The sequence below is a fragment of the Lampris incognitus genome, unplaced genomic scaffold (assembly GCF_029633865.1).
Source record: "Lampris incognitus isolate fLamInc1 unplaced genomic scaffold, fLamInc1.hap2 scaffold_195, whole genome shotgun sequence".
Classification (NCBI taxonomy): Eukaryota; Metazoa; Chordata; class Actinopteri; order Lampriformes; family Lampridae; genus Lampris; species Lampris incognitus.
The window spans coordinates 1-60,972 of NW_026611154.1; the positions used below are offsets into that span (position 1 = coordinate 1).

The 60,972-nt window shown below is 46.4% G+C and overlaps 2 protein-coding genes across 2 annotated transcripts in view; both read right to left on the minus strand.

Annotated features, from left to right (window-relative positions):
* Positions 1–8,602: 8,602 nt before the first annotated feature.
* Positions 8,603–34,549, minus strand: LOC130132858 (immunoglobulin lambda-1 light chain-like). The gene is made up of 5 exons (XM_056301878.1): positions 34,465–34,549; positions 34,060–34,389; positions 21,904–21,960; positions 9,636–9,920; positions 8,603–9,333 (listed from the first exon to the last, which is right to left on the minus strand). Exons 1-5 carry the CDS (start codon positions 34,505–34,507, stop codon positions 9,206–9,208), a joined length of 843 nt encoding a protein of 280 aa, XP_056157853.1. The 5' UTR covers positions 34,508–34,549; the 3' UTR covers positions 8,603–9,205.
* A 26,212-nt stretch (positions 34,550–60,761) lies between these two features.
* LOC130132860 (uncharacterized) overlaps positions 60,762–60,972 on the minus strand; it is a 21,771-nt gene continuing 21,560 nt past the window's right edge. The window contains exon 7 of the mRNA XM_056301880.1: positions 60,762–60,972. This exon is cut by the window's right edge and continues 1,522 nt beyond it. The gene's annotated coding sequence lies outside the window, so the exon portion shown is untranslated.

Sequence of the window (60,972 nt, forward strand, 5' to 3'; positions counted from 1 at the left end):
GGATTCTCTGAATCTTGTGATGATATTATGGACTGGAGATGATGAAATCCCTAAATTCCTTGCAGTTGTACATTGAGAAACGTTGTTCTTAAACTGTCGGACTATTTGCTCACACAGTTGTTCACAAAGTGGTGAACCTCGCCCCATCCTTGCTTGTGAACGACTGAGCCTTTCAGGGATGCTCCTTTTATACCAATCATGACCCTCCCCTGTTTCCAGTTAACCTGTTCACCTGTGGAATGTTCCAGACAGGTGGTTTCTGAGCATTCCTCAACTTTCCCAGTCTGTTGTTGCCCCTGTCCCAGCTTCTTTGGAGCGTGTTGCAGGCATCACATTCAACATGAGGGAATATTTGCAAAAAACAATAAAGTTTATCAGTTTGAACATTAAATATCTTGTCTTTGTAGTGTATTCACTTGAATATAGGTGGAAAAGGAGTTGTAAATCATTGTATTCAGTTTTTATTCATGTTTTACACAACGTCCCAACTTCACTGGAGTTGGGGTTTGTAGTTTGCATTGTGCATGTTATCATTTCTTTTGTAATATGCTACTGTATGACTCCATCACTTTACAGACCCTCCACAGTTGGTAAACAGTGACCACGTGATTTAGTATGCGCGCATTTTGGCAGCAAAAATGGATTTTATTATTTGCGACCATACAGCTGTATGCTGTGACCTCTTATTTATGGTACAATATAACTTCTATTTGTTATGATTGCCACTTATGTATTTATCTGGACTCGTTTTATTGCTGGTAGCCACAATCATTGAGCGGTCTTTTCCCCGATGGACTGCGGTAGAAATGAACACCTTTAGTTTTGCTAGACCTGTTCTGGCAACCCTCAACACAACAAGATGACATTTTAAAAATGTAAATGTCAATCGATCAAAAATCCACTTGCACTCTGCATTGATTGGCGATGGGGAAGTTGTCTCATTTGCTGCTAAAATGCGCGCGCATACTATGCGTGACGTAGGCCATAAAAGGGTCTACTGCCAGTTCGTAACCCTCAAGTACAATATCCAAAGGAGTTGAATCAAGTGCAACTGGACTTGGTATATATCCGTGAAGACGTTTCGCCTCTCATCCAAGAGGCTTCCTCAGTTCGTGCCTTTCTGACCAGATGTCAATATTGTGTTCCGTTTGTTGATTGATTATATTATATTATATTATATTATATTATAACCCAGCCACTGAGGATGCATAAGCCAGTGCATCCTTAGTGCCGGTCCCAAGCCCGGACAAATGGGGAGGGTTGCGTCAGGAAGGGCATCCGGCGTAAAATCTTTGCCAAATCAAATATGCGGATCATAAATAAGATTTCCATACCGGATCGGTCGAGGCCCGGGTTACCAACGACCGCCACCGGTACTGTTAACCAGCAGGGTGTCGGTGGAAACTATGCTACTGTTGGGCGAAGGAGAAGGAGAGGGGGAAAGCATGTCCAGAGGCAGCTAGAGAGGAGGAAGGGTAGGCATGTGGAGGTGAGAGTTGGAACTTTGAATGTTGGCACTATGACTGGTAAAGGGAGAGAGCTGGCTGATATGATGGAAAGAAGAAAGGTAGGCATACTGTGTGTGCAAGAGACCAGGTGGAAGGGGAGTAAGGCCAGGAGTATCGGAGGTGGGTTCAAACTCTTCTACCATGGTGTGAATGGGAGGAGAAATGGGGTAGGGGTAATTCTGAAGGAAGAGTATGTCAAGAGTGTGCTGGAGGTGAAGAGAGTGTCAGACAGAGTGATGAGTATGAAGCTGGAAATTGAAGGTTTATTGCTGAATGTTATCAGAGCATATGCCCCGCAAGTTGGGTGTGAGATGGATGAAAAAGAAGAATTCTGGATTGAGTTGGACGACATGGTGGAGAGGGTACCCAAGGAGGAGAGAGTGGTGATTGGAGCCGACTTCAATGGACATGTTGGTGAAGGGAACAGAGGTGATGAGGAGGTGATGGGAAGGTATGGAGTCAAGAAGAGAAATGTGGAAGGACAGATGCTGGTGGATTTTGTGAAAAGGATGGAAATGGCTGTAGTGAATACATATTTCAAGAAGAGGGAGGAACACAGGGTGACGTACAAGAGTGGAGGAAAGTGCACACAGGTGGACTATATCTTATGTAGAAGGCGCCATCTAAAAGGGATTGGAGACTGCAAGGTGGTGACAGGGGAGAATGTAGCTAGGCAGCATCGGATGGTGGTCTGTAGGATGACTTTGGAGACCAAGAGGAGGAAGCGAGTGAAGACACAGCCGAAGATCAAATGGTGGAAGTTGAAGAAGGAAGACTGTTGTCTGGAGTTCAGGCAGGAGTTAAGACAGGCACTGGGTGGTAGTGAAGAGTTGCCAGATGGCTGGGCAACCACTGCAGAAATAGTGAGGGAGACAGCTAGGAAGGTACTTGGTGTGTCATCAGGACAGAGGAAGGAAGACAAGGAGACTTGGTGGTGGAATGAGGAAGTACAGCAAATTATACAGAGGAAAAGGTTGGCAAAGAAGAAGTGGGATAGTCAGAGAGATGAAGAAAGTAGACAGGAGTACAAGGAGATGCAGCGTAAAGCAAAGAGAGAGGTGGCAAAGGCAAAGGAAAAGGCGTATGGTGAGTTGTATGACAGATTAGACACTAAGGAAGGAGAAAAGGACTTGTACCGATTGGCTAGACAGAGGGACCAAGCTGCAAAGGATGTGCAGGAAGTTAGGGTGATGAAGGATAAAGATGGAAACGTGCTGACAAGCGAGGAGAGTGTGCTGAGAAGGTGGAAGGAATACTTTGAGGGGCTGATGAATGAAGAAAATGAGAGAGAGAGAAGGTTGGATGATGTAGGGATAGTGAATCAGGAAGTTCAGTGGATTAGCAAGGAGGAAGTGAGGACAGCTATGAAGAGGATGAAGAGTGGAAAGGCAGTTGGTCCTGATGACATACCTGTGGAGGCATGGAGATGTTTAGGAGAGATGGCAGTGGAGTTTTTAACTAGATTGTTTAACACAATCCTGGAAAGTGAGAGGATGCCTGAGGAGTGGAGAAGAAGCATACTGGTACCGATTTTCAAGAACAAGGGTGATGTGCAGAACTGTAGCAACTACAGAGGTATAAAGTTGATCAGCCACAGCATGAAGATATGGGAAAGAGTAATAGAAGCTAGGTTAAGAGGAGAGGAGATGATCAGCAGCAGCAGTATGGTTTCATGCCACGAAAGAGCACCACAGATGCGATGTTTGCTTTGAGAATGTTGATTGAGAAGTATAGAGAAGGCCAGAAAGAGTTGCATTGTGTCTTTGTAGATTTAGAGAAAGCTTATGACGGGGTGCCGAGAGAGGAGATGTGGTGTTGTATGAGGAAGTCAGGAGTTGCAGAGAAGTATGTAGGAGTGGTGCAGGATACGTATGAGGGAAGTGTGACAGTGGTGAGGTGTGTGGTTGGAATGACAGATGGGTTCAAGGTGGAGGTGGGACTACATCAAGGATCCGCTCTGAGCCCTTTCTTGTTTGCAATGGTGATGGACAGGTTGATGGATGAGATCAGGCAGGTGTCTCCATGGACGATGATGTTCGCGGATGACATTGTGATCTGTAGCGAGAGTAGGGTGCAGGTTGAGGAGAGCCTGGAGAGGTGGAGGTATGCACTGGAGAGAAGAGGAATGAAAGTCAGTAGGAGCAAGACGCAATACTTATGCGTGAATGAGAGAGAGGACAGTGGAATGGTCAGGATGCAAGGAGTGGAGGTGACAAAGGCATTTGAGTTTAAATACTTGGGGTCAACTGTCCAAAGTAACGGGGAGTGCAGTAGAGAGGTGAAGAATAGAGTGCAGGCAGGTTGGAGTGGGTGGAGAAGAGTGTCAGGAGTGATTTGCGACAGAAGGGTATCAGCAAGAGTTAAAGGGAAAGTTTACAAGATGGTTGTGAGACCAGCTATGTTATATGGTTTGGAGACAGTGGCACTGACGAAAAGACAGGAGGTGGAGCTGGAGGTGGCAGAGATGAAGATGCTAAGATTTTCATTGGGAGTAACGAAGAAGGACAGGATTAGGAACGATTATATTAGAGGGACCGCTCAGGTTGGACGGTTTGGAGACAAAGCAAGAGAGGCAAGATTGAGATGGCTTGGACATGTGTGGAGGAGAGATGCTGAGTATATTGGGAGAAGGATGCTGAATATGGAGCTGCCAGGGAAGAGGAGAAGAGGAAGGCCAAAGAGGAGGTTTATGGATGTGGTGAGGGAAGACATGCAGGTGGCTGGTGTGACAGAGGAAGATGCAGAGGACAGGAAGAAATGGAAACGGATGATCCGCTGTGGCGCCCCCTAACGGGAGCAGCCGAAAGTAGTAGTAGTAGTATATTATATTATATTATATTATATTATATCATATTATATTATATTATATTATATCATATTATATTATATTATATCATATCATATCATATTATATTATATTATATTATATTATATCATATTATATTATATTATATTATATTACATTATATTATATCATATTATATTATATCATATCATATCATATCATATTATATTACATTACATTATATTATATCATATCATATTACATTACATTATATTATATCATATTATATTATATTATATCATATCATATTATATTATATCATATCATATCATATTATATCATATCATATCATATCATATCATATCATATCATATCATATTAGGGACGATGTCCTCCGTTGAAGCATAATTTTACGTGTTGTGGCCAATAACAGATGACCAAAACAAGTTTCTTGCGCGATATCATTGATAAGCCCCTCCCTAAAACTCTGATTGGGTAGTCACCAGCCCAGTCAGCTCCACTGATTGGTTCAGTGATGTTCGGAGGCTCGGCCTAGCCCCGCCCAAAGGGAGGTTTGTCCTCCTTTTCTACCGCTCACTCACCCCCATGTTGACAGCCAGGACTCAGAGCAGCTGGGGTAACAGCCGTTTATAATGGACATCAGCGGGAGGCTTGGGGAGGTCGGACCTCTGTACAGTCATGTTCAGTTGCAGTAGCGGGCGCTGTCGGTATTTTAACAAGGGGCGACGAGTTTTGTGACTTCAAAGGGGGAATGGCAATACCAGTATTTTAACAGATTAGTATGTTAAATTTACGTGCATTTATTTTCCTCAAGTTTATTTTTCGCTAAACATTTCGGGAGGATGGTCCTCTCCTCAATGGAAAAGCCTCTTCTCTATCTATCTATCTATCTATCTATCTATCTATCTATCTATCTATCTATCTATCTATCTATCTATCTATCTATCTATCTATCTATCTATCTATCTATCTATCTATCTATCTATCTATCTATCTATCTATCTATCTATCTATCTATCTATCTATCTATCTGTCTATCTGTCTGTCTGTCTGTCTGTCTGTCTGTCTGTCTGCCTGCCTATCTATCTATCTATCTATCTATCTATCTATCTATCTATCTATCTATCTATCTATCTATCTATCTATCTATCTATCTATCTATCTGTCTATCTGTCTATCTGTCTATCTGTCTATCTATCTATCTATCTATCTATCTATCTATCTGTCTATCTGTCTATCTGTCTATCTGTCTATCTGTCTATCTATCTATCTATCTATCTATCTATCTATCTATCTATCTATCTATCTATCTATCTATCTATCTATCTGTCTATCTGTCTATCTGTCTATCTGTCTATCTGTCTATCTATCTATCTATCTATCTATCTATCTATCTATCTATCTATCTATCTATCTGTCTATCTATCTATCTGTCTATCTGTCTATCTGTCTATCTATCTATCTATCTGTCTGTCTGTCTGTCTGTCTGTCTGTCTGTCTGTCTGTCTGTCTACTCTCTCTCGGAGGACGGAAGAGTGGAGGTGGAGTTACATTATCAGTCAGTGCAGCAGGAAGTGGTGCACAGAGACAGGAAACGTGTCTCCACACTGTCCTGGTGTGACCTCGGGGCACTGAGAGGGTTAATCTGACACACAAAACAGTCAGAAGTAATGAGTCAAACTTTATTCATAGAGTATTTCATACAACGAACTCTACACGAAGCAAAAGAATATGATGCATCCAAACACACTTGTTAACGATGATGAAGCCCTCTAATGTGAAAACTTAATATGCAAATGAAGCAAATGACTCCAAATGGAAAAGAGTCAAAATGATATCTAAAATGTAAGAAAGGAAGTCTGGCAACTCATTCAAGGATTTCTGATTATGTTTTTGTTGCGTTCATTTGTTTTGTCAGAAGAACCAACACGTCGCTAAACTACAAAAAATACAAACAACCTCAATCCAGCAGATTCCAGTCTGATCAGGTTCATGTCAGTCTTCAACAAAATAATCTTCTCAGAACGAAGCAACTACACCTGCCAACAGCAAGCTACTTCCATGTCCAAAACTGTGCGTCAGGGGTTATTTATACCTGCTTTTGGACAACACCCGATTCTTTTTATGGAGGGACACATTTACTAAATCCAGTCTGTAAGGTGAGATTTTAAAAAGACGACAGTCCAAGAAACATTACATCAAAATCAAAATCAAATTGGTCATTCTCTATAATAAACAGTGATCAATGCATCGCAGCACACTTGTTAACATTAGCAGACGGCTTAGAAATATTGATAACTATCTTGCAATCTTTGAATAATTATTGATAATAGCATTACAAGAAACACAAGACAAATTCAGAACAGTTTAGGACAGGACAGGTGCTGATGTGCTCAGTGTCCACAGGAACGGTGTCCACAGGAACAGTGTTCAAAGGAACAGTGTTCAGAGGAACAGTGTTCAGAGGAACAGTGTCCAGAGGAAGTGTTCAGAGGGACAGTATTCATGTTCGGACGACCAGTGTTTAGAGGAACAGTGTTCACGTTCAGAGGAACAGTGTTCAGGGACAATGTTCAGAGAAACAATGCCAAGAGGAACAGTGTCTAGAGGAAGAGTATTCATATTCAGAGGAACAGTGTTCAGAGGAACAGTATCCAGAGGAAGTGTTCAGAGGGACAATGTCCACAGGAACAGTGTCTAGAGGAAGAGTATTCATATTCAGAGGAACAGTGTTCAGCAGAACAGTATTCGTTTTCGGAGGACCAGTGTTTAGAGGAACAGTGTTCATGTTCAGAGGAACAGTGTTCAGAGGAACAGTGTCCAGAGGAAGTGTTCAGAGGGACAGTGTTCATGTTCGGACGACCAGTGTTTAGAGGAACAGTGTTCACGTTCAGAGGAACAATGTTCAGGGACAATGTTCAGAGAAACAATGCCAAGAGGAACAGTGTCTAGAGGAAGAGTATTCATATTCAGAGGAACAGTGTTCAGAGGAACAGTATCCAGAGGAAGTGTTCAGAGGGACAATGTCCACAGGAACAGTGTCTAGAGGAAGAGTATTCATATTCAGAGGAACAGTGTTCAGCAGAACAGTATTCGTTTTCGGAGGACCAGTGTTTAGAGGAACAGTGTTCATGTTCAGAGGAACAGTGTCCAGAGGAAGTGTCCAGAGGAACAGTGTTGAGGGGAACAGTGTTCATGTTCAGAGGAACAGTGTTCAGAGGAACAGTGCTCACGTTCAGAGGAACAGTGTTCAGAGGGACAATGTTCAGAGGAACAATGCCAAGAGGAACAGTGTCTAGAGGAAGAGTATTCATATTCAGAGGAACAGTGTTCAGAGGAACAGTGTTCACGTTCAGAGGAACAGTGCTCAGAGGAACAGGTGACATTCAGAGGAACAGTTCAGAGGAACAGTGTTCACGTTCAGCGGAACAGTGTTCAGCGGAACAGTGCTCAGAGGAACAGGTGACATTCAGAGGAACAGTTCAGAAGAACAGTGTTCACGTTGAGAGGAACAGTGTTCAGAGGAACAGTGTTCAGGGGAACAGTGCTCAGAGGAACAGGTAACATTCAGAGGAACAGTTCAGAGGAACAGTGTTCACGTTGAGAGGAACAGTGTTCACGTTCAGAGGAACAGTGTTCACGTTCAGAGGAACAGGTGACATTCAGAGGAACAGTTCAGAGGAACAGTGTTCACGTTGAGAGGAACAGTGTTCAGAGGAACAGTGCTCAGAGGAACAGGTGACCTTCAGAGGAACAGTTCAGAGGAACAGTGTTCACGTTGAGAGGAACAGTGTTCAGAAGAACAGTGTTCAGAGGAACAGTGCTCAGAAGAACAGGTGACATTCAGAGGAACAGTTCAGAGGAACAGTGTTCACGTTGAGAGGAACAGTGTTCAGAGGAACAGGTGACATTCAGAGGAACAGTTCAGAGGAACAGTGTTCACGTTGAGAGGAACAGTGTTCAGAGGAACAGGTGACATTCAGAGGAACAGTGCTCAGAGGAACAGGTGACATTCAGAGGAACAGTTCAGAGGAACAGTGTTCACGTTGAGAGGAACAGTGTTCAGAGGAACAGGTGACATTCAGAGGAACAGTTCAGAGGAACAGTGTTCACGTTGAGAGGAACAGTGTTCAGAGGAACAGTGTTCAGAGGAACAGTGCTCAGAGGAACAGGTGACATTCAGAGGAACAGTTCAGAGGAACAGTGCAGGAGACACCAGATACAGCGTTACAAGACGTGTTAATGAGACGGTTTTTGATATTTCCAACCTGTCTGCTAGTGTTACCAAGTGTGTTGTAAGAGCTTATAAGTGTCTTATTACTCATTTATTAATCACTGTTTACGGCTACTCGTTATAAAGCATTACATTCAACTCATCAAAACCTCACAACAGCTCATTTAGAAATGTACTAAATGTTATATACATTCCAGAATATTTACACAGGTTTTGTAATTAACGGATGGATTTTGTCCAACTTTGTCCTTTACACTTGTGTCAAAACCATTCCACTTTTTATCACAGTCAAAATATAAATTAAATGTGTTTACTTTGAGAACTATTTTGAATTGATAATTCAACCGAAAGAGAAATCATATCTGATCGTTGCTGTATTTAGATGTAGCTCGGTTCAAATTAGTGAGCAGGTTAACTTATTAATTTTACATGTTAATCTTTTTATTAGAATTAAAACAACTAAATAATAAACAGTGGAAAATTCTGAAGAAAGCAAATCCAGCCCTGTCGTCTGACAGATGATAATAACTCACCAGATAGATGGACTAACATCCCCCCGTCTGTTTAATGACAGAAAGCTAACAGCAGAAAACTTCATCTGACCCACAACCTGTTTGAAGTCACGGCTGCTCCAAACAACAGCCAGTCAACAGCCAGTCAACAGCCCCTCTTGTTGGTGTGGATGAGCAGGAGAGAGAGTCCACAGCAGTACACTATGCTCTTCACTATCATCAGGCTGTAAACCACAGAGGCCAGCTTGACTCTGCACACAGACTGGAAGGAGACTGGAACAGAGAAGACACTCTATGTGAATCCTACACACACACTAGATGACATTCACACCGTTTCAACCAAACAATCTGACCGGTCAAAGCCACAATCCAGTCGGAATTCCCATAATGCCCGGCTGACCTGGATTCACGGTTTGCAGAGCAATCGCTTGTGTTTTCTCCTGTTTTTCTTTGCATGGAGTATCTCCAATACTTTGGAGAAGACTCCATTCAGACATCAGTAATACGTCATATGATACCCATAATTCTCTATCTGAATTCCTTTCACCCCAGAAGAACAATGGCTTGTTTTCTACCTCTTGATTTGATGACCACAGTCTTGATACCAGTTTGGTGCTGAACAGAACAGGTGTAGTCCATCTGTGATAGCTCTTCCTCATTAATCTGGATCATACTGGTGGTACTTTTGTGGTCTCTCTGTTCCACTGTGTTTGATTGGCCTCTCTCTCTCTCAGCCTTCCAAGAGATCCTGACCAGGTCTGGATGCATGTCTGTGACCAGACACACCAGCGTGGACTTCCCTTTCCCATCAGCTGTGGATGCCTGGTAGACACCCACACGGGGCGTCCTGGGTTCCTCCTCTGGTCATAGGAGAGGAATGCAAGAGAAGAACTGAAGAACTTGATCAAATGATTCATGAATAGTTATTGTTCCACTACCTTACTGCCTCCCAGGAAACAGTACAATCAGTAAAGTTCTCTTTCCCAACATCCAATCAGAGGAAACCTTTGGTCCCTTTAGAGGAATTTATTGGATTTGTTGTTCAAAGAAACTTCACATCAAACCATTTTTTTTTTATGAGACAAACATTATCTGGAGGTATGAAGTGTGACGGCTCATTTTTTTCAGCCAGAGCTCAGTAATGTGGCCGCCTGTGTCCAGACTCGTTTCCCTTTTCCTCAGAGAACATTCGGACAGAAACTCCACTGACTCTACCTCATTTCATCGTCCAACACAGTCAGCCCCGAGCTTCGTTATTCACGACTAAGAGACTTGAAGGTTGGATTTGTCAGTAAACATAATTGTCCATCCATCATCCTCCAAGCCGCTTATCCTGCTCTCAGGGATGCTGGAGCCTATCCCAGCAGTCATTGGGCGGCAGGCGGGGAGACACCCTGGACAGACCGCCAGTCCATCACAGGGCCAACACACAGACACACACACACACACACACAGACACACACACACACACAGACACACACACACACACAACCACACCTAGGGACAACTCATTAAGGCCGATTCACCTGACCTATGTCTTTGGACTGTGGGAGGAAACCGGAGCACCCGGAGGAAGGTCCTTGACCAGGACCTGGAGGTCCTTGAGTGAAATCAAGTCACATTTTTGGATTGCCTGTTAGTCAAATAAAAACACTGATTAATTCAATATGGAGGCTATCGTTTGTTTTTGTTTTTTTTAATCAGCTTTTGACTTTGTTGTCAAGGTTTGAACCATTAGAACGTTTAACAGACCACATACAGTGGCCTCTATGGACCTACAGGAGCCCACATGTGTCATTATTAGATGGTTATTTGTACTGGTGTGCTGCTAATGTACCTGTGTGTCTGTTAATATGATGTGGCTGTTTGCTTCTTCATCAAAGATAGCGCGAGTTTAAAGGCCTTTGCACACCAGGTCCAAAGTTTCCATGTGACAGGTTTGCACGTTAAAAATGAAACACGACCTCACGTTTTGTCCATTATGCTGACCCACCAACCCATCACTCTGGGATGTTTCTGGAATGGTTTGGATTATCTACATTTTTTCCCAAGTAGCTTTAAGTGATTTTTCAGAGTTGTTGGCTCGCGATGATGGATTTGAAAGAAATGCAAACTTGGTGTGTACCGGCCTGAACTCAGTGTGCATGTTGCTCTGCTGGTCTCCAGGTATCTACAAGACTTGGTGTGTACCGGCCTGAACTCAGTGTGCATGTTGCTCTTCTGGTCTCCAGGTATCTACAAGACTTGGTGTGTACCGGCCTGAACTCAGTGTGCATGTTGCTCTCTCTGCTGGTCTCCAGGTATCTACAAGACTTGGTGAGTACTGGCCTGAACTCAGTGTGCATGTTGCGCTGCTGGTCTCCAGGTATCTACAAGACTTGGTGTGTACCGGCCTGAACTCAGTGTGCATGTTGCGCTGCTGGTCTCCAGGTATCTACAAGACTTGGTGTGTACCGGCCTGAACTCAGTGTGCATGTTGCTCTCTCTGCTGGTCTCCAGGTATCTACAAGACTTGGTGTGTACCGGCCTGAACTCAGTGGGCATGTTGCTCTGCTGGTCTCCAGGTATCTACAAGACTTGGTGTGTACCGGCCTGAACTCAGTGTGCATGTTGCTCTGCTGGTCTCCAGGTATCTACAAGACTTGGTGAGTACCGGCCTGAACTCAGTGTGCATGTTGCTCTGCTGGTCTCCAGGTATCTACAAGACTTGGTGTGTACCGGCCTGAACTCAGTGTGCATGTTGCTCTGCTGGTCTCCAGGTATCTACAAGACTTGGTGTGTACCGGCCTGAACTCAGTGTGCATGTTGCTCTGCTGGTCTCCAGGTATCTACAAGACTTGGTGAGTACCGGCCTGAACTCAGTGTGCATGTTGCTCTGCTGGTCTCCAGGTATCTACAAGACTTGGTGTGTACCGGCCTGAACTCAGTGTGCATGTTGCTCTGCTGGTCTCCAGGTATCTACAAGACTTGGTGTGTACCGGCCTGAACTCGGTGTGCATGTTGCTCTCTCTGCTGGTCTCCAGGTATCTACAAGACTTGGTGTGTACCGGCCTGAACTCAGTGTGCATGTTGCTCTACTGGTCTCCAGGTATCTACAAGACTTGGTGAGTACCGGCCTGAACTCAGTGTGCATGTTGCTCTGCTGGTCTCCAGGTATCTACAAGACTTGGTGTGTACCGGCCTGAACTCAGTGTGCATGTTGCTCTGCTGGTCTCCAGGTATCTACAAGACTTGGTGTGTACCGGCCTGAACTCAGTGGGCATGTTGCTCTGCTGGTCTCCAGGTATCTACAAGACTTGGTGTGTACCGGCCTGAACTCAGTGTGCATGTTGCTCTGCTGGTCTCCAGGTATCTACAAGACTTGGTGAGTACCGGCCTGAACTCAGTGTGCATGTTGCTCTGCTGGTCTCCAGGTATCTACAAGACTTGGTGTGTACTGGCCTGAACTCAGTGTGCATGTTGCTCTCTCTGCTGGTCTCCAGGTATCTACAAGACTTGGTGTGTACTGGCCTGAACTCAGTGTGCATGTTGCTCTCTCTGCTGGTCTCCAGGTATCTACAAGACTTGGTGTGTACCGGCCTGAACTCAGTGTGCATGTTGCTCTGCTGGTCTCCAGGTATCTACAAGACTTGGTGAGTACCGGCCTGAACTCAGTGTGCATGTTGCTCTGCTGGTCTCCAGGTATCTACAAGACTTGGTGTGTACCGGCCTGAACTCAGTGTGCATGTTGCTCTGCTGGTCTCCAGGTATCTACAAGACTTGGTGTGTACCGGCCTGAACTCAGTGTGCATGTTGCTCTGCTGGTCTCCAGGTATCTACAAGACTTGGTGTGTACCGGCCTGAACTCAGTGTGCATGTTGCTCTGCTGGTCTCCAGGTATCTACAAGACTTGGTGTGTACCGGCCTGAACTCAGTGTGCATGTTGCTCTGCTGGTCTCCAGGTATCTACAAGACTTGGTGAGTACCGGCCTGAACTCAGTGTGCATGTTGCTCTGCTGGTCTCCAGGTATCTACAAGACTTGGTGTGTACCGGCCTGAACTCGGTGTGCATGTTGCTCTCTCTGCTGGTCTCCAGGTATCTACAAGACTTGGTGTGTACCGGCCTGAACTCAGTGTGCATGTTGCTCTACTGGTCTCCAGGTATCTACAAGACTTGGTGAGTACCGGCCTGAACTCAGTGTGCATGTTGCTCTGCTGGTCTCCAGGTATCTACAAGACTTGGTGTGTACCGGCCTGAACTCAGTGTGCATGTTGCTCTGCTGGTCTCCAGGTATCTACAAGACTTGGTGTGTACCGGCCTGAACTCAGTGGGCATGTTGCTCTGCTGGTCTCCAGGTATCTACAAGACTTGGTGTGTACCGGCCTGAACTCAGTGTGCATGTTGCTCTGCTGGTCTCCAGGTATCTACAAGACTTGTTGAGTACCGGCCTGAACTCAGTGTGCATGTTGCTCTGCTGGTCTCCAGGTATCTACAAGACTTGGTGTGTACTGGCCTGAACTCAGTGTGCATGTTGCTCTCTCTGCTGGTCTCCAGGTATCTACAAGACTTGGTGTGTACCGGCCTGAACTCAGTGTGCATGTTGCTCTGCTGGTCTCCAGGTATCTACAAGACTTGGTGTGTACCGGCCTGAACTCAGTGTGCATGTTGCTCTGCTGGTCTCCAGGTATCTACAAGACTTGGTGAGTACCGGCCTGAACTCAGTGTGCATGTTGCTCTGCTGGTCTCCAGGTATCTACAAGACTTGGTGTGTACCGGCCTGAACTCAGTGTGCATGTTGCTCTGCTGGTCTCCAGGTATCTACAAGACTTGGTGTGTACCGGCCTGAACTCAGTGTGCATGTTGCTCTGCTGGTCTCCAGGTATCTACAAGACTTGGTGTGTACCGGCCTGAACTCAGTGTGCATGTTGCTCTGCTGGTCTCCAGGTATCTACAAGACTTGGTGTGTACCGGCCTGAACTCAGTGTGCATGTTGCTCTGCTGGTCTCCAGGTATCTACAAGACTTGGTGAGTACCGGCCTGAACTCAGTGTGCATGTTGCTCTGCTGGTCTCCAGGTATCTACAAGACTTGGTGAGTACCGGCCTGAACTCAGTGTGCATGTTGTTCTGCTGGTCTCCAGGTATCTACAAGACTTGGTGTGTACCGGCCTGAACTCAGTGTGCATGTTGCTCTCTCTGCTGGTCTCCAGGTATCTACAAGACTTGGTGTGTACCGGCCTGAACTCAGTGTGCATGTTGCTCTGCTGGTCTCCAGGTATCTACAAGACTTGGTGTGTACCGGCCTGAACTCAGTGTGCATGTTGCTCTCTCTGCTGGTCTCCAGGTATCTACAAGACTTGGTGAGTACTGGCCTGAACTCAGTGTGCATGTTGCTCTGCTGGTCTCCAGGTATCTACAAGACTTGGTGAGTACCGGCCTGAACTCAGTGTGCATGTTGCTCTGCTGGTCTCCAGGTATCTACAAGACTTGGTGTGTACCGGCCTGAACTCAGTGTGCATGTTGCTCTGCTGGTCTCCAGGTATCTACAAGACTTGGTGAGTACCGGCCTGAACTCAGTGTGCATGTTGCTCTGCTGGTCTCCAGGTATCTACAAGACTTGGTGTGTACCGGCCTGAACTCAGTGTGCATGTTGCTCTGCTGGTCTCCAGGTATCTACAAGACTTGGTGTGTACCGGCCTGAACTCAGTGTGCATGTTGCTCTGCTGGTCTCCAGGTATCTACAAGACTTGGTGAGTACCGGCCTGAACTCAGTGTGCATGTTGCTCTGCTGGTCTCCAGGTATCTACAAGACTTGGTGTGTACCGGCCTGAACTCAGTGTGCATGTTGCTCTGCTGGTCTCCAGGTATCTACAAGACTTGGTGTGTACCGGCCTGAACTCGGTGTGCATGTTGCTCTCTCTGCTGGTCTCCAGGTATCTACAAGACTTGGTGTGTACCGGCCTGAACTCAGTGTGCATGTTGCTCTACTGGTCTCCAGGTATCTACAAGACTTGGTGAGTACCGGCCTGAACTCAGTGTGCATGTTGCTCTGCTGGTCTCCAGGTATCTACAAGACTTGGTGTGTACCGGCCTGAACTCAGTGTGCATGTTGCTCTGCTGGTCTCCAGGTATCTACAAGACTTGGTGTGTACCGGCCTGAACTCAGTGGGCATGTTGCTCTGCTGGTCTCCAGGTATCTACAAGACTTGGTGTGTACCGGCCTGAACTCAGTGTGCATGTTGCTCTGCTGGTCTCCAGGTATCTACAAGACTTGGTGAGTACCGGCCTGAACTCAGTGTGCATGTTGCTCTGCTGGTCTCCAGGTATCTACAAGACTTGGTGTGTACTGGCCTGAACTCAGTGTGCATGTTGCTCTCTCTGCTGGTCTCCAGGTATCTACAAGACTTGGTGTGTACCGGCCTGAACTCAGTGTGCATGTTGCTCTGCTGGTCTCCAGGTATCTACAAGACTTGGTGAGTACCGGCCTGAACTCAGTGTGCATGTTGCTCTGCTGGTCTCCAGGTATCTACAAGACTTGGTGTGTACCGGCCTGAACTCAGTGTGCATGTTGCTCTGCTGGTCTCCAGGTATCTACAAGACTTGGTGTGTACCGGCCTGAACTCAGTGTGCATGTTGCTCTGCTGGTCTCCAGGTATCTACAAGACTTGGTGTGTACCGGCCTGAACTCAGTGTGCATGTTGCTCTGCTGGTCTCCAGGTATCTACAAGACTTGGTGTGTACCGGCCTGAACTCAGTGTGCATGTTGCTCTGCTGGTCTCCAGGTATCTACAAGACTTGGTGAGTACCGGCCTGAACTCAGTGTGCATGTTGCTCTGCTGGTCTCCAGGTATCTACAAGACTTGGTGTGTACCGGCCTGAACTCGGTGTGCATGTTGCTCTCTCTGCTGGTCTCCAGGTATCTACAAGACTTGGTGTGTACCGGCCTGAACTCAGTGTGCATGTTGCTCTACTGGTCTCCAGGTATCTACAAGACTTGGTGAGTACCGGCCTGAACTCAGTGTGCATGTTGCTCTGCTGGTCTCCAGGTATCTACAAGACTTGGTGTGTACCGGCCTGAACTCAGTGTGCATGTTGCTCTGCTGGTCTCCAGGTATCTACAAGACTTGGTGTGTACCGGCCTGAACTCAGTGGGCATGTTGCTCTGCTGGTCTCCAGGTATCTACAAGACTTGGTGTGTACCGGCCTGAACTCAGTGTGCATGTTGCTCTGCTGGTCTCCAGGTATCTACAAGACTTGGTGAGTACCGGCCTGAACTCAGTGTGCATGTTGCTCTGCTGGTCTCCAGGTATCTACAAGACTTGGTGTGTACTGGCCTGAACTCAGTGTGCATGTTGCTCTCTCTGCTGGTCTCCAGGTATCTACAAGACTTGGTGTGTACCGGCCTGAACTCAGTGTGCATGTTGCTCTGCTGGTCTCCAGGTATCTACAAGACTTGGTGTGTACCGGCCTGAACTCAGTGTGCATGTTGCTCTGCTGGTCTCCAGGTATCTACAAGACTTGGTGAGTACCGGCCTGAACTCAGTGTGCATGTTGCTCTGCTGGTCTCCAGGTATCTACAAGACTTGGTGTGTACCGGCCTGAACTCAGTGTGCATGTTGCTCTGCTGGTCTCCAGGTATCTACAAGACTTGGTGTGTACCGGCCTGAACTCAGTGTGCATGTTGCTCTGCTGGTCTCCAGGTATCTACAAGACTTGGTGTGTACCGGCCTGAACTCAGTGTGCATGTTGCTCTGCTGGTCTCCAGGTATCTACAAGACTTGGTGTGTACCGGCCTGAACTCAGTGTGCATGTTGCTCTGCTGGTCTCCAGGTATCTACAAGACTTGGTGAGTACCGGCCTGAACTCAGTGTGCATGTTGCTCTGCTGGTCTCCAGGTATCTACAAGACTTGGTGAGTACCGGCCTGAACTCAGTGTGCATGTTGTTCTGCTGGTCTCCAGGTATCTACAAGACTTGGTGTGTACCGGCCTGAACTCAGTGTGCATGTTGCTCTGCTGGTCTCCAGGTATCTACAAGACTTGGTGTGTACCGGCCTGAACTCAGTGTGCATGTTGCTCTGCTGGTCTCCAGGTATCTACAAGACTTGGTGAGTACCGGCCTGAACTCAGTGTGCATGTTGCTCTGCTGGTCTCCAGGTATCTACAAGACTTGGTGTGTACCGGCCTGAACTCAGTGTGCATGTTGCTCTGCTGGTCTCCAGGTATCTCCAAGACTTGGTGTGTCCCGGCCTGAACTCGGTGTGCATGTTGCTCTCTCTGCTGGTCTCCAGGTATCTACAAGTCGAGCTTCAAATCTTTATGAAAGAATCAGTGTTCAGACTGGTTCTCTAACCAATCAGAAATTTTCCTCTTTAGCCAGATCTGGATCCTGGATAGATGCTCAATGTGGCCTTCTTAACTTTGACTCAAGAACTAAGAGAATTACTAAGCCTGTACTTATTTATTGACTTATTATTATTCAAGTCCCCGCTGGTGGTTAAAGTTGTTTCTGATCATTGTAAAATCAACTCTGGAAACAGAAGATTGACTGGTAGAATATTTATTAAATGACGAACTGCATTCAGAAGAAGAATAAACTAGAAGAATTAACTTGGGCAGCATGGTGGCCCAGTGGTTAGCGCTGTTGCCTTCCAGCAAGAAGGCCCTGGGTTCGAACCCCGGGCTTCTCCACCCTTGGGGGTCATTCCAGGTCCTTTCTGTGTGGAGCTTGCATGTTCTCCCCGTGTCTGCGGTGGGTTTCCTCCGGGTGCTCCAGTTTCCCCCACCATCAAAAAGACATGCATGTTAGGATTAATACTGCTGTCTGTGCCCCTGAGCAAGGCAGTGGGAAGAAATAACTGGAGTTGGTCCCCGGGTACTGCACGGTGGCTGCCCAATGCTCCTAGCTACACAACTAGGATGGTTAAATGCAGAGCATAATTTCCCCATGGGGATTAATAAAGTATCTCAAAATAAAAAAAGTGATTTGTAATCTGAATAAACTGTATTTCTCCCCTCTGGGATGAATGAAAAATATGAATAATAAAGTATTCTGATTCTGATGAATGTGAAGAATCCTGTTTATTACATATGACTGTCTCTGATTAAGTCAAGAATTTATTTGTCCTCCATTTTAAAACCAGAAGATGAATTCTAATATTACCATCTAAAAGCTGTCAGTCACACATATACTTATAATGTATTTATAATATCAGTATAGTAAGGCAGAGTGTATTTATAATGGTAGCATAATAAGGCAGGGTGTATTTATAATATTAGTATAATAACGCAGAGTGTATTTATAATATTAGTATAATAAGGCAGGGTGTATTTATAAAATTAGTATAATAAGGCAGAGTGTATTTATAATATTAGTATAATAAGGCAAGAATGTATTTATAATATTATTGTAATAAAGCAGAGTGTATTTATAATATTAGTATGATAAGGCAGAATGTATTCATAATATTAGTATAATAAAGCAGAGTGTATTTATAATATTAGTATAATAAGGCAGAGTGTATTTATAATATTAGTATAGTAAGGCGGAACGTATTTATAATATTAGTATAATAAGGCAGAATGTAATTATAATATTAGCATAATAAATCAGAGTGTATTTATAATATTAGTATAATAAGGCAGAGTGTATTTATAATATTAGTATAGTAAGGCAGAGTGTATTTATAATATTAGTATAATAAGGCAGAGTGTATTTCTAATAGTATAACACGGCAGGGAGTATTTATAATGTTAGTATAATAATGCAGGTTTTATTTATAATAATAGTATAATAAGGCAGAGTGTATTTATAATATTAGTATAATAATGCAGAATTATATTTTTGATTAGTATAATAAGGCAGATGGTATTTATGAGTATAATAAGGCAGAATGTATTTATAATATTAGTATAATAGGGCAGAATATATTTATAATATTAGTATAATAAGGTAGAGTGTATTTATAATATTAGTAATAATAAAGCATATGTATTTATAATATTAGCATAATAAGGCAGGGTGTATTTATAATATTAGTATAGTAAGGCAGAGTGTATTTATAATATTAGTATAATAAGGCAAGAATGTATTTATAATATTAATATAATAAGGCAGATTGTATTTATAATATTAGTGTAATAAGGCAAGAATGTATTTATAATATTAGTATAATAAGGCAGAGTGTATTTATAATATTAGTATAGTAAGGCAGGGTGTATTTATAATATTAGTATAATAAGGCAGAATGTATTTATAATATTAGTATAATCAGGCAGGGTTTATTTATAATATTAGTATAATAAGGCAGAGTGTATTTACAGTATTAGTATAATATGGCAGCTTGTATTTATAATAGTAGTATAATAAGGCAGAATGTATTTATAATGTTAGTATAATAAGGCAGAGTGTATTTATAATACTATAACACGGCAGGGTGTATTTATAATGTTAGTATAATAATGCAGGGTTTATTTATAATGTTAGTATAATGTGGCCGAGTGTATTTATAATATTAGTATAATAATGCAGAATTATATTTTTGATTAGTATAATAAGGCAGATGGTATTTATGAGTATAATAAGGCAGAATGTATTTATAATATTAGTATAATAAGGTAGAGTGTATTTATAATATTAGTAATAATAAGGCATATATATTTATAATATTAGTATAATAAGGCAGAATGTATTTATAATATTAGTATAATAAGGCAGGGTGTATTTATAATATTAATATAATAAGGCAGAACGTATTTATAATATTAGTATAATAAGGCAGAATGTATTTATAATCTTACTATAATAAGGCAGGGTGTATTTATAATAGTATAATAAGGCAGAATATGTTTATAATATTACTATAATATGGTAGAATGTATTTATAATAGTATAATACTGCAGAATATATTTATAATATTAGTATATAAGGCAGAATGTATTTATAATATTAGTATAATAAGGCAGAGTGTATTTATATATTACTATAATAAGGCAGGGTGTATTTATAATAGTATAATAAGGCAGAATATATTTATAATATTAATATAATATGGTAGAATGTATTTATAATAGTATAATAAGGCAGAATGTATTTATAATATTAGTATAATAAGGCAGAGTGTATTTATAATATTAGTATAGTAAGGCAGGGTGTATTTATAATATTAGTATAATAAGGCAGAATGTATTTATAATATTAGTATAATCAGGCAGGGTTTATTTATAATATTAGTATAATAAGGCAGAGTGTATTTACAGTATTAGTATAATATGGCAGCTTGTATTTATAATATTAGTATAATAAGGCAGAATGTATTTATAATGTTAGTATAATAAGGCAGAGTGTATTTATAATACTATAACACGGCATGGTGTATTTATAATGTTAGTATAATAATGCAGGGTTTATTTATAATGTTAGTATAATGAGGCCGAGTGTATTTATAATATTAGTATAATAATGCAGAATTATATTTTTGATTAGTATAATAAGGCAGATGGTATTTATGAGTATAATAAGGCAGAATGTATTTATAATATTAGTATAATAAGGTAGAGTGTATTTATAATATTAGTAATAATAAGGCATATATATTTATAATATTAGTATAATAAGGCAGAATGTATTTATAATATTAGTATAATAAGCCAGGGTGTATTTATAATATTAGTATAATAAGGCAGAACGTATTTATAATATTAGTATAATAAGGCAGAGTGTATTTATAATATTAGTATAATAAGGCATAATGTATTTATAATGTTAGTATAATAAGGCAAAGTGTATTTATAATAGTATAACACGGCAGGGTGTATTTATAATGTTAATATAATAATGCAGGGTTTATTTATAATGTTAGTATAATGAGGCAGAGTGTATTTATAATATTAGTATTATAATGCAGAATTATATTTTTGATTAGTATAATAAGGCAGATGGTATTTATGAGTATAATAAGGCAGAATGTATTTATAATATTAGTATAATAAGGTAGAGTGTATTTATAATATTAGTAATAATAAGGCATATATATTTACAATATTAGTATAATAAGGCAGAATGTATTTATAATATTAATATAATATGGCAGGGTGTATTTATAATATTAGTATAATAAGGCAGAACGTATTTATAATATTAGTATAATAAGGCAGAGTGTATTTATAATCTTACTATAATAAGGCAGGGTGTATTTATAATAGTATAATAAGGCAGAATATGTTTATAATATTACTATAATATGGTAGAATGTATTTATAATAGTATAATACTGCAGAATATATTTATAATATTAGTATATAAGGCAGAATGTATTTATAATATTAGTATAATAAGGCAGAGTGTATTTATATATTACTATAATAAGGCAGGGTGTATTTATAATAGTATAATAAGGCAGAATATATTTATAATATTAATATAATATGGTAGAATGTATTTATAATGGTATAATAAGGCAGATTATATTTATAATATTAATATAACATGGTAGAATGTATTTATAATAGTATAATAAGGCAGAATATATTTAAAATATTAGTATAATAAGGCAGAATGTATTTATAATATTAGTATAATAAGGCAGAATGTATTTATAATATCAGTATAATAAGGCAGGGTGTATTTATAATATCAGTATAATAAGGCAGGGTTCTGCTTTGGGGTTCTGGTTGGTGTTTGGAGGAATAAAGATTCAGTAAAACCATTTCTCAGAGAATAACTGACGTTGTCATGGGTGAGTGTCTGAATCCTGAACCGTCCTGCACCAGAAAACACAGCTAAAGCCTCGTTTGACCTGCTCCACCTTCCATCGGACCGACAAAGAAACGATAGAAAACAAGGAGTGTAGTAGTGCTGGTCTTACCTGTTACATACAGTCTGGTGCCTTGGCCAAAGAGCTTGACGTCCACAGTGAAATATCCTTTACCATGAAGCTGTGGGAGGGAAGCAGTCTGTCAGCGCTGATCGGCTCAACCTAACTACTGAACACGTGTCAAATAAACACATTTCTCTCATGTTCATATCGTCAAGATGGGCAAATCTGACTTTCTTTTCCTTTATTGGAGAGCAGTGAGTGAGAAGGAGGCGGTTTCCTGCATTCCTACTGTATAAAACAGGACTACGAGATGAGGCGTGATTCCACTTCACAAGCATTAAAGACTATCTTCCACTTCAGAGTTCCTCTTCTGATTACGTCATCTTTTCTCTCTCAAGTCTTTCATGCATTCACTTCACCTGAGAGATGTTTCAGTATTTCACACACACACACACACACACACACACACTGGCAAGGACCAGACCATCAACAAGATGAGTTCAAATGATGCAAAGAAAAATTATGGATGTGTGTAGTTCCTGTACTTCTTCCGCTTGCTCACTGCGTTGTGGGGAAGCTTCGTAGGGAATCCGTCGTAGCACCCGAGCAACAACAAGCCCCCTCAGGACCCTGTGAACGAGAGGAAAGAGGGGAAGGAAACGATAGAAATATGGTTGGGGGGGGGGCAGAATACGAGAGTGGAAGAGGAGGACAAGGTTAGCTGGATATTAGTAGGAATGTCGGAATTGTTGCAGTTGAGGTGTGGTCCTCCTGAAACTTCACTAGGTGAAACTTCACGATATGAGATGTGGTCTTGCTGAAAGTGGACGGCATTCACCCTACTGGGGACGGCACCACTCTTTTGTCTAACAAGATATGCCCCTTTTCCACTACATGGTACCAGCTCGACTTGGCTCGCAGAGTGTCATTTTCCATTACCGTAACAGTACCCCCTCAGTGTAGCTGGTCTACATTGATTCTGGTACCCCTTCCGGTTTTTTTGGAACCTTGACAATGGTGGTACCAGAAAAGTGGTAACAGTTACCAAAATGCCGGTACTTTCCAGTGATGGAAAACGAAAAAGTCGAGTCGAGTCGAACCGGTACCATGTAGTGGAAAAGGGGCAATAGATAGCTGTCTACGTTTAGTTTGACACTAGGGACTTATCACTCAGCAGGTTGCAGGTGATTAGAGAGCCTGTGGAGTCAACTAGTTTAATTAAGAAGATTAGTCAGGGACTTTCTCATAGTGTAGATTATCAGACTGACAGCTTGGTCTATAACATTGAGACTGTCTCCCTACCCTGCTGTATTGCTCCCAAATTTTCCTCTCCTAAATGTGTGAATCACAATAATCTAATAATCATTCTTACCACTGGTGGTGGTGAAATACTGTTACAAATACGAACACTTTTTTTAATTGTTTCCAGTCTGGTTTTAGAGCACTGCATAGTACTGAGACAGCTCTAGTTAAGGTCACTAGTGATCTACGGATGAATGCAGACAGAGGTGACTGCTCGATTTTAGCTCTTTTGGACTTAAGTGCTGCCTTTGCCATGGTTGATCTCAACATCCTCCTATATCACTTAGAGACTTGGGTTGGCATCAATGGCTCGGCTCTTAACTTATTACACTCTTACCTTACCAACAGAACTTTTTCTGTTGTTCTGGGTAACTCTACCTCCTCGGTGGCTCAGTTGAGTTGTGGTGTCCCTCAAGGCTCAGTTCTTGGCCCCCTTCTCTTCTCTATATACACGCTGCCCCTTGGACAGATCATTCAAAATCACGACGCGCTCTACCATTTTTATGGTGACGACACTCAGTTATACATGCCACTAAAACCCACAGATCCTAGCGCCCTATTAAATCTCACAACTTGCCTCACTGATATTAAATCTTGGATGTCCAAAAATGTTCTTAAATTTAATGATGATAAGTCTGAGGTCATTCTGGTCGGTCCCGAAAATTCCATCAATCCGTTTGCTACTAATCTTGGTGGTCTGTCAGGTAGTCTTAAACAGGCTGCTAGGAATCCTGGGTAATATCTGATGCTAACCTCAGGTTTGATGATCAAATTAAACATGTTGTTGTGTCATGCTTTTTCCAACTCAAGATAATCTCCAAAATTACGCCATTTTAATCAATTGCCAATTTGCAAAAAGTTGTACATGCTTTTATCTTTTCTCAGCTCGACTACTGTAATGCACTTTATTCTGGTATCAGCAAGGGCTCCCTCCACCGTCTGCAGTTGGTACAAAATGCCGCTGCTCAGCTCATTACCGGGACAAGGAGGCATGACCATATCACTCCTGCGCTTGCCTCCCTTCACTGGCTCCCTGTTATATTTCGAATTGATTTAAACATTGTACTGCTCACTTTTAAGGCTTTAAATGGTCTTGCTCCTTTATACATGTGTGATTTGTTGACCTGGTATATGCTCCCTCGACCAGGTCTGCAGATGGAGCCCTGCTGGTTATTCCCAGGCCTCGGTTGGTTACAAAGCGTGATCGGGCTTTTGCTGTTAGAGCCCCCACACCATGGAACTCTCCTCCTGCTGAGCTAAGATGAATTCAGTCTCTAGCTTCTTTTAAAACGCGTCTTAAAACTTTTCTTTTTATGAAAGCTTTTACAAATGTTTGATATTTGTTTTTATTTTTACTGTTTTTATTTTTACTCTTATTTGGTCTCACTCTTATTCCTGCCTTGTCTGGTTTTATCTGTTTTGGTTTGGTTTTTTTTTTCTTTTTTGTGAAGCACTTTGTAACATTGTTTTAGAAAGGTGCTATGTAAATAAAAATTATCATCATCATTATTAAATAGGATAAATTCTGAGTCTCATCACCAGCCAGTCAGACTAGCTTCATCTAGTCAGAAAGGCCCGAACTGAGGAAGCCTCTTGGATGAGAGGCGAAACGTCTTCGCGGATATATACCAAGTCCAGTTGCACTTGATTCAACTCCTTTGGATAACCATGACCTGGAAGAATGAGAACATTCACAGACATTATTATTAATTGTGCAACAAAGTACCTAATAACCTGCAGGACCAAACATCGAATGTTATCAAAAATGTGACCACACATCATCCAAAGAGTTGGTCATGAAAATTGTCAACAAGGTGTCTAATTCCTATTAGCATTTCACCTGTTGGTAGCTCTAAAGTTCTGCCTACTGCTGATCACTTCCACAAGATGCTTCAATTTGGTTTCATAAATATCAGCTATCACTCCTTCCAGGAAATATACGATACCTTGTTTCTTCGGTTACTGATGGATTTATTCATCTTAATTGTACTCCGGCTCGAAGGAACTTTTTGAGTCCTGGGTACGACATTAAACCGCAACCATCGGGTCGTCAGCGACTAAACCGACCGCCCCACTTCAACCCTTGGGTTGTTGTGAGGAGAATATGTGGACACCCAACAGGACTAAAGACAAAATCTGTCAAAGGGCGGATGAGTTCCTCTGTGAACCAACAGCCATCCATACCTGGAGAGGAGATAGGGACCACCAGGTACTCCCCCTCATGAAACACAATGAAGACTCAACCAAACTCAATCACCATACTGGATTAGTCGAGGCCTCGGTTAACAACGGCCGCGTCCTTCACTAACCTTTCTTGTGGTGAAGTCGAAAAATATGTTATTGAGGAAGAAAAAAGCAAACTACAAATCTAAAGCTACAGAAATCTGAGTTCATCACAGGGCCCTGGAACGTAAGAACATTGAACAAACCTGGAAAATTACAAGAACTCTGCCACGAAATGGAAAGGTACAACTGGAATGTATTGGGCATCGCAAAGATGAGATGGAAAGACATGGGAGAGAATGTCACTTACAAAGGTCATAAGGTCTGGCAACATCACTATTATCCAAGTCTATGCACCTACGGCAGATCAAACCGAGGAGGAGATCGAAGAATTCTACAAAGAAACTGAAAATCGCATAAAAAAAACAAACAAATAAAGATATTGTGATTGTGCAGGGTGATTGGAATGCCAAAGTAGGCCCTGAGACACACTGGAGAGTTTGCGCATAAACAACAATTGGTTCTAGCAAACGCGCTCCACCCTCACAAGAACTCGCGGAAAACTACATGGCACTCACCGGACGGCATAAACCACAGCCAAATAGACTACATACCAACGTTGAAAAGGTTTCAAGCATTGTGAGAAATAAAACAAGAGCATTTCCTGGAGCTGATACAGGAAGCGGCCACGATTTGGTGATGAGGACCGTCAACATAAAGCTAAAAAGCAGAAAAGAGAAAAGAATGGGAGAATCAAATATGACCTTGAAAAACTAAAAGATGCAAACGTTAAAGACAAATTCCAAGCCAGAATTGGAGGGCGTTTTGCTGCTCTCCGGAACTTCGATAATGTTGAAGAAGTGACCGAAAAGTTCTCGGAAGAAATGAACAGAGCTGCGCTAGAAATACTAGGTAAAAAGAAGTCCAAGAAACATCAATGGATTCAAGATAGAACATTGAAGCTATGCGATGGAAGATGTGAAGCCAAGGCTCTGAAGTACAGCTCTGAAGAATGCAAGGAGGAAGACAGAAAATGTAACAGAGAAGTGAAAGCTGTGATGAAGAAAGATAAGGAGGAATGGGTTGAACAAGAATGTCGAAGTACTGATAACAACCTGAGGCACAACAACACTAAAATGGTTTCCCAAACAGTGAAGAAATTTACTACAGAACAAAACGTAATAATACATACTATCAACGACACAAATGGAGAACTGATCTCAGACAAAAAAGCGATTGCAAAGAGGTGGGCGGAATACTGCAGTGATCTTTACAATTGTGACCTCAATGAAAATCAGGAAGTATACAACCAACTGATAGTTGATGAGAGTAAAGGCGCAGAAGACAGAGATCACATCTTAAGATGCGAAGTTGAAGAAGCCATCAAACATCTGAAAAGTGACAAAGCACCAGGAGCAGACAAGATACCAGCGGAACTAATCAAAAATGGTGGCGACAAAGTTATAGACATCTTACTTAGCACCTACAACCAAATTTATAGCCTGAAGAAATGGCCTACGCAGTGGACTACTCCGGTACTAATTCCACTTACACAGAAAGGAAACTTGAAATTATGCAGCAACGACAGAACCATTAGTGTAATGAGCCATGCGAGCAAGGTAATGCTCAGGACCATTCTCAGGAGTATCATACCACAAGTTGAGCAGATTCTTGCTGAAGAACAAGCTGGTGTCAGGTCTGGAAGAAGCACAATCGAGCAAATCATCAGTTTGAGGGTTCTTTATGAAAAATTTATAGAACATGAACGAGAACTCCATCACAACTTTATTGATTTTAAGAAAGCATTCGACAGTGTGGCAACAGGCTCTATGGCAAATCATGAGAAAACATAACATCAACGAACCCCTTCTCCAAGTTATCGAAGCTCTTTATAAAGATGTGAAAAGCGCTGTGCTAGTGGACATCACAGCGACTGGTTCACTACAACAGTAGGAATGAGACAAGGTTGTTTACTGCCAACGTGCCGTTTCAATATATTCCTTGAAGAGATCGTCACCAACACTATGGGGGGTTTTGAACCAACTCTCACAATCGGCGGAAGAAAAATCACCAACCTTCGCTTTGCAGATGACATAGACCTAATCGCCAGCAATAGGGAAGAACTAGCATGTGGAGGTGAGTTTCGAAGCAACATGGGCAGATGTGCAGTTGAGTTTTGAAGCAACATGGTCAGATGTGCAGTTGAGTTTGAAGCAACATGGGCAGATGTGGAGGTGAGTTTTGAAGCAACATGGTCAGATGTGGAGGTGAGTTTTGAAGCAACGTGGTGAGATGTGGAGGTGAGTTTTGAAGCAACATGGGCAGATGTGTAGGTGAGTTTTGAAGCAACATGGTGAGATGTGGAGGTGATTTTTCAAGCAACATGGGCAGATGTGCAGGTGAGTTTGGAAGCAACATGGTGAGATGTTGAGGTGAGTTTTGAAGCAACATGGTCTCAGATGTTGAGGTGAGTTTTGAAGCAACATGGTCAGATGTGGAGGTGATTTTTCAAGCAACATGGGCAGATGAGGAGGTGAGTTTTGAAGCAACATGGTCAGATGTGGAGGTGAGTTTTGAAGCAACATGGTCAGATGTGCAGGTGAGTTTTGAAACAACATGGTCAGATATGCAGGTGAGTTTTGAAGCAACATGGTCAGATGTGGAGGTGAGTTTTGAAGCAACATGGTCAGATGTGGAGGTGAGTTTTGAAGCAACATGGTCAGATGTGGAGGTGAGTTTTGAAGCAATGTGGGCAGATGTGGAGTTGAGTTTTGAAGCAACATGGGCAGATGTGGAGGTGAGTTTTGAAGCAACATGGTCAGATGTGGAGGTGAGTTTTGAAGCAACATGGTGAGATGTGCAGGTGAGTTTTGAAGCAACATGGGCAGATGTGCAGGTGAGTTTTGAAGCAACATGAGCAGATGTGGAGGTGAGTTTTGAAGCAACATGGTGAGATGTGCAGGTGAGTTTTGAAGCAACATGGGCAGATGTGCAGGTGAGTTTTGAAGCAACATGGGCAGATGTGGAGGTGAGTTTTGAAGCAACATGGTGAGATGTGCAGGTGAGTTTTGAAGCAACATGGGCAGATGTGCATATGAGTTTTGAAGCAACATGGTCAGATGTGGAGGTGAGTTCTGAAGCAACATGGTCAGATGTTGAGGTGAGTTTTGAAGCAACATGGTCAGATGTGGAGGTGAGTTTTGAAGCAACGTGGTGAGATGTGGAGGTGAGTTTTGAAGCAACGTGGTCAGATGTGGAGGTGAGTTTTGAAGCAACATGGTGAGATGTGGAGGTGAGTTTTGAAGCAACATGTTCAGATGTGGAGGTGAGTTTTGAAGCAACATGTTCAGATGTGGAGGTGAGTTTTGAAGCAACATGGTCAGATGTGGAGGTGAGTTTTGAAGCAACATGGTGAGAAGTGGAGGTGAGTTTTGAGGCAACATGGTCAGATGTGGAGGTGAGTTTTGAAGCAACATGGGCAGATGTGGAGGTGAGTTTTGAAGCAACATGGGCAGATGTGCAGGTGAGTTTTGAAGCAACGTGGTCAGATGTGGAGGTGAGTTTTGAAGCAACATGGTGAGATGTGGAGGTGAGTTTTGAAGCAACATGGTGAGATGTGGAGGTGAGTTTTGAAGCAACATGGTCAGATGTGGAGGGGAGTTTGAAGCAACATGGTGAGATTTGCAGGTGAGTTTTGAAGCAACATGGTGAGATGTGGAGGTGAGTTTTGAAGCAACATGGTGAGATGTGGAGGTGAGTTTTGAAGCAACATGGTCAGATGTGGAGGTGAGTTTTGAAGCAACATGGTCAGATGTGCAGGTGAGTTTTGAAGCAACATGGGCAGATTTGGAGGTGAGTTTTGAAGCAACATGGTCAGATGTGCAGGTGAGTTTTGAAGCAACATGGGCAGATGTGGAGGTGAGTTCTGAAGCAACGTGGTCAGATGTGGACGTGAGTTTTGAAGCAACATTGTGAGATGTGAAGGTGAGTTTTGAAGCAACATGGTCAGATGTGGAGGTGAGTTTTGAAGCAACGTGGTCAGATGTGGAGGTGAGTTTTGAAGCAACATTGTGAGATGTGAAGGTGAGTTTTGAAGCAACATGGTCAGATGTGGAGGTGAGTTTTGAAGCAAAATGGGCAGATGTGGAGGTGAGTTTTGAAGCGACATGGGCAGATGTGGAGGTGAGTTTTGAAGCAATGTGGGCAGATGTGGAGTTGAGTTTTGAAGCAACATGGGCAGATGTGAAGGTGAGTTTTGAAGCAACATGGTCAGATGTGGAGGTGAGTTTTGAAGCAACATGGTCAGATGTGGAGGTAAGTTTTGAAGCAACATGGTCAGATGTGGAGGTGAGTTTTTAAGCAACATGGTGAGATGTGGAGGTGAGTTTTGAAGCAACATGGGCAGATGTGCAGGTGAGTTTTGAAGCAACATGGGCAGATGTGCAGGTGAGTTTTGAAGCAACATGGTCAGATGTGCAGGGTAGTTTTGAAGCAACATGGGCAGATGTGGAGGTGAGTTTTGAAGCAACATGGTCAGATGTGCAGGTGAGTTTTGAAGCAACATGGTGAGATGTGGAGGTGAGTTTTGAAGCAACATGGTGAGATGTGCAGGTGAGTTTTGAAGCAACATGGTGAGATGTGGAGGTGAGTTTCGAAGCAACATGGTCAGATGTGGAGGTGAGTTTTGAAGCAACATGGTCAGATGTGGAGGTGAGTTTTGAAGCAACATGGGCAGATGTGCAGGTGAGTTTTGAAGCAACATGGGCAGATTTGGAGGTGAGTTTTGAAGCAACATGGTCAGATGTGCAGGTGAGTTTTGAAGCAACATGGGCAGATGTGGAGGTGAGTTCTGAAGCAACATGGGCAGATGTGGAGGTGAGTTTTGAAGCGACATGGTCAGATGTGGAGGTGAGTTTTGAAGCAACGTGGTGAGATGTGGAGGTGAGTTTTGAAGCAACGTGGTCAGATGTGGAGGTGAGTTTTGAAGCAACATTGTGAGATGTGGAGGTGAGTTTTGAAGCAACATGGTCAGATGTGGAGGTGAGTTTTGAAGCAAAATGGGCAGATGTGGAGGTGAGTTTTGAAGCGACATGGGCAGATGTGGAGGTGAGTTTTGAAGCAATGTGGGCAGATGTGGAGTTGAGTTTTGAAGCAACATGGGCAGATGTGAAGGTGAGTTTTGAAGCAACATGGTCAGATGTGGAGGTGAGTTTTGAAGCAACATGGTGAGATGTGGAGGTGAGTTCTGAAGCAACATGGTCAGATGTGGAGGTGAGTTTTGAAGCAACATGGTCAGATGTGCAGGTGAGTTTTGAAGCAACATGGGCAGATGTGCAGGTGAGTTTTGAAGCAACATGGGCAGATGTGCAGGTGAGTTTTGAAGCAACATGGTGAGATGTGCAGGGTAGTTTTGAAGCAACATGGTCAGATGTGGAGGTGAGTTTTGAAGCAACATGGGCAGATGTGGAGGTGAGTTTTGAAGCAACATGGTCAGATGTGGAGGTGAGTTTTGAAGCAACATGGTCAGATGTGGAGGTGAGTTCTGAAGCAACATGGGCAGATGTGGAGGTGAGTTTTGAAGCAACATGGTCAGATGTGGAGGTGAGTTTTGAAGCAACGTGGTGAGATGTGGAGGTGAGTTTTGAAGCAATATGGTCAGATGTGGAGGGGAGTTTTGAAGCAACATGGTCAGATGTGGAGGTGAGTTCTGAAGCAACATAGGCAGATGTGGAGGTGAGTTTTGAAGCAACATGGTCAGATGTGGAGGTGAGTTTTGAAGCAACATGGTCAGATGTGGAGGTGAGTTCTGAAGCAACATAGGCAGATGTGGAGGTGAGTTTTGAAGCAACATGGTCAGATGTGGAGGTGAGTTTTGAAGCAACGTGGTGAGATGTGGAGGTGAGTTTTGAAGCAATATGGTCAGATGTGGAGGTGAGTTTTGAAGCAACATTGTGAGATGTGGAGGTGAGTTTTGAAGCAACATGGTCAGATGTGGAGGTAAGTTTTGAAGCAAAATGGGCAGATGTGGAGGTGAGTTTTGAAGCAACATGGTCAGATGTGGAGGTGAGTTTTGAAGCAACATGGGCAGATGTGGAGGTGAGTTTTGAAGCAATGTGGGCAGATGTGGAGTTGTGTTTTGAAGCAACATGGGCAGATGTGGAGGTGAGTTTTGAAGAAACATGGTCAGATGTGGAGGTGAGTTTTGAAGCAACATGGTCAGATGTGCAGGTGAGTTTTGAAGCAACATGGGCAGATGTGCAGGTGAGTTTTGAAGCAACATGGTGAGATGTGGAGGTGAGTTTTGAAGCAACATGGTCAGATGTGCAGGTGAGTTTTGAAGCAACGTGGTGAGATGTGGAGGTGCGTTCTGAAGCAACATGGTGAGATGTGGAGGTGCGTTCTGAAGCAACATGGTCAGATGTGGAGGTGAGTTTTGAAGCAACGTGGTGAGATGTGGAGGTGCGTTCTGAAGCAACATGGTGAGATGTGGAGGGGAGTTTTGAAGCAACATGGTGAGATTTGCAGGTGAGTTTTGAAGCAACATGGTCAGATGTGGAGGTGAGTTTCGAAGCAACATGGTCAGATGTGCAGGTGAGTTTTGAAGCAACATGGTCAGATGTGGAGGTGAGTTTTGAAGCAACATGGTCAGATGTGGAGGTGAGTTTTGAAGCAACATGGGCAGATGTGGAGGTGAGTTTTGAAGCAACATGGTGAGATGTGGAGGTGAGTTTTGAAGCAACATGGTCAGATGTGGAGGTGAGTTTTGAAGCAACATGGTCAGATGTGGAGGTGAGTTTTGAAGCAACATGGTCAGATGTGGAGGTGAGTTTTGAAGCAACATGGTCAGATGTGGAGGTGAGTTTTGAAGCAACATGGTCAGATGTGGAGGTGAGTTTTGAAGCAACATGGTGAGATGTGGAGGTGAGTTTTGAAGCAACATGGGCAGATGTGGAGGTGAGTTTTGAAGCAACATGGTCAGATGTGGAGGTGAGTTTTGACGCAACATGGTCAGATGTGGAGGTGAGTTTTGAAGCAACATGGTCAGATGTGGAGGTGAGTTTTGAAGCAACATGGGCAGATGTGGAGGTGAGTTTTGAAGCAACGTGGTGAGATGTGCAGGTGAGTTTTGAAGCAACATGGTCAGATGTGGAGGTGAATTTTGAAGCAACATGGTGAGATGTGGAGGTGAGTTTTGAAGCAACATGGTAAGATTTGCAGGTGAGTTCTGAAGCAACATGGTGAGATGTGGAGGTGAGTTTTGAAGCAACATGGTGAGATGTGGAGGTGCGTTTTGAAGCAACATGGTGAGATGTGGAGGTGAGTTTTGAAGCAACATGGTCAGATGTGGAGGGGAGTTTTGAAGCAAAATGGTGAGATGTGGAGGTGAGTTTTGAAGCAACATGGTCAGATGTGGAGGTGAGATTTGAAGCAACATGGTGAGATTTGGAGGTGAGTTTTGAAGCAACATGGGCAGATGTGGAGGTGAGTTTTGAAGCAATATGGTCAGATGTGGAGGTGAGTTTTGAAGCAACATGGTCAGATGTGGAGGTGAGTTTTGAAGCAACATGGTCAGATGTGGAGGTGAGTTTTGAAGCAACATGGTCAGATGTGGAGGTGAGTTTTGAAGCAACATGGGCAGATGTGGAGGTGAGTTTTGAAGCAACATGGTCAGATGTGGAGGTATGTTTTGAAGCAACATGGCCAGATGTGGAGGTGAGTTTTTAAGCAACATGGTCAGATGTGGAGGTGAGTTTTGAAGCAACATGGTGAGATGTGGAGGTGAGTTTTGAAGCAACATGGTCAGATGTGGAGGTGAGTTTTTAAGCAACATGGGCAGATGTGGAGGTGAGTTTTGAAGCAACATGGTTAGATGTGGAGGTGAGTTTTGAAGCAACATGGGCAGATGTGGAGGTGAGTTTTGAAGCAACATGGTGAGATGTGGAGGTGAGTTTTGAAGCAACATGGGCAGATGTGGAGGTGAGTTTTGAAGCAACATGGTCAGATGTGGAGGTGAGTTTTGACGCAACATGGTCAGATGTGGAGGTAAGTTTTGAAGCAACATGGTCAGATGTGGAGGTGAGTTTTGAAGCAACATGGGCAGATGTGGAGGTGAGTTTTGAAGCAACGTGGTGAGATGTGGAGGTGAGTTTTGAAGCAACATGGTGAGATGTGGAGGTGAGTTTTGAAGCAACACGGTGAGATGTGGAGGTGAGTTTTGAAGCAACATGGTCAGATGTGGAGGGGAGTTTTGAAGCAACATGGTCAGATGTGGAGGTGAGTTTTGAAGCAACACGGTCAGATGTGGAGGTGAGATTTTCGACAGCGTTGTGTAAAAACAGCCACAGTTCATGCAGCAGATGATTGGTAGTTGTTGTATAATGACAGAAGTTTCACCACAAACGGATTTTTCTCCCTGCTTTCTCTTTGTTTATATTCTGACAGTTCACATATAAAATGTCAGCTTAAGGAATGTTCTGTTGTCAACACTATTCAACCATTTTTCTTGGTTTGTTTCCTCTACAAACTAGATGACACCTGCGTTGTGTTGTACCACAGATGAGAAGTGAAACATCGCCACCTGGATCAAATGATGTCACTTCCTGACTTGACTGGTGTTTTCTTTGGGTTTGTTGGTTGATAAGCAGTGTTTTTGTACAGGGTGGAGGGATCATCTCTCACTGTGCCAACTTCCAGACTTCCAACAGGCGCAGTAGTAGGTGGCAGAATGAGAACTTTTGGCTTGGTTTATCACCAACTCACAACCGTTGTCTGTTTTTGTAGCTGAGAAATCATTTTGCTGAGGATGACCATAACCTTTAGTTGCATCACAATCATTTTGCTCAATATAAAGAATCAACGTGAATCCTTCCCTCTCTTTCTTCTGGTACCAGAAAACATATCCACTATAACATCCATCTGTGTTTTTACAGCTGAAAGAGACTTCCTGATTCTGTCTACTGGTCCATGATATCTGGTCCTGAGTCAGTTTCTGTGCCATGGCGAGCAGCGCTGCAGAGACATGGAGACATAGATGAATGATGTTGTCATTGAGTGTGTTCAGTGCTGAGTTTGGTGGAAACTCACCTAAACACAGCGAGCTCAGAGCAGCTCTGTGCAGGAGAAACATGTTGTGGTGTGGAGACGTGAGCTGGGTTCAACCAGAGAACTAGCGGCTCTGATTCAGCTGAGGACAAGTGAGGAGGGCTGGAGAGGTCAGATGGGGACCGTGTCCTTTCTAACAAGTCCTCAAACCTCCCCTTATGCTTTATATTGAGAGATGGGGGCGGCACCTCAGAATGATTGACAGCTCGGTTGAAGGCGTTGTCTAGTTTTGTATGTGCAAGGCCTTAAAGGGGCGGAGACCGAAACAAAGGTTTGAATCCAGATGAGGGACCGGATGGTACGGTGACCCAGAGACACTGTCTGCTGACTGCAGGACGGAACCGGTCCACCTCCTGTCAGACCACTGGCTCCTCCACCGAATGACGTTACAGCATGTGGACTTCCTGTAGAAAAGTCTGCTACAGCCACACTCTACTCAGTGTGTCACAGTAAAGACTACGATAAAGACACAGACAGGGTAAAAGCAAAGCCAGAGGGAGGTTAGGGTGACAGGTCCCAGGTTGGAGAACCACATATCTCGGTAGACTTCCCTCTTCATAACTGCCCTTGTAGAGGGTTGTTTTTAGAAGAAGAAACTTTATTAATTGTCTCTGTACATACATAGAGTGATTGTGTCGTCTGCATGTAACCATCCTGTTGTACGGCAGCAGGGGGCAGCTGCAGCACCCGGGGACCAACTCCACTTCTTCCTTCCACTGCCTTGCTCAGGGGCGCAGGCAGGAGTATTAACCCTAACATGCATGGCTTTCTGATGGTGGGGGGAAACCGGAGCACCCGGAGGAAACCCACACAGACACGGGGAGAACATGCAAACTCCCCACAGAGCGGACTTGGGATGGCCTGGGGTTCGAACCCACGACCCTCTTGCTGTGAGGAACAGTGCTGACCACTGGGCCACGTGCCGCTCCTTTATCTGCAGCAGCTAAGCCAAGCTAGAGCAGAGCAGCCAAACATCGGGGCATTGGACCAGTAAGCTGTCAAGCAGCGCTTTCCCACCTCCCCACCCCCCCCCCCCATTCTCAGTGAACACCCCCCGTACTCAGTGACCCCCCTGTTTTCAGTGAACCCCCCCCTGTTCTCAGTGACCCCCCCTGCTGTTCTCAGTGAACCCCCCCTGTACTCAGTGACCCCCCTGTTTTCAGTGACCCCCCCTGCTGTTCTCAGTGACCCCCCCTGCTGTTCTCAGTGAACCCCCCCCCCCGTTCTCAGTGAACAGGTGTTGTCTTTTATTAGAAAACCACACAACCTTTTCACCACATTTTCCACCGGCGGTTTAACGCTCTGCCGTTGTGCTGAGGCGCCACCACCATGTGACCGGAAGAAGCACACGACGCACCCTCCTCCACCTCTGATGAGGGGAAATGGTCTTTTTTTCCCTGTTTTTTTTTGGGGGGGGGGGGCTGCATCAAAGTAAACAAACCCCATCGTCAAAGTTTCACGTTATTATTGTTGTCATGACGACGGGAAGACAGCAGGCGATGAAATTCTTTGGCCTGGAACTCAAAACCCAATGAAACATAAGCCGAATAAAATAAACATCAAACTGCGTAGAATAAATGTCACCTGGTAGGTGAACATATATATTTAGGAGGGGGGGGCAGTGGGGGCTATAACTGTATAACAATAACCCTGTGTTTTTGTTATCCTACAGATCATCCAAAGGATGGCGTTATTGTATATTGTAAGTGGTTCCTGATAATACAGATTGTCTTCGCAGGTGGAGAAGCTGAACTCCGCCTGCAGGTTAACTCTGTGTAGTTTACCCTTCACTGGCTGCCATGTCATCAATGTATATCCCCAAGCAAGCACGCAGAGCTCTGTGCTCGCACAACCCACAATCCAAACTCCCCATGCTACCACATATTCCCCCCTCCCTCACCAAATGTATGGGACACAGCCTCCTTGGTCGTCTGTGTACACTCCTCAAGCCATCGGGCAGAACCCACCAGTCCCCATGCCCACTCCCGCCCACCATGTAGGCCCTGAACAAACCTCGCACGCCAGCTGCCACACCCAACAATTTTGCATTAACCGCATGCATCCCCAATCAGCTACTCGGTGCCTCCACCAAACCAGTCCATATGAATCACAAACTCACCAGTCTCCCACTTTCACTCATGCTGAACCAGTCCCAATGCATCCCCCACCTGCTAGCATTTCCTCATGGCAACACCATCCGAAAAAACACCTCAGTGAAAGTCACAGAGAAGCTGACCAAGTACAAAGACCTGGAGACTGAAATCAACAGGATGTGGGGAATGAAGACCGAAACAACACCGGTGGTCATCGGAGTTCTAGAACTCATGAAGAAGGGAATGGAAAAGTTCACCAACCGTATCTGTGCAGTCCAGAAGATCGCCCTACTCAGAACAGCCCACATATTACAACGAGTACTGTCACTCAAGTGACATCTGCCCTGTAGTGCCTCAGGTCCATAGTTTGGACCCGGCTCTACAGGATGTAAAACAGGAAACACGAAAGAAATAATAATAATAATAATAATAATAATGATAATAATAATGATTATACATTTTATTTGTGGGCACCTTTCAGTGCACTTAAGGACACCTTACAGAACACAGTAAAAAACAAGCAGCACTGTACCAGACAGCATAAAGTCAAAACAAAGCAGGGTAGACAATAAAAAGTTAACACACCAGTTAAGTATAAAATCATCATCTGCACAAAACTCAGTGAAGCGTGGATCAGACTGAATATGCCAGTTTGAAAAGGTGCATTTTGAGATGGGATTTGAAGGTTGAAAGAGAGTCAGTGTTGTGAATTTCTTGTGGGAGAGAGGTCCATAGGCGGGGGCAGAACGACTGAAGGCTCTAGACCCCATGGTAGTCAAGGTTGGGGCAGAACGACTGAAGGCTCTAGTCCCCATGGTAGTCAAGGTGGGGGGCAGAGTGGCTGAAGGCTGTAGTCCCCATGGTAGTCAAGGCGGGGGGCAGTACGACTGAAGGCTCTAGTCCCCATGGTAGTTAAGGTGGGGGGGGGCAGAATGGCTGAAGGCTCTAGTCCCCATGGTAGTCAAGGTGGGGGGCAGAGTGGCTGAAGGCTCTAGACCCCATGGTAGTCAAGGTGGGGGGCCGAACGACTGAAGGCTCTAGACCCCATGGCAGTCAAGGTGGGGGGCCGAACGACCGACGGCTGTAGACCCCATGGTAGTCAAGGCGGGGGGGGCAGAACGACTGAAGGCTCTAGACCCCATGGTAGTCAAGGTGGGGGGCAGTACGACTGAAGGCTCTAGACCCCATGGTAGTCAAGGTGGGGGGCCGAACGACCGATGGCTGTAGACCCCATGGTAGTCAAGGCGGGGGGGGGGCAGAACGACTAAAGGCTCTAGACCCCATGGTAGTCAAGGCGGGGGGCAGAACGACTGAAGGCTCTAGACCCCATGGTAGTCAAGGCGGGGGGCAGAACGACTGAAGGCTCTAGACCCCATGGTAGTCAAGGTGGGGGGCCGAACGACTGAAGGCTCTAGTCCCCATGGTAGTTAAGCTGGGGGGGGCAGAATGGCTGAAGGCTCTAGTCCCCATGGTAGTCAAGGTGGGGGGCAGAGTGGCTGAAGGCTCTAGACCCCATGGTAGTCAAGGTGGGGGGCCGAACGACTGAAGGCTCTAGACCCCATGGTAGTCAAGGTGGGGGGCCGAACGACCGACGGCTGTAGACCCCATGGTAGTCAAGGCGGGGGGGGCAGAACGACTGAAGGCTCTAGACCCCATGGTAGTCAAGGTGGGGGGCAGTACGACTGAAGGCTCTAGACCCCATGGTAGTCAAGGTGGGGGGCCGAACGACCGACGGCTGTAGACCCCATGGTAGTCAAGGCGGGGGGGGCAGAACGACTAAAGGCTCTAGACCCCATGGTAGTCAAGGCGGGGGGCAGAACGACTGAAGGCTCTAGACCCCATGGTAGTCAAGGCGGGGGGCAGAACGACTGAAGGCTCTAGACCCCATGGTAGTCAAGGTGGGGGGCCGAACGACTGAAGGCTCTAGACCCCATGGTAGTCAAGGCGGGGGGCCGAACGACCGAAGGCTCTAGACCCCATGGTAGTCAAGGTGGGGGGCCGAACGACTGAAGGCTCTAGACCCCATGGTAGTCAAGCGGGCCGATGGTGTAGTGAATTGGAGAGCAGAAGAGGATGTGAGTGTGCGGGAGGGCGTGTGGATATGAAGGAGTTCAGAAAGATATGAAGGAGCTGGGTTATTAAGGGCCTTAAAGGTGAGGAGCAGGATCTTGAAGTCAATACGGTATTTAAAAGGAAGCCAATGGAGGAGCTGAAGAACAGGAGTGATATGATCTATGGAAGCCATTCTCAGACGGTGGGCCGCGGCCCACTCCGCAGAGCACCACCCAGTGGGCCACGGAGGTACTGCCCAAATAGTTAGCCAGAATGAAAAGATTTGTCTGTCAAGTAGTGATTTCACGTCTAATTACACAATACCTAAATGGCCCAGGGGTTTGTGTTAATATATATTTTTAATGAAAATACACAACCTTTTTTAGATTAATAAATAATGAAAATACCTGCACATGACTCGAACGTCATCAGTTCGAGACAAACGTCTTGTCGCTGTTAGTTCCGGTGCCTTAAGGAGGGCGCAAGCAAGCATTATATTGTGTTTCCACTGCAGTAAAACGATGGCTGGGTTTTTAAAGAGAGCAGGTGATGGAGGGAGGCGAGACCTCTGCACCAGCTAAGATGCCGAGGCGTGCGGTCAGAAAATACGACCCCTGAATACGTTAAGTTTGGACTCACAATGGCAGGTAGTGACGCAGAGCCGAAAGCACAACGTGTCGGACGTGGTGAAGTCCTCTCAGATGGATCATGAAAACCATCAAATCTGCAGAGACACTTAACACAAACACCCTGGACGTGTTGGAAACCCAAAAGAATATGTCCAGAGGAAGCGGGACGGGCTTCAAGCACAACAGGAAGCCGCAAGTGCGCTAACAACGCAACCAAAAGCTGTTGTGGAAGCGAGTCCCCTGGCGGCTGCTGGTGCAGCAGGAAAGCGTCTACAGTACCAGAGGATCTGGTCCGGCCTAGCGCCGCGGACATGTGCCGAGAGATACTGGGGGGGCAGCGTCCACGGACACTCAGACCGTGCCGCTGTCGACCCACACAGCGAGTAGGAGAACTGCTGGTAGGGGCGATGACATCGAAGCCAGCTTCTGGAGACAATAAAGGCGCGCCCACATTCTGCCATACAGCTGGACGAGTCCACTGACGTCAGCAGCGCAGCTTTATTGCTGGTTTTTGTGACATACAGCTGGGACGGTCATTTTCACAAAGATCTACTTTTTTGCAAAGAGCTTCCCACCAGAAGCACGGCAGACGAATGCTTCCGCTGCCTTGATAGTGACGTCACCGGAAAAGGACTAGATTGGAAACATTGCATCGGTGTCAGTCCTTTTTTTCTTTTTCTTTTTAACAAAATTTTATTTAACTCCAATTCAAAACATTACAAAGAAAACATCATATACATATACACATACACATACATACACATACATACACATATAAAGACACACACACACATACATATATAGTAGCAAAGTTGCTACCCGGTCAGAATTGTGCCAATTGTCCTGTTTTACCCATTGTAATATTTGCTAGTAATAGTTGATTTGCTAATGTCCCTTACGGCTTTCCGTACCGCCACAACAAAGTCACGTGATGTACGTAACAACGTGAGTCGGAATCCGGTCGGTGAATAAACACCCAGCACGAGAGAAGTCGTCCTTGCTTTATTAATGTTATAAGTTAACATAGCCAGAGGGCACAGATCATTACATGGTGTCAGAGTAGCGGCGTTTAAATACCCGATATGGATTCGTACGGCGTTCCAGCTCCACGGATGGACTGGGAATCGGCGACCTTACCTGAAGCATGGAGACGATTTCGACAAACAACGGAGCTAATGTTCAAGGGCCCCCTGCGCGGGAAGAACGAAGAGGAGAAATGCAGCTACCTCCTGCTCTGGATAGGCGAAAAAGGGCGCGATGTGCACAACACTTGGACACTCAGCGGAGAACAGGCCAAGAAGCTAGAAACGTACTACGATAAGTACACTGAGTACATCACCCCCAAAGCAAACCCGATTTATGCCAGATATAAATTTCATGAAAAGATGCAGGGAGAGAGTGAATCCTTCGAACAATTTGTAACTGAGCTAAAGCTCCTAGTCAAAGACTGTGGCTACCCAAATGCCGACGAGATGGTCAGGGACCGCATCGTGTTTGCCACCAACTCACCCAGAGTGAGAGAAAAGCTACTTAGCCAGGGAGCTGAGCTAATGCTAGAAAAAGCCATAAATGTAGCCCGCTCACACGAGCTAGCAAAGCAACAGCTAAAGTCTATGGGCCAGGGCAGCACACATGAAACGGTGCACGCAATAGGCAGAAAGACTTACAAACCGAACGCACCCAAAGCAGCTAACGCTAACTTCAGACAAAGGGACGTTAGCACCGCCGCCAGGGCGTGTAGCTATTGTGGAGGGCTACACGGCGCTAAAGCCACTTGCCCAGCTAAGGGTAAACAATGCATTAAATGCAAGAAGCTCAATCATTTTGCTAAAGTATGCAAGTCTAGCTCCCAGGGACAGACAAAGTACTACCGCGGCACAGTACATGCCGTCGGAGAGAACCCAGAAGAGTACACCACTGACAGAGAGCAGGAAGAACTGTACTTCGACAACATTACAGTGGAGAGCACCGCTGTGGGAGAACAGACAGAGCTGTACATAGACTGCATCTCAATAGAGAACAACGGAAAAAGCAACGAGCAGGCTTACGTAGAGGTTGGAATTGGCACACCTCCACAGAAGGTAAAGTTTAAACTAGACACTGGGGCACAGGCCAATACTATTCCCACCAACCTGTTCCAGGCGCTGTTCAAAAATGTGACACTGAAACCAGCAATACACAGACTCACTGAATATGGAGGAGGCGCGCTGAGCGTGAAAGGCACATGCAAACTCAAATGTAAGTACAGAGACAATGCAATGATGCTGGACTTTTACGTCATTGACACAAACGCCCCACCAGTCATGGCAATGAAAACATGCCGTGACCTAAACTTGGTAAAAATAGTGATGGCTGTGAGCGAGGAAAACAATGTCACATCACAGAGCATAATGGATGAGTATGCAGATGTTTTCCAGGGAATAGAAGAGTTCCCAGGCGAGTGCACCTTCCGCGTCACACCAAATGCAACGCCGGTCGTCTGCCCGCCACGCAGAATCCCCATCGCCCTACGCAGCAAACTGAGGGACGAGCTTGACAGCATGGAGAAAGGCGGCATAATCTGTAAGGTAACAGAACCCACAGAATGGGTGAACGCACTCGTCATTGTTGAGAAGCCAAAGACAGGCAAACTTAGAGTGTGTTTAGACCCCAGAGCTCTTAACAAAGTGATACAACGACCTCACTACCCCCTCCCCACGCTGGAGGACGCCACCACAAAGCTTGCTGGAGCTGAGTACTTTAGCGTGTTAGACGCGCGGTCAGGCTATTAGGCCATCAAACTGAGCACTGAATCCTCAATGTTGACGACATTTAACACAGTGTTTGGCAGGTATCGTTTCCTCAGACTGCCATTCGGAATCGTGTCCGCTCAAGACGAGTTCCAGAGACGCGTGGATGAAACATATGAAGGATTGGACGGTGTGACGGCCATAGTGGACGACATACTAGTGTTCGGCAAGACTAAAGAGGAACATGACCAGCGTCTCAGAGCGATGCTGAAGCGCACAAGGGAGCGAGGGGTGAGGCTCAACCCCAACAAGTGTCACATATGCGTGTCCGAGGTAAGCTACTTCGGCCACACGCTCTCACACGAAGGCATCAAACCAGACCCACACAAGGTGAAGGTGGTCAAGGACATGCAACCCCCACAGAACAAAGCAGAGCTGGAGACAGTCCTCGACATGATCAACTACCTCGCCAGATTCGCTCCACACCTCTCACAGATAAACTCACCCCTCAGACAGCTTCTGGAACAGGACAGTGAGTTTGTGTGGGATGCAGTCCACGACAAGGCGTTCCAAGAGATGAAGAATCTCATTACACAGCACCCAGGTCCAGTACTCTCATATTTCGACACGCAGAAAGAGCTGCGACTCCAAGTGGATGCATCCAAAAGTGGCCTTGGGGCTGTCATGCTCCAAGATGGCAAACCAATTGCCTATGCGTCCAAGTCACTCAACAGCACTGAAGAAAACTACGCACAGATAGAGAAGGAGCTCTACGCTGTGGTCTTCGGCTGCAAGAGGTTCCACGAGTACATGTATGGACGAAAAGTGATTGTGGAGTCAGACCACAAGCCTCTGGAGGCAATACTAAAAAAGCCACTGGCAGCAGCACCACCCCGGCTGCAACGGATGATCCTGGCGCTCCAAAAATACGACATCCAAATCATCCACCGCCCCGGTAAGGACATACCGGTGGCCGACACACTGTCACGCAAGTCAATAGAACACCACGACAGTGACCTACAGGAAGGGATGGAGGCCCAAGTGCACACAGTCCTCAGCAACATCCCTGTGAGCGACACAAGACTCACAGAAATCAAGCAGGAAACAGCGCAAGATCCACAGCTCACCGCACTCAGACGAGCCACACTCACTGGCTGGCCAGACACAAAGAAAAAGTGCCCGCCCAGCATCCAGGAATACTGGAACCACAGAGCAGAAATCTCAGAAATGGACGGTATCCTGTTCAAAGGTGAGAGAATCATTGTCCCCCAAAAGCTTCGCAAGGACATGATACAGCGCATCCATGCCAGCCACCTTGGCGTGGAAAAAAGCAAATGCCGAGCAAGAGACTTACTGTTCTGGCCTGGCATGGGGAAACAGATCGAGGATGCGGTAGCAGACTGCAGCATATGCCAAGAACGGCGCAGCGCAAATGCAAAGGAACCAATGAGGTCACACGCCATACCCGAGCGGCTGTGGCAAGTGATAGGCACAGACCTATTCACATGGAACTCACAGGACTTCATAGTCACTGTGGACTACTACTCCAGATTCTTCGAGCTAGAGAGACTTTACAGCTGCACCTCATCTGCCGTCATCATGAAGCTGAAAGCAGCAATGGCTCGACACGGAATCCCCGAGACTATCATCAGCGACAACGGTCCGTGCTACAGCTCTGGTGAGTTCCGCAACTTCTCACAGACATGGGGTTTCTCACACACCACCACAAGCCCCCACTACCCACAGAGCAACGGCCTCTCCAAGAAGACTGTCCAGACGGCCAAACGCATCCTGGACAAAGCCAAAGCTGAGAACAAAGACCCCTACATGAGCTTGCTGGAGTATCGCAACACACCGGTGGACAACCTGAAATCACCGGCACAGCTACTGATGAGTCGGAGGCTGCGGTCCATTCTCCCATCAACAGCAAAACACCTGCAGCCACAGATCGCCAGTCAGGAGGATGTTCACAAAAGGAGAGAGGTATGTCAACAGCGCCAGCAGGCATACTACAACCGAACAGCCAAACCTCTGCCCCACCTGCCCGCAGGCACACCAATCCGCTTCCGGCAGGAGGATGGATCCTGGAGACCTGCAACTGTGGAAAGACCAGCGAACACAGACAGGAGCTACCACATCCAAACCAAAGAAGGTCAGATCTACCAACGCAACCGTCAACACCTGCGACAAAGCAGAGTGAACACTCACACTACACACACACACACACTTCACAGCAGACTGTTACCAGCACTAACAACAACACACAAGCCCATCAGCAAGAGCATGCTGAACCTCCAGACACGAACAATCAGCGACAACCAGACACACAGCCTGGTTACACCACGAGGTCAGGTCGCACGATCAAACCAAGACAAATCCTTGACTTATGAATGTTAAAAAAAGAGAGAATTTTACACCAACCTGTACTATACCTGCTATGTTTTGAAAAGAAATATTTACAGCGTTCATTTACCTTGTGTACCTACCTGCTGTTTGCAGTTACCAGTAATGAAATGAAAAAGAAAAAAGATGAAATGTTATTACGGTGTCACATTTAGACAGTGAAGGAAATGTTTTACACTACTTTGTTGCAGTCCAGTTATATAAGAGTTCCACTTTCATATTCTTTCTTATTAAGATTGTATTCGCTTAAAAACGTGCTCAACGTGGTCTGTATCTCTGCAGAGAAAGCAGCACTTTTCAGAAAAAGGGAGATGTAATAGTTGCTAGTAACATTTGATTTGCTAATGTCCCTTACGGCTTTCCGTAGCGCCACAACAAAGTCACGCGATGTACGTAACAACGTCAGTCGGAATCCGGTAGGTGAATGAACACCCAGCACGAGAGAAGTCGTCCTTGCTTTATTAATGTTATAAGTTAACATAGCCAGAGGGCACAGATCATTACACCCATCAGGCACTGCGTGCAGATTGTCAGTTGTTATTAAATGTTTTGTAAGTGTTTTATGTGGTTTTATGTGTTTATGTGATTGCTATTTGTTGTGGTGTAATTGTAGTTGTCATTCTGTTGTGTTGTGTAACCTTGGAACTGAAACCCTGAACAACTTTGTTGTTCGAGTAGATGACCCTCATGTATTGTGTCACATTTCTGTAAGTTCTTGTTTCTGTGTGAATTCAATAAAGGGACTGCAAAGTTACCTTTGTCGTTGCTTCTACGTTCGCCACACTGCGGTCAGAAGTGGGATTGCAGCCAATACCCACAAATCCAAGATGGCAACTTCAAGAAGAAGCTTCGATGTAAAGCTCCGGGAGATTGAGGACTTCATCGAGTGTCTGGAAAAAGAGCTTTCCCGGGGAGTGAGCATCGCCGCTCGGAAGAAGATGTCCCGCGGAGGAAGGGCCGACGGAGCCAGCGCCCCCCGTCCTTCAGGACCCGACACGGCCGGCCGGTTCAGCGATTCGGAGGCGGCAACTGCCGCCGAGAAGTCGCGGCCTACTCTGATTTCAACACCGATCATGTCACCGCCGGCCACCACCCACCCACTACCAACAGCCGCCATGCCGCCGCCGGCCGACGCCATGTCATCGCCGGCCGCCGCTGTCTCCACCGCCGTCTCATCGCCGGTGCCGGCCGCCGCCCATCCACTATCAACAGCCGCCATGTCGCCGCCGGCCGCCGCCATTACGTCACCGGTCACCGTCACCACTTCGCTGACCAACGTCACTACAACCCCAGCACCCCTGCTAATGTGATGCTGCCATCCCCAAGCATCTTCAAGCTCCCACGGTATGCGGGCATCACGGCCCTGGACCCATACCTAGCTCAAGTGAAACTGGTAGCAAGTCACAACCAGTGGAGCACCTAAGACACTGCTGCCCATGTTGCCCTGGCGCTCGAAGGGAATGTGCTGCAGGTATTGCTCGACCTTATGCCGTCAGAACAGCAGGATTACGAGACACTGGCCGCTGCTTTAGACCGACGCTTTGGTCAACGGGTCTCTACTGACACCATGCGAGACCGACTGGCCCGCCGGCGCCGCCAAGAGGGCGAGACCCTGGGAACCTATGCAGCAGACGTGCACTTCTTTGCACATTGTGGCTACCCCACCTTTGATCCAGCAGCTCGTGACGAGTTAGCCCTGAGTGCCTTCATCCAGGGGCTCACCCCAGAGAGGTTGAAGGAGCACCTCCGCATCACGGCACCTACAGCCTTCAAGACTGCATTGGAAGATGCAGCGAGGGTGGAGGCTGTGATGGCCCCACACAACCAACCAAGACCCCAGGTGGGACAGGTTGAGGTCCACGCAGATGAAGGAGACGTCGAAAGAGGGGTCGTCTGCCAGGCTTGTCCGTCACCACGCCGAAAGCAACCAGGCCGACGCCAACCACCCTTCAGACCTTGGTCGCCTCGTGATCCATGCTACCGCTGTGGAGAAGCGGGGGACAAGGCCCGTGACTGCCCTGCCCCTGCACCACGACGCCGTAGCACTCCCCAGTCGGAAAACTAGAGTCGGGTGGCACGGCGGGGAGACTGCCACCCAGCCAACCGACCATATCCCCCATTAAGAACTCTTCCCAGATCAGCAGAGTGGGCCACGCACACAGTCTCTATCTTTGTTGCTCCATTGGGGGACACCGCTGCTGGGCCCTTGTGGACACAGGGTCCATCATCTCCATTGTGCGTCCAGGGGTGCTGCCAGAGACAGAGTGGAGGCCCACCACCTGTAAAATCAGAACTGTGACTGGGGAACTAACCAGCATGCTGGGGAAGAGAGCACTGCAGGTGCGGGCAGGGAAAGTTGCAGCCACCCACGAGTTTTGGTTGGCTGAAATACAAGACCCTCGCATCATCGGGCTGGATTTGCTGACTCGCTGGGGGGCTCTGGTCGATGTGTCGAGTAATGCCATTCACCTTGGCACAGAGACCCTGGCCCTCCGGCGCCGTCCGGAGAGGAAGGTGGGACGTATGCACATCCAGCTAACTCCACCTGTCACCATGCCGCCGCCGCCGCCGCCCCCACCTCCACTGCCAACCGAGGGGATGACGACACTGCCCAGCCCACCAACAATTACGACGACCCTCATTGAGGCTACCATTCGTCAGACACCCTCGCCAGACACTGTTGCCGCCATCCAGGATCTGTGTCAGCGGAGCAGTGAAGGGCTGGACCCTCAGCAGAGTCAACAGCTGAAAGACCTGCTCCAACAGTTCGCTGAGATTTTCGCTGCACGAGAAGAGGAGTGCACCCAGACCAACCTGGTGCAGCACACAATCGACACTGGTACAACCCCACCCATTAGACTGCGACCCTACCGGTTAGCGCTTGCCAAGCGTGAAGCTGCAGAGCGTATGATTCTAGAGATGGCTGCGGCCGGGGTGATAGAGCCATCCAATAGCCCTTGGGCCGCCCCTGGCATCCTGGTCAAAAAGAAAGATGACACCTGGAGGTTCTGTGTGGACTTTCGTCGGCTGAACAATGCAACTCGCAAGGACTCCTACCCCTTACCCCGCATTGACGACGCTCTGGACCACATCGCAGGGTCACAGTGGTTCAGCTCACTTGACCTACGGAGCGGTTACTGGCAGGTGGAGCTGGCACCAGAAGCCAGACCCAAGACGGCCTTCACCATCGGTCAGGGACTCTGGCAGTTTCGTGTGATGCCCTTTGGTCTCTGCAATGCCACCGCCACGTTCGAGAGACTAATGGAGAGGGTGCTGGCTCACATTCCCCGCAACCGGTGCGTGGTTTACCTTGATGACCTTCTGGTTCATGCCGCTGACTTCGAGCTGGCCCTAGAGAACCTCCGTCAGGTCTTCCAAGCCATTCGGGGAGCGGGCCTGCGCCTGCACCCCAAGAAATGCAACCTCCTTCGACGTGAGACCAAGTTTTTGGGCCATGTGGTGGGGGCAGAGGGCGTGGCCCCTGATGCTACTAAGGTGCAGGCGGTCGAGAAATGGCCAGTTCCGCGAAACGTCAGCGAGGTGCGCAGCTTCACGGGGCTCGTCTCCTACTACCGACGTTTTGTCCGCAACTTTTCCTCCATTGCCAGTCCCCTACACCGTCTCACCGAGAAGGGACGGGAGTTCCACTGGGACGACAACTGTGCAGCCGCCTTTGCCCGGCTCCACACCGCCATGATCACTGCACCCATCCTGGCCCTTCCTGATCCTAAGTGCCGCTTCATCGTGGACACAGACGCCAGCAATGTGGGGCTGGGGGCCGTCCTGTCTCAGGAAGTTGCTGGGGGAGAGAGAGTGGTGGCTTACTACAGTCGTGTCTTGAGCTGCCCTGAACGCAATTACTGCATTACACGACGCGAGCTCCTGGCGGTGGTCGCGTCGTTCAATCATTTTCGCCCCTATCTCTATGGCCAGACCTTTCTCCTGCGGACGGATCATGCGGCCCTGATCTGGCTGCTCAGCTTTAAGGAGCCCGAAGGCCAGGTGGCTACGTGGATTGAGGAGCTGCAGAGCTACGATTTCAAGACCCAGCAGCGAGCCGGGTGCCTGCACAGCAATGCAGACGCCCTCTCCCGTCATCCCTGCAAGGATTGTAGACATTGTGAGCGCCAAGAGGAGCGAGACAGAGCAATCCTCCAAGTATCCACCACGCGGCAGGTTGAGCCAGAGGAGGCGTGGCTGATGGCGATGGACAAGCAGGAGTGGCAAACAGCACAGGATAGTGATCGCCAAGGCACGCCCCCACTGGCAAGCTGTCTCTGCCATGTCGGTGGAGACCAAGGCCTACTTTTCCCAGTGGGCCACATTGGCCCGACGTGATGGACTGTTGTACCGGGTCTGGCAAGCGCCGGGCCGGGGAAGAAGTGTGTGGCAGTTACTGGTGCCCAAGGACTGGCGCCAACGAGTGCTACGGGCAGCCCACGGCTCGGTGGGGGCAGGTCACTATGGAGTGGCCAAGACGCTGAACAAACTGCGCCAACGGTTCTACTGGGCTGGATGCAGGCATTACACTGTACTTTTTGTGCACTGTTGTGATGCCTGCATTGCCAAGATAGGACCAACCAGACGCTCCCATGCCCCTCTACAACAAGATCAGGTGGGGGCCCCCATGGAACGGGTCGGTGTGGACTTTCTTGGCCCATTTCCCACCACAGACAACGGAAACCGGTACGTCCTTGTGGCCATGGACTACTTTACCAAATGGCCTGAGGCGTATGCGGTCCCAGACCAGAGCGCTGCCACTACAGCCGAGCGGCTGGTGTGTGAAATGTTCTGTCGGTTCGGTGCGCCCGAAGAAATACACAGCGATCAGGGGCGGAACTTCGAGGCACAGGTATTCGCTGAGGTGTGTCAACGCATGGGGGTGAAGAAGACCAGGACAACGCCCCTCCACCCCCAGAGCGACGGACTGGTGGAGAGGTTCAATCGAACGCTCACCACACAACTCGCTATTGTCACCTCACGGCACCAGCGAGACTGGGACTGTCACCTACCCCTGGTCCTGTGGGCGTACCGGTCGGCAGTACAAGAAAGTACCGGGTGTACACCGGCCAAGCTCATGTTCGGGAGAGAACTGCGGACCCCTGTGGACTTAGCCTTTGGCACGCCCCCGGGCACTGACCTTCCCTAGATACCCGGCTTCGAGTACCTGCGGGACCTCCAACAACGTCTGGCCGAGGCACAAGTGTTTGCTCGGCAGCATCAGGAACAGGCAGGTGCGAAACAAAAGCGGGCGTATGACGCTCGTTGTCAGGGCCGCTTCTTCACCCCAGGAGCAAAGGTGTGGGTCTTCAACCCAATCCGGAAGAGAGGAGTCTCCCCCAAGCTCGCCAGCCAGTGGGTGGTGCCCTGTGAGGTGTTGGAGCAGCTTTCGGATGTTGTGTACCGGGTGAAACTGTGTGTCTGGGGGTGGGTGGTAGTTCTGCACCGGGACCGTTTGGCACCTTACCGCCCCTTGGCTGAAGAACCTGTAGATCAGTTTAGCCCACCCGGGACGGTCCCTCCTACACCCACAGGCCCTACCAACCGGACAGACAGTGGGGAACAGGGACCCGTGCCCCCGCGGCGGCGGAGACGGCTTCCCCTTCGCTATAGGGACTTTGTTGTCGGCTGAGGACAGGCGACACGCTGGAGGGGGTAATGTAGCCAAGTTGCTACCCTGTCAGAATTGTGCCAATTGTCCTGGTTTACCCATCAGGCACTGCGTGCAGATTGTCAGTTGTTATTAAATGTTTTGTAAGTGTTTTATGTGGTTTTATGTGTTTATGTGATTACTATGTGTTGTGGTGTAATTGTAGTTGTCATTCTGTTGTGTTGTGTAACCTTGGAACTGAAACCCTGAACAACTTTGTTGTTCGAGTTGATGACCCCCATGTATTGTGTTGTAGAGCCGAAGGAACGGAGAAGACCGTAGGTTCACACTTTAGCCGTGTAGGCAACTTTCTTTAATCCACGGTAAATCAGAGAGCAACCAAACCACAGCTCGACTGAGCGGAGGTGGCAAGAATAATCAGAAAACTGGCTGGACAACCATAACTTAACCCTGCGTTAACCTGCCAGGGCAACCATGACTTAACCCTTAGTTCCTGGGTTGAATTCTGTCCCCAATACGTGTCCACCACATGAGCCCCCCCAGAATTCGCCCTAGTAATCGAAGTCAGGCAGGCGCGGGGGGACAACAGGCCGTCCGCGGCGGCTCCGGATAACAGGGGCCGGAGTGTCTCTGGGAGGCATTGACGCGGGCCTGTGGAGGTCGGCCTGAGGAGCAGAAGAGGCAGCTCGGGCCTCCACGGGGGGAGGAGGCGGAGCCGGGGGACGACCGCGACGAGGAGGTTGGGCTAACTCCAACGGCTGCGTCAAGTCCAGGTGTGCGGGTTTAACTCGGTCCACTGAAACATGCTCGGCCGTGCCCCCAAAATCCACCACCAGGTGCTTAGTTCCCCGTTCCAGGACGCGGAAGGGGCCGTCATAAGGGGGTTGCAGAGGGGGGCGGTGTGCGTCGTGACGGATGAACACGTAGTCCGCTGACTGCAGACCTGGGGGCACCTGGGACACCGGCGCGCCGTGTTGGGCGGTAGGGACGGGTGTGAAAGCTCTGACCCCGTCCAGCAAGGAGGCTCGTTGGTCCACAGCTGACCAGGGACGCGTTGCATTGGGCATGAAATCGCCTGGGACTCGCAGCGGCGTGCCGTACACCAGCTCCGCAGAGGAGGCTTGTAGGTCTTCCTTCGGGGCGGTCCGCAGGCCCAGCATGACCCATGGGAGCTTGTCGACCCAGTTGCAGTCCTTGAGAGTAGCCCGAAGCGCAGCCTTCATGGACCGGTGGAAGCGCTCACATAGGCCGTTCGCCTGAGGGTGGTAGGCGGTAGTGCGATGAAGCTTGACGCCCAGAGCCTCACCCACAGCACTCCATAGCTCTGAGGTAAACTGTGGCCCGCGGTCAGATGAAAGGTCGGAAGGCGTACCGAAACGTGAGACCCACGACCCAATAAAAGCCCGGGCCACATCAGCAGACGTCGTGGATGCCAGGGGAACAGCTTCAGGCCAGCGCGTAGTCCTGTCCACCACAGTGAAGAGGTAGGTGAACCCATGGGAGGGGGGTAGGGGACCAACCAGGTCGACGTGGACATGGTCAAATCGTCTCTCCGGCACTGCGAAGCGTTCCAGGGGCGCCTTAATGTGGCGGTGTATCTTAGCCCGCTGACAGGCAACACACGAGTCGGCCCACGCTTTCACGTCTCTCTTAAGTCCCTCCCACACAAACTTAGCAGAGGTCAGGCGCACGGATGGCTTACCGCCTGGATGAGAGAGGCCGTGCACAGCTTCAAATACGGGGCGTCTCCAGCTGTGCGGGACGATGGGCCTGGGCTGTCCTGTGGAGACGTCACACAGGAGGGTGGCACCTGTGTCGCTGAAAGGAACGTCCTGCAGGCGGAGCCCCGTGTCGGAGGCCCGGAGACGGAGGATGCTCGGGTCCGTGGCCTGGTCAACGGCCATCTGTGCATAGTCAAGGCCTAGGTGGACCGCTCCAATCACTGCCCTAGAGAGGCAGTCAGCTACCTGGTTAGACTTACCAGCGACGTGCTGGATGTCGGTAGTGAATTCCGAAATGTAGGAGAGTTGTCGCTGCTGGCGAGCGGACCATGGCTCGGCCGTCTTGGACATGGCAAACGTGAGGGGCTTGTGGTCCACGTACGCAGTAAACTCGCGGCCCTCTAGCAGGAAACGGAAATGCCGGACAGCGAGCCAGAGACCGAGGAGTTCCCTGTCAAAAGTACTATACTTGCGCTCTCGGGGTGTAAGCTGGCGACTGAAAAAGGCCAAAGGCTGCCAAGCCCCCCCCACCCACTGTTCGTGAACCGCACCAACAGCATAGTCCGATGCATCCGTGGTTATGGAAATAGGCGCTGTAGGTGAAGGATGCGCTAGCAGGGTAGCCTGGGAGAGCGCAGCTTTAGTCTCGGTGAACGCACGGTCCCGCTCTGCTGTCCAGTCGACCGCCTGGTTGGGGGACATGCCTTTCAGCGCCTCGTACAGTGGCCGGATGATAAAGGCGGCTCGGGGAATGAAGCGGTGGTAGAATGTCACCATCCCGATGAACTCCCTGAGCGCACGAGCTGTTTGGGGGCGCGGAAAGGCCGCCACCGCTTCCACCTTTGAGGGCAGGGGGACTGCCCCGTCCCCAGTGATGCGATGCCCGAGGAAATCAATGGCTGTCAGCCCGAACCGGCACTTCGCCGGGTTGACGATCAGCCCATGCTGGCTGAGGCGTGTGAAGAGGGCATGAAGATGGGACAGGTGTTCTTCCTTGGAGGCGCTGGCGATGAGTATGTCGTCCAAATAGACGAAGAGGAAAGGAAGGCCACGGAGCACTGAATCCATCAGCCGCTGAAAGGACTGGGCCGCGTTTTTGAGTCCAAATGGCATTCGTAGGAATTCAAATAGGCCGAATGGGGTAGTCACCGCTGTCTTGGGGATGTCTGAGGGGTGCACGGGAACTTGATGATAACCACGGACCAGGTCGACTTTTGAGAAGACGCATTTGCCAGACAGGTTTGCAGAAAAGTCCTGGATATGCGGGACAGGATAGCGGTCGGGCGTGGTGGCGTCATTTAGTCGGCGGTAGTCCCCGCATGGGCGCCAACCTCCATCAGGCTTAGCGACGATGTGGAGTGGGGACGCCCACGGGCTGTCAGAGCGGCGGATGATCCCCATGCGTTCCAGGTGCTCGAACTCAGACTTGGCAATGGCGAGTTTGGCGGGGTCGAGACGCCTGGCTCTGGCGTAGACCGGGGGCCCCTTCGTAGCAATGTGATGCTCCACCCCATGCTTAGCGGTGGGTGCAGAGAAGGTAGGCTGGGTGAGGTCAGGGAACTCAGCGAGGAGGCGGGTGAACTTGTCTGCCTCTGAGAGAGAGTTGACTAGACCTGCATAGGCCGCTTCCCTCCGCGTACATGCGAAGGAGGAGAAGGTTAAGGCATCGACCAGACGGCTGTTCTGAATGTCCACTAGCAAACCGTAAGCGCACAAAAAATCAGCTCCGAGGAGGGGAAGCGTTACTTCGGCCATGACGAACTCCCACGTGAAACGCAGTCCACCAAAACACAGTTCTACAGACCGCACGCCGTAGGTGTGGATAGGGCTGCCGTCAGCCGTCGCCAACTGGGGGCCCCGCTCCCCGCCCATGATGTCGACGTCAGTAGCAGGGAGCACGCTTCTCTGTGCGCCCGTGTCACAAAGAAATCGCCGACCGGAGATGGTGTCGAGGATGAAGAGTAGCCTGCTCGTATCGCCAACACTCATGGCCACTACTGAGTGTTGGCCCTCTCGTTTCCCGTCGGCCTGTAGTTGCAGGGGGAACGGCACCGTTTAGCTTTCGCACCAAATCGAGCGTGGTACATACAGAGTCCAGAGGGCTTGTAGCGGTCTGATGCTGTGGCGCCACCGTCGGGCCACGCCCGCGATGTCGGCGGGGGGCCAGTGAAGGTAGGAGCCAGCACCCCGGCATGGGAGGAACGTTGTGTAGCGACGAAGAATCGGTCAGCCTCCTTTGCCAGCTCACGGGGATCAGTGATGGTGGAGTTAGCGAGCGCAGTCTGGACGTGGGGCGGCATGTTGCGCAGAAACAGCTCCATAAACAGGAAACATGGCTTTTCTTGACCCAGTAGGTTTAACATCCTGCTCATTAGCTCCGATGGTTTGCCATCTCCCAAGCCCTGAATTGCGAAGAGGCGACGTGCTCTCTCCGTTGTTGACAGTTCAAAAGTTTCAAGGAGGAGATGTTTAAGTGCGGCGTATCTACCATCGGCCGGTGGGTTGGTTATGAAACCGCTTATCCTGGAAGCCGTAGCGCACCCCAGCGCTGCCAATACGTAGTAGTACCTGGTCTCGTCTGCTGTTATGTCTCTGAGCGCGAACTGTGCCTCAGCCTGCACGAACCATGTAGCCGCGGAAGACTCCCAAAACTCCGGCAGTTTCATTGCAACGGCGTTCGTAGCCATAATGTGTGTGGTTTCAGAAAACTTATCCGAAAACCGACGTCGGGGTCACCAGTGTAGAGCCGAAGGAACGGAGAAGACCGTAGGTTCACACTTTAGCCGTGTAGGCAACTTTAATCCACGGTAAATCAGAGAGACAACCAAACCACAGCTCGACTTAGCGGAGGCGGCAAGAATAACCAGAAAACTGGCTGGACAACCATAACTTAACCCTGCGTTAACCTGCCAGGGCAACCATGACTTAACCCTTAGTTCCTGGGTTGAATTCTGTCCCCAATACGTGTCCACCACAGTGTCACGTTGCTGTAAGTTCTTGGTTCTGTGTGAGTTCAATAAAGGGGCTGCAAAGTTACCTTTGTCGTTGCCTCTACGTTCGCCACAATACATACTGAGAACTGAACGCCTCTGGGGGCGTGCTCCAGATGTCACTCAATAACAAAAAAACAAAACAAAAAACGTTGTATCGGTGTCTGCGCGGACGGCGCTGCATCGATGACAGGACTACATCGTGGTGTTACCAAGCAAATCCAGGAATGGGCACCAGAGACGAAGTGGGCGCGTTGTTTCCTACATCGGGAAAATCTGGCTACGAAGAAGATGTCAGCCGAGCTGCATGACGTCATGAGTGTGGCTGTGAAAACTGTCAACTATATTTAAAAACCGCAGTCGGCTCGAGATGTTTTGCTGCTGTGTGAGAGGACGGATGCAGATCACGTGCAGCTCTTGTGTCACAGTGAGGTAAGGTGGCTTTCAAGAGGACACGTGCTTAACCGCCTGTTCCAACTGAGGAAAGAAGTGCATGCTTTTCTTGATGAGAAGCAGTCCCCTCTGACAGAGCATTACATCGATGATGCCTTTTGTGCAAAACTAGCCTCTTTATCAGACATACACTACCGTTCAAAAGTTTGGGATCACCCAAACAATTTCGTGTTTTCCATGAAAAGTCACACTTATTCACCACCATATGTTGTGAAATGAATAGAAAATAGAGTCAAGACATTGACAAGGTTAGAAATAAGGATTTTTATTTGAAATAAGATTTTTTTTACATCAAACTTTGCTTTCGTTAAAGAATCCTCCATTTGCAGCAATTACAGCATTGCAGACCTTTGGCATTCTAGCTGTTAATTTGTTGAGGTAATCTGGAGAAATTGCACCCCACGCTTCCAGAAGCAGCTCCCACAAGTTGGATTGGTTGGATGGGCACTTCTTTGAGCAGATTGAGTTTCTGGAGCATCACATTTGTGGGGTCAATTAAACGCTCAAAATGGCCAGAAAAAGAGAACTTTCATCTGAAACTCGACAGTCTATTCTTGTTCTTAGAAATGAAGGCTATTCCATGCGAGAAATTGCTAAGAAATTAAAGATTTCCTACACCGGTGTGTACTACTCCCTTCAGAGGACAGCACAAACAGGCTCTAACCAGAGTAGAAAAAGAAGTGGGAGGCCGCGTTGCACAACTGAGCAAGAAGATAAGTACATTAGAGTCTCTAGTTTGAGAAACAGACGCCTCACAGGTCCCCAACTGGCATCTTCATTAAATAGTACCTGTTAGAGCCTGTTTGTGCTGTCCTCTGAAGGGAGTAGTACACACCGGTGTAGGAAATCTTCAATTTCTTAGCAATTTCTCGCATGGAATAGCCTTCATTTCTAAGAACAAGAATAGACTGTCGAGTTTCAGATGAAAGTTCTCTTTTTCTGGCCATTTTGAGCGTTTAATTGACCCCACAAATGTGATGCTCCAGAAACTCAATCTGCTCAAAGAAGTGCCCATCCAACCAATCCAACTTGTGGGAGCTGCTTCTGGAAGCGTGGGGTGCAATTTCTCCAGATTACCTCAACAAATTAACAGCTAGAATGCCAAAGGTCTGCAATGCTGTAATTGCTGCAAATGGAGGATTCTTTAACGAAAGCAAAGTTTGATGTAAAAAAAATCTTATTTCAAATAAAAATCCTTATTTCTAACCTTGTCAATGTCTTGACTCTATTTTCTATTCATTTCACAACATATGGTGGTGAATAAGTGTGACTTTTCATGGAAAACACGAAATTGTTTGGGTGATCCCAAACTTTTGAACGGTAGTGTATCTGATCAGTTGAACCAGCCGAATATGTCAATGCAAGGAAGAAACAGCACCGCGTTTTTGGTTTCAGACAAAACTGAGGGGTTCAAGAAAAAACTCAACCTTTGGAGCAGGAGAGTCAAAGAGGGACGAATGGATGTGTTCCCACTCCTGGGTGAAACTTTGGAAGGTTCTCCTCCTGTTAACATTTCCCAACTCAGTTGTCAAATAAATTCCCAGAAGACCCCCGGAATGGAAATCTTTGGGTTTTAGACCCGTTCTCAGTGGATCCTGCATCTGAAGACATGGCCCTGTCCACTGTGTTGGAAAACCAGCTGCTGGAACTATCAGCTGACAGCAGCCTGAAGCTTCAACTCACACAAGTTGACCTTGCTTCATTCTGGATACTGGCTGCCAGTGAATATCCCTCTCTGTCACAACGGGCAGTCACACTTCTGTTGCCTTTCACCACCACATACCTGTGTGAGTCAGGGTTTCCCATTGTGACTGTCACAAAATCAAAGGCTAGGGACAGACTGCAAGTAACTTTGAGTGATACTCTGGGAATCAGCCTCTCACCCATCCCACCCCGGCTTGATCTGATCATTTCTCAGAAGCAACCCCAAGTAACCCACTGAGGGCAAGTAGAATATCTAATTCAATCATTGCAGCTGGCAGTGACATAGCAATCGTTTACAGGTCAGAATACTCCTTTATTTATTTATTTATTTATTTATTTTATAAGGTTTTATATTTATTTTGGTATGTGGGCCCTGACTGTCTTGACACATACCCAAGTGGGCCTTGAGTTACAAAAGGTTGAGAACCCCTGATCTATGGAAGGAGTTCTGGTAATGATACGGGTAGCTGAATTCTGGACCATCTGAAGTTTATGAAGACCCCTGAGGGGAAGACCAAAGAGGATAGAATTACAGTAGTCAATATGGGATGTAACCAGGGTGTGAGTGAGTATGGCTGTGCAGTTAGTTGTATGTGACAGCGAAGATGGTTAATATTGCGTAGGTGGAAGTATGCAGACCAAGTAACATTGTTGATGTGAGCTTTAAAAGATAATGTGCTGTCCAGGATGATACCCAGACTCTTAACCTGAGGTGATGGAGGACCTATAGAATTGTCAGTAGTTAGGGGGAAACCATCAGGTTTAGCCAAAGTACATTTAGTACCTACTAGGAGGACCTCGGTTTTATCACTACTAAGTTTGAGGAAGTGGTATGAAAACCAGGATTTAATTTCTAGTAAGCAGTCAGGAATGGAAGTGGGCAGAAGAGTGGAGGTAGGCTTGGTAGATAGATAGAGCTGGGTGTCATCTGTGTAGCAGGGACATTGAATGTCAAATTTCCCGAAAATGTGGCCAAGAGGTAATAGGTAAATAATAAATAGGAGGGGTCCCAATACTCACACAACAAGATGACATTTTAAAAATGTAAATGTCAATCGGTCAAAAATCCACTTGCACTCTGCATTGATTGGCGATGGGGAAGTTGCCTCATTTGCTGCTAAAATGCGCGCACATACTATGCGTGACGTAGGCCATAAAAGGGTCTACTGCCAGTTCGTAACCCTCAAGTACAATATCCAAAGGAGTTGAATCAAGTGCAACTGGACTTGGTATATATCCGTGAAGACGTTTCGCCTCTCATCCAAGAGGCTTCCTCAGTCGGGCCTTTCTGACCAGATGTCAATATTGTGTTCCGTTTGTTGATTGATTATATTATATTATATTATATCATATTATATTATATTATATTACATTATATTATATCATATTATATTATATTATATCATATCATATCATATTACATTATATATTACATTATATTATATTATATCATATTATATTATATTATATCATATCATATCATATCATATTATATTATATCATATTATATTATATTATATTATATCATATTATATTATATCATATTATATCATATTATATTATATCATATTATATCATATCATATTATATTATATTATATTATATTATATTATATTATATTATATCATATCATATTATATTATATTATATTATATTTTATCATATCATATCATATTATATTATATTATATTATATTATATCATATCATATCATATTATATTATATCATATCATATCATATTATATTATATCATATCATATCATATTATATTATATTATATTATATTATATCATATCATATTATATTATATTATATTATATTATATTATATTATATTATATTATATTATATTATATTAGGGACGATGTCCTCCGTTGGAGCATCATTTTACGTGTTGTGGCCAATAACAGATGACCAAAACAAGTTTCTTGCGCGATATCATTGATAAGCCCCTCCCTAAAACTCTGATTGGGTAGTCACCAGCCCAGTCAGCTCCACTGATTGGTTCAGTGATGTTCGGAGGCTCGGCCTAGCCCCGCCCAAAGGGAGGTTTGTCCTCCTTTTCTACCGCTCACTCACCCCCATGTTGACAGCCAGGACTCAGAGCAGCTGGGGTAACAGCCGTTTATAATGGACATCAGCGGGAGGCTTGGGGAGGTCGGACCTCTGTACAGTCATGTTCAGTTGCAGTAGCGGGCGCTGTCGGTATTTTAACAAGGGGCGACGAGTTTTGTGACTTCACAGGGGTAATGGCAATACCAGTATTTTAACAGATTAGTATGTTAAATTTACGTGCATTTATTTTCCTCAAGTTTATTTTTCGCTAAACATTTCGGGAGGATGGTCCTCTCCTCAATGGAAAAGCCTCTTCTATATCTATCTATCTATCTATCTATCTATCTATCTATCTATCTATCTATCTATCTATCTATCTATCTATCTATCTATCTATCTATCTATCTATCTATCTATCTATCTATCTATCTGTCTGTCTGTCTGTCTGTCTGTCTGTCTGTCTGTCTGTCTGTCTGTCTGTCTGTCTGTCTGTCTGTCTGTCTGTCTGTCTGTCTGTCTGTCTGTCTGTCTGCCTGCCTGCCTGCCTGTCTGTCTGTCTATCTATCTATCTATCTATCTATCTATCTATCTATCTATCTATCTATCTATCTATCTATCTATCTATCTATCTATCTATCTATCTATCTATCTATCTATCTGTCTGTCTGTCTGTCTGTCTGTCTGTCTGTCTGTCTGTCTGTCTGTCTGTCTGTCTGTCTATCTATCTATCTATCTATCTATCTATCTATCTATCTATCTATCTATCTATCTATCTATCTATCTATCTATCTATCTATCTATCTGTCTGTCTGTCTGTCTGTCTGTCTGTCTGTCTGTCTGTCTGTCTACTCTCTCTCGGAGGACGGAAGAGTGGAGGTGGAGTTACATTATCAGTCAGTGCAGCAGGAAGTGGTGCACAGAGACAGGAAACGTGTCTCCACACTGTCCTGGTGTGACCTCGGGGCACTGAGAGGGTTAATCTGACACACAAAACAGTCAGAAGTAATGAGTCAAACTTTATTCATAGAGTATTTCATACAACGAACTTTACATGAAGCAAAAGAATATGATGCATCCAAACACACTTGTTAACGATGATGAAGCCCTCTAATGTGAAAACTTAATATGCAAATGAAGCAAATGACTCCAAATGGAAAAGAGTCAAAATGATATCTAAAATGTAAGAAAGGAAGTCTGGCAACTCATTCAAGGATTTCTGATTATGTTTTTGTTGCGTTTATTTGTTTTGTCAGAAGAACCAACACGTCGCTAAACTAGAAAAAATACAAACAACCTCAATCCAGCAGATTCCAGTCTGATCAGGTTCATGTCAGTCTTCAACAAAATAATCTTCTCAGAACGAAGCAACTACACCTGCCAACAGCAAGCTACTTCCATGTCCAAAACTGTGCGTCAGGGGTTATTTATACCTGCTTTTGGACAACACCCGATTCTTTTTATGGAGGGACACATTTACTAAATCCAGTCTGTAAGGTGAGATTTTAAAAAGACGACAGTCCAAGAAACATTACATCAAAATCAAAATCAAATTGGTCATTCTCTATAATAAACAGTGATCAATGCATCGCAGCACACTTGTTAACATTAGCAGACGGCTTAGAAATATTGATAACCTATCTTGCAGTCTTTGAATAATTATTGATAATAGCATTACAAGAAACACAAGACAAATTCAGAACAGTTTAGGACAGGACAGGTGCTGATGTGCTCAGTGTCCACAGGAACGGTGTCCACAGGAACAGTGTTCAAAGGAACAGTGTTCAGAGGAACAGTGGTCAGAGGAACAGTGTCCAGAGGAAGTGTTCAGAGGGACAGTATTCATGTTCGGACGACCAGTGTTTAGAGGAACAGTGTCCAGAGGAAGTGTTCAGAGGGACAGTATTCATGTTCGGACGACCAGTGTTTAGAGGAACAGTGTTCACGTTCAGAGGAACAGTGTCCAGAGGAACAGTGTTAAGGGGAACAGTGTTCATGTTCAGAGGAACAGTTTTCAGAGGAACAGTGCTCACGTTCAGAGGAACAGTGTTCAG

Bases quoted from the DNA above. Each gene is read 5' to 3' on its own strand.
- LOC130132858 (XM_056301878.1), bottom strand. From the start codon at position 34,507: ATGTTTCTCCTGCACAGAGCTGCTCTGAGCTCGCTGTGTTTAG. The intron at 9,921-21,903 runs GTAAGACCAGCA...TCCTATGACCAG, and splicing joins CACCAGACTGTATGTAACAG to AGGAGGAACCCAGGACGCCC. The intron at 9,334-9,635 runs GTAGAAAACAAG...TCTCTGTTCCAG, and splicing joins TGTGGTCATCAAATCAAGAG to TCTCCTTCCAGTCTGTGTGC.